This window comes from Fistularia commersonii, chromosome 36 (assembly GCF_037954325.1).
Source record: "Fistularia commersonii isolate RoL2024-O1a breed Wild chromosome 36, RoL_Fcom_v1.0, whole genome shotgun sequence".
In the NCBI taxonomy this organism is placed as follows: domain Eukaryota; kingdom Metazoa; phylum Chordata; class Actinopteri; order Syngnathiformes; family Fistulariidae; genus Fistularia; species Fistularia commersonii.
The window spans coordinates 6890830-6958605 of record NC_141319.1 but is presented as its reverse complement, the minus strand read 5'-3'; the positions used below and the strand labels follow the sequence as shown (position 1 = coordinate 6958605).

General features: G+C 50.1%; 6 protein-coding genes across 11 annotated transcripts in view; 5 read left to right on the top strand and 1 right to left on the bottom strand.

Moving 5' to 3' along the window:
* pcare2 (photoreceptor cilium actin regulator 2) overlaps positions 1-1739 on the top strand; it is a 15784-nt gene extending 14045 nt beyond the window's left edge. The window contains exon 4 of the mRNA XM_086143449.1: positions 1102-1739. Within this exon, the coding sequence (XP_085999575.1) occupies positions 1102-1162 (61 nt within the window). The 3' untranslated portion in view covers positions 1163-1739. The remainder of the gene's footprint in view (positions 1-1101) is intronic.
* Positions 1740-7864: 6125 nt separating this feature from the next.
* htr1e (5-hydroxytryptamine receptor 1E) lies at positions 7865-20188 on the top strand. 3 transcript variants are annotated; one of them, XM_086143448.1, is made up of 3 exons: positions 7865-8099; positions 15799-15933; positions 19021-20188. In XM_086143448.1, exon 3 carries the CDS (start codon positions 19064-19066, stop codon positions 20186-20188), a length of 1125 nt encoding a protein of 374 aa, XP_085999574.1. In that variant the 5' UTR covers positions 7865-8099; positions 15799-15933; positions 19021-19063. The 3 variants fall into 3 exon arrangements, with proteins under 3 accessions (XP_085999574.1, XP_085999572.1, XP_085999573.1); XM_086143446.1 differs by lacking the exon at positions 7865-8099 and adding an exon at positions 14845-14873; XM_086143447.1 differs by lacking the exon at positions 7865-8099 and having other exon boundaries at positions 15549-15933.
* Positions 20189-20638: 450 nt separating this feature from the next.
* On the top strand, positions 20639-39256 carry znf292b (zinc finger protein 292b). Its single transcript, XM_086143445.1, has 8 exons — positions 20639-20803; positions 22770-22924; positions 24134-24212; positions 24652-24787; positions 27318-27520; positions 27624-27760; positions 29401-29542; positions 31790-39256. Exons 1-8 carry the CDS (start codon positions 20639-20641, stop codon positions 38579-38581), a joined length of 7809 nt encoding a protein of 2602 aa, XP_085999571.1. The 3' UTR covers positions 38582-39256.
* A 2492-nt stretch (positions 39257-41748) lies between these two features.
* Positions 41749-47709, top strand: smim8 (small integral membrane protein 8). 3 transcript variants are annotated; one of them, XM_086143162.1, is made up of 3 exons: positions 41749-42009; positions 44098-44323; positions 44525-47709. In XM_086143162.1, exons 1-2 carry the CDS (start codon positions 41881-41883, stop codon positions 44284-44286), a joined length of 318 nt encoding a protein of 105 aa, XP_085999288.1. In that variant the 5' UTR covers positions 41749-41880; the 3' UTR covers positions 44287-44323; positions 44525-47709. The 3 variants fall into 3 exon arrangements, with proteins under 3 accessions (XP_085999288.1, XP_085999289.1, XP_085999287.1); XM_086143163.1 differs by having other exon boundaries at positions 44128-47709; XM_086143161.1 differs by having other exon boundaries at positions 44098-47709.
* Positions 44325-49113, bottom strand: ddx51 (DEAD (Asp-Glu-Ala-Asp) box polypeptide 51). Of its 2 annotated transcripts, XM_086143160.1 has the most exons (16): positions 48834-49113; positions 48262-48578; positions 48075-48178; positions 47848-47998; positions 46566-46711; positions 46399-46470; positions 46190-46296; positions 46009-46117; positions 45690-45832; positions 45458-45629; positions 45275-45390; positions 45084-45200; positions 44911-45012; positions 44784-44847; positions 44551-44685; positions 44325-44429 (listed from the first exon to the last, which is right to left on the bottom strand). In XM_086143160.1, the coding sequence occupies exons 1-16, from the start codon at positions 48854-48856 to the stop codon at positions 44412-44414; spliced, it is 1896 nt and encodes a 631-aa protein (XP_085999286.1). In that variant the 5' UTR covers positions 48857-49113; the 3' UTR covers positions 44325-44411. The 2 variants fall into 2 exon arrangements, with proteins under 2 accessions (XP_085999286.1, XP_085999285.1); XM_086143159.1 differs by having other exon boundaries at positions 44325-44685.
* Positions 49114-49570: 457 nt separating this feature from the next.
* On the top strand, positions 49571-66597 carry cenpe (centromere protein E). The gene is made up of 50 exons (XM_086143030.1): positions 49571-49719; positions 50419-50531; positions 50609-50698; positions 50807-50925; positions 51023-51142; positions 52201-52282; positions 52357-52424; positions 52519-52590; positions 53405-53456; positions 53532-53619; positions 53693-53822; positions 53898-54017; positions 54101-54253; positions 54329-54479; positions 54562-54661; positions 54739-54961; positions 55123-55179; positions 55275-55442; positions 55524-55598; positions 55921-56181; positions 57261-57438; positions 57512-57636; positions 57706-58053; positions 58203-58286; positions 58387-58536; positions 58625-58816; positions 58893-58976; positions 59051-59278; positions 59353-59436; positions 59511-59696; positions 59771-59854; positions 59992-60066; positions 60137-60358; positions 60443-60526; positions 60601-60828; positions 60917-61000; positions 61075-61296; positions 61368-61589; positions 61663-61923; positions 61996-62184; positions 62274-62483; positions 62552-62752; positions 62818-63036; positions 64296-64472; positions 64556-64656; positions 64749-64846; positions 64940-65054; positions 65271-65665; positions 65766-65804; positions 66111-66597. The coding sequence occupies exons 1-50, from the start codon at positions 49664-49666 to the stop codon at positions 66188-66190; spliced, it is 7263 nt and encodes a 2420-aa protein (XP_085999156.1). The 5' UTR covers positions 49571-49663; the 3' UTR covers positions 66191-66597.
* Positions 66598-67776: the final 1179 nt, after the last annotated feature.

The following is a 67776-nucleotide window of genomic DNA, read 5'->3' as shown; positions in this document are numbered from 1 at the left end:
GGTTTGATTCCTGGGCAAAGCGTCCTCGGGCGAGACGCTGAAGCCCCAAGGTGCTTCAAGACAAGATGGTACCCATCCAGTATAAAGCGCCTTACGAGTGGTGCCATTTTGTAGTACTGCGTAGTAACGTTAGGTAGTAGTACATAAGAGTACCATCGGCACTCACTGCTGCACTCGGGAACCCCGACGAGTACTACGAGTACTGCGTTTACGGCAGGGAAAGCGGTTTTGGTGTCTTTTAAACTCGTCGTAGGGCAAACGAATCTGATATAACCAGCTCTATTTTCTGGAAAATGAGCTCGGCTCTGGTCTCTGTGCGAACGCCGCCCACTCAGCCTTTGTTATTTTTGTCGCTTGAGCTTCCCCAGATGGCGCCGGCCTCCGTGAGCCGCTTATGTCCGACCTGCTTTAACTTCCAAACGCCACATGACTGGTTCACCCTTCCCGTGATCTTTGACGACTAACCCAACCGGCCTGTTAGCGGCATCGCAGCAACAACAGAGCGAGAAAAGAAATGTCGAAAAAACTCAAGGGCTTGTTGGTTCGGGGAAGCTGAAGGAACACGTAGTTTCGTTTTCTTGAATGCAAATCAGGAGATTGACAGCCGAGGCGAAGCGACCCATTGGTTTGTTTCGGCGTGGACTCCCTTGTGATTGGAGCAGGAGGCGGAGCTTAACCCCAGATCTGTCAGCTGGGATTGGCTGCGCCCCAAAGAGCGAACAGATACCGGCTTCCTTGCAGACAGACTCCCTAAAGGACCTGTTCCTTTTGGTCCTTTTTTCAGAACAAAATGTTTTCCATGATTGCTTCCAGGCAGATGAAGTGTGGAATCCACCATGTGGCCTCTGGAGGTGACCTTCAGACCCCGAGTGGGGGGTCCGGGTGTCCGACCAGAACCGGATCGGGTGGATCCTGGTCGGACCAGGAGGCCAAAACGTCACCTCCTGCCCGTCCCCCATAGAACCCGATCTAATCCAGATTGAATCAGCCCTCCTACCCCACTTCCTGGAACCGCGTCCAGATTAGCTCCGCCCCCAACCGCCGTTTAATCCCCTCATTCGCTAAATAACTTCTTCTGCACCTCCTCTCTGGTTCTGATAGGCTGAGCGATGTCGCCACCCTGGAGGGCCGTGCCCAACCCGAGTCCAGCGCCGCCACCTGAAGACCGCCTTGATGGACCGTGTGTGTGTGTGTGTGTGTGTGTGTGTGTGGAGAAGGAGGATTAAGGATTATCTCAAAGATTCAGAGGCACTTTCTCCTCCCTCTCCTTGCGTAAGAGTTCTGATCTTTAAAAAAAATACCTGTTTTCACCATGGAGGCGGAGTCACTGCCCTCCTGACTCCGCCCCCTTTCTGGGAAAAAAAAAAGAAAGAAGTGATATTCCGGGGCGCGTAAACCCCAACAAACGTGGTCTTTTTGTATGTTTTCCGTCGGTGTCGTGTTAGCCACCCTGCTCCTCATGTTTTCTACCACGTGAGTGTGTGTGTGTGTGTGTGTGTGTGTGTGTCGTAAAAGAGAAAATAAAAAAAAAATGTAAAAAAGGATCAACCGGAGTGTGTTTGACGGACGAACGAAGGGGGAAAATAGCTGCTTGGAATACTTCATCTCTCACAACTGCATTACTTGATTAGAACCAAGATAATTAACTCGATGAGCCTCTTAACTTAATTATTTTTCATTCAGCGTGTGTGTGTGTGTGTGTGTGTGTGTGTGTGTGTGTGTGTGTGTGTGTGTGTGTGTGTGTGTGTGTGAAGGGGGAAACCACACTGTTAAGCTGTAATTGCCGAGAGATGAGCTTTTTGAATTTTAATAAAGACCATCATCCTTCTCGCCCCCTTTCCATCCACACACACACACACACACACACACACACACACACACACACACACCTGCAGCGGTCTAACGTTGGGGGCGGGGTTTAACCCGCAGGGGTCAGCTGTCAATCATGAGTCATGTGATCGTTCCTCCTCTCATTCACACCTGAGGACAGTTTTGGAGTCGGTGGACCTGCTGGATGGAGAACGTGGAGAGAACCTTCTCGCAGTGGCTGACACACTCGCGCCACGTTGACGGACAGATGCTTTTTACATTTATTTTCCAAAGAGCAGAAGTGTGTGTGTGTGTGTGTGTGTGATCCTGAACACACACACTTCCAGAGGTACAGCATGTCGTCCCTGGAGTTTGGAGAAGGTGCGGAGGAGGTCCTGCTGGCGCTCACAGGTGTTTCCAACTGAGCTTCAGTTGAGGGGGTGGAGCCTATCTCGGCTGTGATTGGACGAGAGGCGGGGTTTGGTCACGTGATGTTGATGGACTGGTGGACGAGGACTACAAACATGGCGGACAGTCGGACAAAACAGAGACGAGCTGCAGCTACGGCGCTCTCTGCTGTCAACGGCGGGAACTACAGGACGATGGACGTCCATCGAGTGGAGAAGCAGATGGACGGACGTCTCAACGAGCAAGGTGAAGTTCTACACACACACACACACACACACACACACACACACACACACACTATCAATGTCCTCTAAACATGCAACACTCCCTGTTTGCAGAAACAAAACAGCTCTTTTATACCTTAGAGTCACTTCAATGAGTAGAGGGTGACCTTCCCTTCACACACACACACACACACACACACACACACACACACACACACACACACACACACACACCATTCTGGAGGATCCACGCGCCTCTTCGTTGCATGTTGCCGGTCGTTCTCAATATCTGATGAGGCTCTGAGATGAAAAGGGAAGAAGCGTCGGGATAAATGGAATCTGACCTGAGATGCTGTGTGTGTGTGTGTGTGTGTGTGTGTGTGTGTGTGTGTGTGTGCGTGTGTGTGTGTGTGTGTGTGTGTGTTCCCTGAGGCAATCCAGTAAGTGATGCAAAAGCAGCAGAAACGGAGCAACGGCACGTAACGCAGGCGGGTGGAAGTCCCGGAGATGTGGACGTTCCTCAGTCAGGAGGTTCAGTGAGGACGCTAGAACATGACGACCCTCCCAGGAGGAACCCTTGGACCTTCTCGCCGCCCTCCGAGGAGGAGAGCGAGGGAGGTTAATCCCGCCGTGACGGAAAACAATCCGACCAATCAGCAAATGCGGCTGCCGTCCGACCTCTGACCTCTGACCCCCGCAGGGGTGGCGAGGAAGCGTCAGCGGCAGGATGTTCTTCATTATCTCCACGCTGGTGTTCATCTCATGCAGACATACAGTACATTCACATCCATGTCGGCCTTGCACACGCACACACACACACACACACACACACACACACACACACACACACACACACACACACATCACCCAAGCATTTCCTCCTCAACAAATAAATACCATTCAGTGCGTGTCTGAGCATTCGTGCGTGTGTGTGTGTGTGTGTGTGTGTGTGTGTGTGTGTGTGTGTGTGTGTGTGTGTGTATTCCTGGACAGTGACGGTGCAGGTCGCACACAAAGCAGCAGACTTTTTAGCGGGATGGATAAAGGGAAGAGCATGGATGGATGGAAGAATAATACACCGTGTGTGTGTGTGTGTGTGTGTGTGGGTGTGTGTGGGTGTGTGTGTGTGCGTGTGTGTGCGTTTGTGTGTGTGTGTTGGATGTAGTGAGGAGGAGAGCTGCTCCTTGATGGATGTTGCTGATGATGACGTTGAGGATGATGTCATCAAAGACAGGGTGTGTATATATATATATATATGTGTGTGTGTGTGTGTGTGTGTGTGTGTGTGTGTGTGTGTATATATACATATAAAATTTTTGAATGAAAGGGTGAATGTATATCTATTTATAACTCGTGACTGTATGATCCTGGGCGGGGGGGCATTCTTAATGTGTATCTTTGCTACGTGCGCTAATTAACATTAGCAGCTAATTAGCGCCGGCGGCTATTAGCCTTTAGCCTCTGCTAGCCTCTTTAAACGTTTATATCGTTGCGTCGTCCGCACGCCCACAGATCTGCTGCAGGAGGCGGAGCTTCACGTCCTCTGATCCCAGGAGCCAATCCGAGCAGGCGCTGGGGAAGGGGGCGGGGCTTCACCCGGGCTGGTCACCTGATGAGGAGGACGGAGAAGCTGGAGTTCTTCTCCGGGTTCTCCATCTCCTCCAGAGGTGGTCCTCCTGGGTTCTCCATGTTCTCCTCCTCCTGTTCTCCTGCCCAGGTGTTCCTCCTTCACCCACAGTCAGAAGGTTCATTGATGGCTGGACGTCAGGAGAAACCCGGTGGTCGTTCTTTCCCTCTGAAGGTGCGGCTCATCTCCTCCTCTGAGGAACAGGAAGCTGAGGAGACCAGGATCTTCTGCCTCTTCGGTTCTGGCAGAGCGTCTCGCCCACGCTTCGCTTCCCACCGTCAAGCTGCTCCGACTGCACGGGAGCTCCAACCACCATCTCCTCCACCATCTCCTCCGATGGAAGCTCATCCTGGGCCGATGGATCTTCTGATGGATCTTCTGATGGATCTTCTCATGAATGACAGGAGGAGGTGGAAGAGAAGGTGAAGATGGAAGATGGAGGATGGAGGAGGATGAAGAAAGAAGGTCCGTGGTTCTCATTCAGTGCCTCCATGGGTTCTCCAGGTTCTTCCCACGGCGGGACGTCTATTTGATTGACAGGTAAGCGGTCGGATTAAGCCCCGCCCCTCAGTCCAGCCCATTGGCTGGAGATCCCAACATCTCAGATGATCACTTCTTCATGAAGAGGAGCTGCTTCTCCTCGACTCGTTTTTATTTTCGCACGGGGGGGGGGGGCTATCACATGACTGACAGATGCTCTCCAGGGTGGGTGTGTGTGTGTGTGTGTGTGTGTGTGTGTGTGTGAGGAACATCTCCCCGGGCAAAGACAGAAGGTCGTGACCCCTCCGCCCCCCATGGGGGAAAGTCACATTGCATTTCAGCTTGATTAGCAAAGTCACCTTTCTCATGTACACACACACACATATACACACACAGTTGATGGTGTGTGTGTGTTTGTGTGTGTGTGTGCCCTGCTGCAGCACACACACTGCCCTCTCAATTCCCCCCTTGAAGTACTATTTCTTCAACTATTATGTCTCTGAATGGAGGTCAAAGGTCAAATCTGTGTATTTTAATGAAAATTTGAAAAAAAAAGAAATTTCTAGAAGCCGGAATAGGAAATGTTCTCGTCGCTTCTCTGCTTTTAAAGGCCATGTGGTGCTAATTGGAAACAGCCGTGGCTTCGGTGCAAACGCCGCTCGTTCCTCGCCAGCGGCTAACATGAATGCTACGTAAACATTAGCCATCAATGCTAACTGACCTTTTTCTGATATGAGAGCGACATAACATCTTTGCTGGAATCCACCTTTTTTTCCCCCCAATGATTCATCATTGGACATGCACACACACACACACACACACACACACACACACACACACACACACACGGCGCACCCTCCAAGGTTAGTTCAGTAACTAGCCACCAGTGTCGGACGGATTCCGACGACGGCCTCTATCCATTGTGTTCCTTACTTGTCACAACACACACACACACATACTCTGGTAATTGATCTTGAGGTAATTGATCAGCAGGAACGATCTTCACCCTTGACCTTTAAGCGGCCGCGGCTGGATGGATGCGTTGGTGAGGGCGAGTAATGTTTCCGTGAACCTCATGCTTTTGGGGAACGCTTCCCCGAGGTCGGGTCCCTCCGATGTTTTCCGAGGGGAGATCGATGGGAATCATCGATCGCCGCCGCCCCTCGTTTATCACACGATTAAGAAAGATTAACGTCATGATCACCGGGAGCGGGAGGGCGGCGTTCCCACGGCGACCGCTGCGTTCCAGACGTCCGTCTGGTCCGGCCCCCCTCGCGGCTCACGGATTTATTTTACTTATTTATTCCATTATTGACGCGGCCTTCATGTCGTTTTCAGCGTGTGGACGAGTTTGTTGCCATGGCAACCACTCATCCGGATAGGCAAAACACACTCACTCATTCATTCATTCATTCATTCATTCATTTATATGTCATATTAAAACATTCAATTATTGAACCGTTTATGTATGTCATATAAAAACATTTGATTATTCATTCATTCATTTGTCATAAAACATTTATTCATTCATTCATTTATATGTCATACAAAAATTTTCGATCATTTGTCATATAGAGCATTCAATTATTCAACCAATCATTTATTTATTCATTCATTTGTCATAAAAACATTTGATTATTCATTCATTCATTCATTCAATTATAAGTCACATAGAAGCATTCAATTATTCAACCAATCAAAACATTTATTCATATGTCATCTCAAAACTTTCAATCATTCATTTATTCATCTATTCCATTAAAATATTAAGTTATTAAACCATTCATCATTCATCCCTCCATTTATATGTGATATAAAAACATTTGATTATTCATTCATTCATTTGTCATAAAAACATTCATTCATTTAAATGTCATATAAACCATTCAAGTATTCAACCATTCATTCATTCATTCATTCATTCATTTATTATTGAAACTTTTGATTAATTATTCATTCATTCACACATCATATGGAGACATTCAAGCATTCATTCATTCATTCATTTATGCATTCATTCATTTTGTAAAACAATGATTCGATTGAAATACTCAACCATTCATTCATTCACTGATATAACATAGAAACATTCAAGTATTCAACCATTCAACATCTCATTCGTGTCATAGAAAGACATTCATTCATTTATTCACTCATTATCTAGAGACACATCCTTCCCTCTCATTCGGGTTTTGTGTCAAAACAATTTATTCATTTATATTTCATTCAGACGTCCAAACATTCATTCATTCATCCGTCATATGGAAGCATTCGCCCTCTCATCCACGTTTCACAGAAACATTCATTCATTCACATCCTTCGACATTCAACCAGTCATTCGCTTATTCATATTCATCATCCATTCATTCTTTCATTCATCTAAAAACATCCATCATTTCATTCATTCTTTCATTCTTTCATTCTTTCATTCATTCCTCATCCTTTCATTCACTTGTTCATTTCATTTATTCATTTATTCATTCATCTAAAACATCCATCCTTTCGTTCATTCATCATCCTTTCATTCATTAAAAAACATCCACCTTTCTTTCATTCATTCATCCATTCATCTTTTCATTTATTCATTCATTCATTCATCTAAAAACATCCACCTTTCATTCATTCATTCATCTGGAAAATTCACCTTTCATTCATTCATCTTTTCATTCATTCATTCATCTGAAAAAGCCACCTTTCTTTCATTCATTCATCCTTTCATCTTTTCATTCATTTATTCATATTTTCATTTATTCATTCATTCATCTGAAAAATCCACCTTTCTTTCATTCATCCAATCATCTTTTCATTCATTCATTCATTCTTTCATTCATTCCTCATCCTTTCATTCACTTGTTCATTTCATTTATTCATTTATTCATTCATCTAAAACCATCCATCCTTTTGTTCATTCATCCATTCATTCATTAAAAACATCCGACCTTTCATTCATGCATTAATTCATCCATACATTCATCATCTAAAAACATCCACATTTCTTTCATTCATTCATTCATTCATTCATTCATCTGAAAAATCCACCTTTCTTTCATCCATTCATCTTTTCATTCATTCATTCATTCATTCATTCATTCATCCTTTCAACTATTCATCTAAAAACATCCAACCTTTCATTCATCCTGTTCTTCATGTTCCTCAATGCATTCAAGCGTGAAGCATCTCCCGTTTTATTTCACACACACACACACACATACACACACACAACATACACTCTCTCTCTCTCTCTCTCTCTCTCTCACACACACACACACACACACACACACACACACACACACACACACACGCCTCTGGCTCCGCCCCCGCTGGGTGCCGCTGTAGTGGAGTTGCGTGTCCGTCGCGTCCGCGATGCCCGCATCTCCGACAGCACCTGAACGCACCTGAACGCACCGCCGGCGCGTGACGGCGCCACGGCGGGCGCGGGGGAGGACGTGGGGGTTCACGCGTGTCCCCCGTCCGTGGAAGGTGGGAAGCGGACGTCAGGGACGACAAACTGCGTGGACCGGAGAAGATCGCGCTCCGTGGATGGAGACACGGTGAGTGGATCAATGCACGGCTACAGGTGTCTGCAACATGGAGGACCCCCTGACTACTACTAACCAGCCTCCTCACTACTAACCAACCTCCTCACTACTAACCATTCACTTTACTCCCCCGTTCTGGATGTGCATGTTCGGCTCTGTGTGTTCTTCATCTTCCTCCCAATCAGCTGGTGCTCACAGCTGAGGCTGAGATTGACAGCTGATGCTGTGATTGACAGCTGATGCTATGATTGACAGCTGATGTTGTGATTGACAGCTTAGGCTATGATTGACAGCTGATGCTGTGATTGACAGCTGAGGCTGAGATTGACAGCTGATGCTATGATTGACAGCTGATGTTGTGATTGACAGCTGATGTTGTGATTGACAGCTGAAGCTGAGATTGACAGCTGATGCTGTGATTGACAGCTGAGGCTGAGATTGACAGCTGATGCTATGATTGACAGCTGATGTTGTGATTGACAGCTGAAGCTGTGATTGACAGCTGATGCTGTGATTGACAGCTTAGCGGCCCCTTTTTTGTTATGTACACGTATGTTACATATATATGTGCTGTAATGGCAACAGCAATGAGCGAATGGTGGATGTAGCTTGTCATGCTGCATTGGCTTGGTATAGATGCTAGCGACGGAAATGCTAATGTTAGCATTATAAATCATCAGCTTTGACGTGACAATTTGGAATTCCCCCGAATTCACAACGTCATCCTGATTGGTCAGCTATCGCTTTGCTAATGGTCAGCTAATGGTCAGCTAATGGTCAGCTAATCATCTAAATGACCTCAAGATGGAGGACGAGAACGTGGCGTCGGTTCCTGAAAGCGATCTACATTTAAACCAGACTGGTTCGTCTTCAGTCCCAATGTTGGTCGGGACTCTTAAACTCCGGCGACGTCACGTTTTGCTCCAGACGTTTGGTAGATGTCGGGTCACGGGTCGGTGAAGAAACCAAACCAGAACCATCGTGAGCTGCACCTTCTACGTCCAGTTGGCACGGGGTTTCCTTAACATTGGATCCTTCTCTGGATCCATCCAGTGGGTTTCATATCTAGCGTTAGCATAGGCGCTAACATTGGCCGCAACTCAGCTAATTGGAGACCGATGGAAGGACCAATCGGTGCGCCTCTCTTAAAGTAAACAAACCATCTGGGCTCTTCATCTGCTAGCCAGATGGCACTTGAATATATTTGGACTGGCAGATGATTAAACTGGATGGGCGGAGAGTCTCAGGGCGAGGGTTGTAAGATGTCGTAACGAAGTACATTTTTTTGCATTTTTGTATTTTAAAACCGTGTCGCCATAAAGAGACGCCTTAACGTAAAAAATATGATGTTTGCTAGTTGCTCTGTTACAAAGCTAGCTTGCACTTGCAGTGTTTTTAGATGCTGCTTTGGTGAACACATTCTGCTCCCATCTTTTTTTAGCTTTTAATTCTTGGGCAATTTAATGTTTTTCTGGAAGGCTAACATTAGCATACTTAGCTCCCTGTTTGGTGTCAAATTGTCCTCTTTGGCAGGCGACTCTGCCTGATAACACAAAAGACATACCGCGTTTTCTCCTTGTAGCGCAAACATGTATTGGTCATCGCACACGTTTGACTTATTCATTTTAAGACGTTCTTGCGGGCCACATAAAACGACACCTTTGGCCCGCGGGCCTTGAGTTTGACACGTATGCCTTCAACGGTTCCTCCTGAAAATGATCCCCAGCTTGATGGACAACCGTTGGAAATAACCCATGTCATGAGTGCAGGCCCCCGTTAATGGGGACGGATGAGAAAGACCTCAGGAAGAGCGGTGGCGAGACCATCCATCTCTGGGGGGACGGAGGGAGGAGGAGGAGGGCGCCTGCACAGAATGAAGCAATAAAGCAAAATTACTGTTCAGAGCGGGTGAAAGGGGGATACGTCACTTCAGCCTCCAAAGGCAGAGGATATGCAGAAGGTGGTCTAGAGGAGGCGGTGGACGGTTGCGGGGTTGTGGAGGAAAAAATACCTGCACAGCTCGGACAGCTGCTGCCCAGAGAGACAGTACAGTTCTTGATAAAGGGTACGCGCTCAGATGTATCTGTGAGCGTCATCGGCGGATCGGGCGGTCCAGCCTCCAACCGGGGTCACTCCCCATCTCGTCCATTGCTGTTTTGACCTTTTTATCCATTCTTTCGGATGTTGCTCATTTTCGGGTGATTTCCTGAAATATCTCGAGCTGTTTCACAGCATTTGAGGGACTCGCCTCAGTAACTTCCTTAGCTCATCGCTGCCGTGCAGATGATCCGTCTAATTACCAGGCTAATGACTGAAGGAGTCGTCAACGCCGTCCGGAGGTTGACGTCGGGGCTGTGACGTGACCTTCCCGTCTTTCTGGCACCGAAAGCAGAGTGGAGGTTGGCGGCGGCGCCACTGAGCTGTCGCCTGCTGACGGTTTGGTCTGAGCTGCAGGGCGAGGCATCACGGGGGCGGCGCTGGAACAATGGGTTGAACTCCCGCCTCCCAGCAAGGAGGTTCTCTGTTCAACTCTGGAAATCTACTGGGTTCTTCCTGTGTGGACTTTGTATGTTCTCAGCCTGTTTGGCTGGGTTCTCTGCATGTTCTCCCGCAGTGGACTTCTTCCCGACAGCAAGAAGGTTTCTGGTCCTGTAGACTCCGGCTACTTCTCTGATCTTCTTGAATTTATTCATGTTTGTCTCTTTGACCTTAATTCGATACATGTAGGCCTCAGACTTGATGAAGCCGTGACGTCTTTCTCATGCTCATGGTCTCTCGAACCAGCACTTTGGAAAGAATGTCCTTGTCCGTGAAGCCCAAAAGCTGTCTGACATCGAACTTGAAATTCTGCAGAAAGATACTTGTCTCGTGGCTAGCAGGCAGTTAGCTTGCGTTGTATTGTTAATTGTTGCTGTTCAACAGTGTATCGCTGATCAGTTAGCGGCTGTGGAAACGTTCAAGATGCTAATCTTGCTAATATCTACCTGCTAGCATCCAATGCAGCCTCGAGAGGGCACAGGCCAGTGCCTTCCCAAACCCGGATAAGTCCAGAGAGTCGCGCCAGGAAGGCATCTGGACTAAAACTTGTACCAAATATATGAATGGAACCGACGACTTCTGTAGCAGATGGGTGGAAACTCAGGTTAACGACAACCGCCATCAGCGGCGATAACCTGCAGGGTACCGGAGGACGTTAGGCCACTGTGGTTGGATGATGGAGAGGAGGAAGGCAAGTTTGGAGGCAGAGAAAACGAGGGAGCCCGGGACTGAGGGGAGGGATTGGGACGACGACAGGAAAAGCTAGAGAGTTTGTTGACATGACGCAGAGAAGGAAGCTGGAGAAACTGTGTGTCCAGGAGACCAAAAGTAGCAAGGCAAGAAGCTTACAAGCAGGTTTGAAGTTGTACTATCACGATATGGATGGAGTGAAAGAGGACACGACTATGGTTCGAGGATAGAAGTTGATGCCGCTCCCTGAAGGAAGTTTCCAAAAGGAAAAGAAAGTCACATGTTAGCCTCTTAGCCATGAGGGACATAACAGGAAAACGAGACTGATGCGGCGCAGCATCGTTAGCGGATGACGTTAGCTTCTGAGGGACCAAAGAGGCTGCAGAAGATTCAATGTCGGACCCGGATCGTCCTCCGACTGTAGCTACACCAAAATGTTGCGTCACCTCCAAGGAAACACCGAGCCACCAAAATCGCTTCGCTGCCAACGGACAGAGAAGAAGTTGTTACCCCGCTGCCGTCGTGCTACCTGACCTGGTCTCAAGTCTTTCCAATCAAGGACAACCAATCAATACGACTCCTTTCGCGGGCGTTGAATAGATTACCGAGGCGACGTCCTCCTCCCCCCGAGCAGAAAGTCAGCAGACGGCCGATCAATGAGGGACGATTTGAAATGGCGAGGGCGGGCGCTCGGCTCACCGCGGTAAATCAGAGGAACAACGGCGGGAAGTGACAGCCGGAGTTCATTAGCATCCGCGATTCCAGGAATGGAAGTTCAAGTTGCGGTTTCATCTGTGCCGCGGTTTGACGGATAGTTTATTTCGGACGACATTGTCATCAAGATTGGGTTTTTGTAAATGGAGTCGTCACTTCTGGGCAGCAGCACTGCAGATGATGCCTTTTTCTCCACGTCCGGGCGTTATTAAACCATTGCGGTGTTCAGTTTGGTTGCTAAAGACCCCGATCGTAGTTTTGGTTTAATTCCTCAGCCGAAGCTGACCTAATTAAGCCCCTCCAACGACAGATAATTATAGGAAATTAAAGAAACAACGGACTCGATGTCGTCGTCTCGGCCCTCCGTCGAAAGTACTGGTATCATAAGCGGCTCCAATCTGTGAAGCGCCTCGTCTTCATCGAGTGTTTGGGCCTTTTCTCACCGCCCTCCAGCCTCCAGCCTCCACCCCCACCGTAGGCTGATCACACCTCAGTGGGTCTTCTTCTTCTTCTTCTTCTTCTTCTTCTTGTTATTATTGTTATCTTCTTTTCATTGGTGAGGTTTAACAGCATTTGGCATCCATGGTGTTGCATCACCGCCACCTTCTAGTGCTAGATATATATCCGTGTGTGTGTGTGTGTGTGTGTGTGTGTGTGTGTGTGTGTGCGTCCGAGAGGCACCCACTCAGCCCACAGCCACTCATACTGTCCGATGTGATGTGATGCCAGACAGGCGCAAAAACGTGACATCACGGCGCCAGAACGGCCGCCAGACACCACTGTTGTGCCCTGACCCTTGTGCGCGCACACACACACACACACACACACACACACTTCCCCCCCACTCGGTAGTCATGGACAACCCCCCCAGTTTGTCTCCCATCTCATGCCAGCGGCGGTGCGGTTTCATGTTGCTTCTTGATCAACTTCTTACTGAAGGCCGCTAAAGCATACAAGTATTGAGTAAAAGCACTTCTTGCATAGAATGGAAGGGAATCAGTCGGAGCAGAGCGTCATGTGAGGACGGTTATCATCATCTATATGGCTTCCCGTGCACTTCTGGTCGTGGAGGTGCCTCAGTCTGTGATTGGACAACAGGCGGGGTTCAGGAGTTCCTGGGCTGGTCCATCACAGGGCCACATATAGAGACATACACCTATTCAGGCACTCATCCATTCAAACATCATATGGTGGCATTCCAACCTGCTTGCACTCGTTCCTCCACCTCTTCCCCACCCTTTCGGTACTTAAAGTCCTCCAGCTTATCATCTCCACCTCCTGTGGCCTCACCGTTGCGCTCTGGACTTTCTCATTCCCGCTTACGACGCAAAAAGAAGTAGGCTCAAATCAGAGGCTTCACTGAACTCTCCTGATGCTTCGCGGTAGCTCGTCTGCAGAGCGATAGGTGGAGGGTGGGGAGATTTACAAATCCCTGCAGGGACAAAAAAAAAAAAAAACAAGCGCGACGCGTTCGTCTGCAGCACTGTGTGAAAAAAAAAAAAACGCCGCCGCCGGGTGTTTCTGGCGTGTCAGGGCTGGACGGGAAAATGGCGACTGGATTGACAGAGGCGTGGGAAGCAGCGCCCCGACCCGCCGTCCACAATTCCACCCCGAAAGCATCTGTCAGTCACTGTCGGAGTGACAAAGTGAATCGATGGTGCGACACAAAACCTCCTCACCCCTAGAGGACAACACCAGGAACGCATCTGCATGTTCATGATCACCAGAGGGACGAGTAGATCCTGCTGGACACGGGGAAATGGACGCCTCTTGGACGTCCAACCTTCACGCAGCGAGGTGGAGTGTTCAGGGTTCCCTGTGGCTTCTCCTGATCTTCTGGATGGTGACTGGAGTCCAATTCCATCTCCACAGGGACGGGGAGACCCTATCTTCACAGGTGTGGACAATGTAGGGTCTCCACTGAACCTCCTGCATGTGTTTGGACTTTGGGAGGAACCTGGAAGAACCCTGTAGGAATCCAAGCAGAGGTCTTCTTGTGCTTGCCTCCTGGGTCCCTGTTCCTAACGCTAACCGTCAACACTCGCTAACGCTAACGCTAATGCTAACACTAATGCTAATGCTAACGCTAACTTCCCATGCTGCACGACAACATGGGCGGCTAATCAACCGTTGCCTCGGAAACGACTGAAGCGGTGCTCCCGGCCCATCTTTGATTGACAGGTCAGGAGGTCGCCATGGTGATGGTCAACCACCGCTGAACTTCAGGCCCTTCACGCCACCTGGGAGGCGCTCGTCACACTCGGTTCTCTCCACGTTCTTGGTTCTCTTCATGTTCTCCTGCTTTGGTTCTCCCCATCTTCTTTCACCTGGACTTTCTCCATGTTCTCCTACCACAGTTCTCTCCATGTTCTCCACCCTGGGATCTCTCCATGTTCGGGATCGTCTTCATGTTCTCCTGCTTTGGTTCTCTCCACGTTCTCCAGTGCAAATGGAGATAAAGGTCGTGGACGACGACCGAAGGTCTCATCCAAAAATATCTTCAGGTGGTCTCCTAGAAGGAGACCAGAAGAAGGAGTGAAGGATGTCCGACCCCAACGTCCTCTCTGGGAAGAAGAGAAGAGGAAGAAGGAGAGATGAATCATGGTATTGTGTGTGTGTGTGTGTGTGTGTGTGTGTGTGTGTGTGTGTGTGTGTGTGTGTGTATGTGTGTGCGCTGGAGTTACTGTTAAAGCTCTCTGACGTTCACGAGGAGCCGAGGAGAAGCTTCTTCATCAGCAGCACCTTCTGTCCAGCTGGTTTTTCCGAGGCCTCCATCGCAGCGTCTGATTGGACGGAGCGTGACCTTTGCCCCCGTGACCATCTGGCTGAGATCTTCTGGCTGAGGTGACCTTTGAATTTTGCTCCTCAGCCCACGGCGGCAGCACGGCGTGATGTGTGTCCGCTGAGGAGGCGGGGCCTGGCGTCTAATGACATCACTCATTGGCCCCGCCCCCAAATGGCATGCGTCCCGATATAATATATTTTTTCACCCACCAATCACAGCTGGCTCTGGCCCAGGAGGCGGGGTTTAACCTGCATTCACAGCGACGACAGTTTGGTCTTCACAGAACATGCAAGCTGCAAGAAGAAGATGGAGAACCTGGAGAGAACCAGAGCAGAAGAACATGGAGGGATGATAGTTATAATAATCATTATTATTATTATTATTATGACGGCCTGTATCTTCTGTCCAGGCTTGTTGCCATGGCCTCCTCGAATCACCTGAAGAAGAAGAAGAAGAAGAAGAAGGGGCTATTTTTAAAATCCACCAGCTTGGTCACCTTCTTGTTGCCGTGGGATACGGCGTCGCCGTCGGAAACAGAGGATGCCGGTTGTTTCTTTATTCAAAGCCGGATCGGCGCGTTCCGATTGGCTCCTCGGAGTCGGACTGAGCTGTCTGTTAGTCCGGCGCCCCCTAGTGGCGGGAGGTTGAACTGCACCTTGTTTGTTAGCGCTGTTGCTAATCGTCCATTCGTTCGGTCATTATCCGTTACGACCTCACCCGTCCACCGCCGTCGTGGCACAGGAGGCGGGGCTTAACCCGAACGGGTCAGCTGTCAATCACAAGGCCGCACATCCACATCGAGCGCCGCCGGGTGTCATGGCCGCCGCGTCCGGTCGCATTTATCTCTCCCGCTCGTTCGCGTCGCTTGGAAATCACGAGCTTTTCCTCCCGCGGCGCCGACGCCGGTCCGTCCGGCTGCCCGGACGCCGCGACCCCGACGGATTCATCCGCTCATTCATTGTGATTTTTATTTTTCGCCCGCAGGCCCGAGTTGGCCGCCGTCCCCGCCCGCACCTCGCCGGGAACCCAGAGATCCTCCACCTCTTGACGAGACCTTGTTTGGCGCCATGGCGGCTTCGGGCGCCTGTCAGTCCGTAGACGTCCGGCCGTCGGAGGGAGGTTAGTGTCACGTCCAACGACGGAAACCGCCGCCAAATATCCGCCGGATGTGTGACATCCAGAGCTCCAGCTGTCAGCAGGGATTAGCTGGCGTGGAGGTTGCCGGGGCGACAGGCAAGCTGTGCTTTCTCGATCGCCGCCGATCAATCAGGTGGAATCGATGGATTCGGGCGAGCTGTCGGGTCACGTGACCTCCGAAAAAAACGGTTGCGTTCCCCGAGCTAGGCGCTAGCAGAGGCCCGTGGTCTCTCCAGGTTCTCCTTCTTCCTCGGAGAAGGTCGGTCAACAAGTTCGGCGGAGATGTTGATTGCAGCTGGGATCACCTCCGTGGTTCTCAACGTCCGGCGTGAACCCGTCTTCTTGTCGGAGTCGCCGTGAGCAGATCCTGTGGGGGTCCGTCGCCTCCTCTGGGATGGAGGCTGACCTCTAGTGGTGCCTTCTCCGCATTGCAACCATCAAGGAGGAGCATCTTCATCCTCAGCTTCGCACCCTGGTCCGTGTCTGTCCTGTTGACAACCAGGTTAAAGGAATTAGTCTCTGAAGCTTCTCGCAAACAATGAAGGCCTGGATGAGACCCTCCAGGGGTTCCTGACCCCTGCTGCTTCATCAGAACCAGCTTTACCTCCAGACACTAGAAGAAGGAGGAGGAGGAGGACGTCTGGAGCTGCAACAATGGGCGCCTTCGGAGCCAGCGGGGGGGCGTCCGCCTCCTCACCGCTCTCCTGCTGGACGGTCCACCAGGAGACCGATCAGTGGTGACTCATTCCGGACAGAAGAGCTGTTGCTTCTTCTTGTTCTTCTTCTCGGTTTCTCAGCTCTGAAGCAGCAAAGCTATCGGTCGATGCGTCTGAGATCCGTCCGGCGTCCGGGTCCTCCCCGCCACTAGGGGGCAGTGGTGAGCACCGAGAGGATCGGCTCTGGAGGACGGTTTCCTCCACTGAAGTGGAGACGATTGGTGGATTCATGGCGATCGGATCCGGAGCATGCGTTGATTCGCCTGGGCGGGGCTGGAGCCAATCACAGCTCACACAGGTGCCAAGGGGCGGGGCTTAACCCAGAGGGATCACCTATCAATCAAACCTGTTTTTGGACTATGGGAGGAAGACGGAGAACCTGGAGAACCTCCTGTGGTATGAAGGATTTCCCTCAAAAATGATCAAGCGAGATGTTCGGGGAAGGTGACCTTTGACCCCGAGGTCTGGCCGTGAATGTGAAGGTCGACTTCGGAGCCGAATCCTGTTTGTTTTACTCGGAGAAGATCCACCTGATCGAGGACTTTTTGGGTTTCGGTGCAGGAGGGCCGCACTTGAAGACAACCCCGGAAGGGTCTGGCATCTCCGCTCTCCTCTGCCTCCACCCAGTGGTGGAATCACCTCATCTGCTCAGGTCGACCACCGCGGACCAGAGGAAGGTTCTGACCAGGGTTCTTTCTGTGTGGAGTCTCCTGTCTGGGTTTTCTCCAGGTCTCCTTCTGGACAAAGATCTCCATGCCAAGCCAGTAGTTGTGACTCTCTATCTTGGAGTGACCCTGTCCTTCAAGGAGAGTCACTTCCAGGGTAGTCATGTCAATCCAAGTACTCTTGAGTACTTCAGAGTCCGCCATTGTTGTTATGGTCTACCCAACCGAGCTCACCGATTGGCTGCAACCTTCGTGTTGCTGTTTTCCCGTCTCCATGGAGACGTATATGAAGCCCCTTTCCTCTTTCAGGCTCCACCGATGGCGTTTTGCGCTAAAAAGGACGAGCGAAACACAACTCAAATGGCACAAAAATGCCGATTGACAGGTCGAACCCGGCCTCTCGGCCCGGCCCGGAGCTACGGCTACACGAGATAATCCGTATTTTTGGGCAGATGGTGTTTTTAACAAACCTCGCCTCACATCCAACCGCTTGATTACTGCTATTGAAGTACTTGTATTGGTTTAAATCAGGGGTGTCAAACTCATTTTGGCCTAATTTGATGTCAAGAGGGCCAGATCAGTAAAATCGTAGCATAATTACCTAGAAGTAACACTAACGGCACACGTCGACGGCCCGAGACCCTCCTCCTCTTCGTGGCCATGAACGGTTTCATTAAGTTTTTTAGCTTTTGTGCGGATAACGTTGGTATCCGGCATATTATTCTTTTTCCATCCACCAAGCTAAAGCAATGGTCTTTTGCATCCTTGTTAAAACTTATCGCCGCTGTCATCCTTACGCTGTTTTCCTGCTTTTTTATGAAACAAACCGAAGATTCATTTATTTCCTACAGCCGCGTAGCTTCTAGCCTCACTCGGCGTGTCAAGAAGTTGAACTTTTTCTGCGATAGTTAGCATTTTGCGCTTCCTTTTGGGCGCGTGGTCAGGGGCTTTTGCCGGCGCAGAAGCTTTTATTGACATTGTTGGTTTTGTCATGGAGAAAATTTGCAAACGCTAATTTGGCTAGCTGGACAGAGACGAGATTGTTGACACTGGTCGACCGACCTTTAGCCAATTAGCATGCAAAACACAACATACTGTAGTGTAGCATACCGCGCTATAGCGAGGGTTTACTGTAAAGGAAAAGAGGTCAATGATAAAAGTCTTTCTATGTCGTGAACTGTTCCTTTAAAAAAATACTTGACAAACAACCTGAGATTCTTCAACCTGAGAAGTTTTTATGGTAAACCCTCCACTCCGTGTCCACTTTTCTCTTTTTTTTGACATCGACATCTTGCTGCTGAAGGTGTCGGGTCCAATGGAAAAGAAAGGTCAATTTCTAGAAAGAAGTTAAAATGTTATTTCCAGACCTGGAAGCCGCGTTGCTGCTAGTTCTGAGTCACATCGTGTTTGCTAACACTGACTAAAACAGTGCACCGCTAGCAGCTAATACAGGAACTGCTTTTTTATTTTAAAAAAAGCGATTTATGATTTTTATGCATTTTTTTCAAAACTGAGATTTCCTTCACGGGCCAGTAATAGCTCACCAGGTGGTCCAATCCGGTCCGTCTGACACCTCTCTGGTTTAAATGCAACAAAGTCAGGACTTGCGAAGTCGCATCAGCATGTAGCATGTAAGCCTGACCTTCTGCACTGACTGCAAAACAATGCTCGTCATCTCCCTGTTTCAGACTGACCTTTGACCCTCGAGAGAGCCATCGGGCGGCGGCGGGGATGGACGTGGACCGGCACCCCGCGGCGGGATCCAACGTCTCGAACTGCACGGGGGTGGGAAGCGGCGGCCGGCAGGCGGCTCAGCTCGCAGACAAGATGGCGGCGGCGGTGGTGGTGGTCCTGGGGCTGCTCACCGTCCTCACCGTGCTGGTCAACGGCGCCGTCATCATCGCCATCTTCACGAACAAGAAGCTCCACCTGCCCGCCAACTACCTCATCTGCTCCCTGGCCGTCACCGACTTCCTGGTGGCGGTCCTGGTGATGCCGGTTAGCATCCTCTACATCGCCACGGAAACGTGGTCTCTGGGTCCGGTGGTGTGCGAGTTGTGGCTGAGCTTGGACATGACCTGCTGCACCTGCTCCATCCTGCACCTGTGCGTCATCGCCCTGGACCGCTACTGGGCCATCACCAAGGCCATCGAGTACGCCCGCAAGAGGTCGGCCCGCCGGGCCGCCGTCATGGTGGGGATCGTCTGGAGCATCTCCGTCTTCATCTCCGTGCCGCCGTTGTTCTGGAGGCAGAGGCCCGGCAAACTCCAGCAGTGCGTGATCGAGCACAGCCACCTGGGCTACACCGTGTACTCCACCTTCGGCGCGTTTTACATCCCCATGCTGGTCATCCTGATCCTGTACTACCGGATCTACAGCGCGGCCAAAACCCTGTACCAGAAACGCGGCTCGTCCCGGCACCTCAGCGGACGTAGCATGGGAAGCCAGAACTCGGTGGACCGTTGCCGCGTCCCCCACGCGTTCTGCGTGTCGGATATGTCCGCCTCGGATCCGACGCTGGCCCCGGACAAACACCCGTCCGCCGTCCGCTTGCCGTCCTTCGAGGCGGACGTGGACAACCAGGACGAGAAGAGCCAGATATGCACGTCGCGCGAGAGGAAAGCGGCGCGCATCCTCGGCCTCATCCTCGGCGCCTTCATCATGTGCTGGATGCCCTTCTTTCTGAAGGAGCTCCTGGTGGGTCTGCGCCTCACGCAGCCCTCCCAGTCCGTCTCGGACTTCCTGACGTGGCTGGGTTACGTCAACTCCCTCATCAACCCGCTGCTGTACACCAGCTTCAACGACGACTTCAAGCTGGCGTTTAAAAAACTCCTCCGACGAAAGGAGCACACCTGATCCGAGCTCGCGACCCCAGGGGGGGAATGTCTTTTTTTAAAAAATTAGCTGCGATCCTGTGGTTTCCAAATTAAAAAGTTACAACTTAGTAACTCGCCGATTGGTTCTTTCTGTCACACGCTTTTAGATGATCGCAATGATTGACATTTTAGCCGTCCAGATTTAATTTTTCAAATCAAATAGTTTTTGGCCCTATAGAAAATCATGGGCACATGATGAGAGGTGGAAATTTTAAATGCCATCATTATTGATGAGTCTTTATTTAAACACCGATTTTTTTTTAAGTAACGTATAACCATGAGAACAAATCAGACATGTTTTGTTTTTATTTAAAGTTATGTACTTTGTTTTAGATAAATAAATAAAGTTAAAAAAAAAATCTGCCGACGTCGCTTACGTACTGATGACGTAGCCACGCAAGGGAGGTACGCGCTGGAGCTGGGTGTGAAGATGGCGGACGAGGAGGCCGAGCAGGACCGTAGTCCGGGGAATAGTATCGGCGTAACGATAGGAGAACTCAGACAGCGGCTGCAGGACCTGCAGGACATCGTGGTGAAGGACAATGGAGGTCCCGACGCCCTGTCCTCGTCCGAGTACTGCCAGGAATTCTGTCGGGTGAGTCATATCCCCCCCCCGAGTGTGTAGCCGACGAGCTAACCAACTAGCTACCTGGCTAGCCAGCTAGCTAGCGTTCAAGATAACGGTACGTCCGTGATAACACAGCCGCATCAGTGGTTTTTTCCCCCCTCCGGGCCGTGTCTCTCTCCCGGCGGGTGGCATCTATCCGTGGACAGCGCGGCCAACGCACCCGACGTAGGTTAAAGACGCGCGGTGGTTTTTATTTTGACCTGTGGGGGGGAAAAAAATGTTCTTTTTTTTACCGCAGCATCGGTTGGCTCATCTGGCAGCTAGCACAGGGCTAGCGCATAACTGGTGTTTCTGGAGATATCTCACCATAAATCCCCTGACACGGAACAAACTAGACGCGGCTTACGGTTGCCGTGTATCCCTCCGGTGCAGAGGCATCTCCCGTTGGCGGATTTTGAAAGACTACCAGATGCAAATCGCCCACCCTGGTGCATCTGCAGTTAGCTTAGCTTGCTAACGTTAGGCTACATGTGACCATAACAGTGTCAGTGATTGTCTCTTGTTTGATCAGCCCCGACCAGCACAATGAATCCCCACCGCTCTGCAAGCACTGCTGCGGGGAAACCGCAGATTCCGACGCCTTTAAAAACCTGTCAAAAAGCTACCCCACTCGGCGTTTATCTGCAAAAATCACTGTTTTGATTTGACGGGCGGAAAAATGGGTTTTGTTTCCTGCGATGGATTTTGTGGGCGTACGTGCTGAATGCAACGCACGCATCTGCAAAGGGAGGCACGCCGGGTGTTTCCCGCAACAGTTGATCACATCCCCGGTGCACAAACGGCAGCTGCAACCCCCCTCCCGAATCGTCTGCCCGCGAAAGTCTTGTTTGTGGATGGAGATGGAAATGACGGTGTCCAAGCGCCGTGTGTGTGCGTTTCGGGAGGGCGGATCAGGATCGACCTACTCACTCCCATTGTCTGTCTCTGTGTTATTGGCACGCCGTGCATGTGAGATCAAGTGTCCTTCAGTTTCGTGGCAGGAGAGCAGAGAGTGTGTGCTCGAAGCAGAGACACGAATGCATGAAAAATGTGCACATCTGCAGAGTAGGGACCAGGATGTGTGAGCAACACACTCTTTGATTCGACTCGAAGGGATTTCACCTGCAGCCACCGAAATCTATTTTTTATATCAGCAGGAGAATTATGATTTAAGATCTGTGTTATCTCTACCGAGAAATGCATTCAAATGTGCAGAACGGGGCCGTGTTCCTCACAAAGTGAGCTCTTGGACGTCAACTTAGAAATGTAATTTAATGTATTATTCGACTTAAAAGAGTATCCCACCGTCACAGTCTCTGTAGCTTTGGATTCCAACAGTGGGCGTTTTTGTGTGGACTCTCCCCCGTGTCTGCGTGGGGTTCCAGACTCCTGCTGGAGGTCCATCGCAGACCCTAAATGGCCCAGACGTAGAAAAGAAAGTGAAAGGTTGTACGGACTCCAGCGACCCAGGGTGCAGGATAGGCAGTGTGGATGATGGATAGGTGGTTTAATGGTCCTAATCCCCCTATAAAATCAATTTGTCTTCCTTCCGCAGGGTAATTTCCAGTGTCAGTTTAACACAAGTGGGGGTAAAAAAAAGGAAACAAAAGGAACACGAACGAGCCAAAAACCGCACACTGTGTTTTATTTGTCAAAGGTGAAGTTTCAGGTGTCATGCGGACGCAACCGCCGCGGGAGGCAGAAAGATAATAAACCGGCCAAGTGGATTTTGCTAGCATGGTTGGCTAGCAGCCGGTCGGCGGTTCTTACCAGCTGCATGATAAAGCTGCGCCTCCCAGGAATTGTGCCAGTCGAACGGTGTTCGCGGGCGTGACGGTAGCCCCGGGTTTTGTTTGCCGTGCAGAAATTGCAGGCTTATGTTTTACCAGCGCAAACATGGAAGATTGCTCCATCACGCCGGGAGGCCTCTGACTATTGTCTCTCCTCCCCGCAGACCCTGGTGGAGTACGCCGGCCGATGGAGGGTGGAAGAGGAGCCTCTGCCGCTGCTGGAAGTGTACATCGTGGCCCTCCTGAGTTACGCCCAGGCCTCCCCGTACCTCTCCCTCCAGTGTGAGAACGTCCCGCTCGTTGTCGAGAGGCTCTCGCTGTAAGTAACCTCAACAGCCTCTCCAGGCGCCGTTCCATTCCGATCGACCGGGCGTCAGCTGGAATACGTGTCGGAAGTCCGTCCCCGGCAGTGAAGGGTCGGACCGTTTGGAGAGTCGTAAATGGAAAAGGTCGCCGCCATCGGAGCGGTAACATCCGCCGCGTCCGAAGCGTCTTGTCTCTGCGGTTATGGAAAACCGAAACGATAATTGAAATTTGATGAAGCGCCCGGCACGGGACCGTTTGTGGCAAATGAGATTGGAATGGTTTCCTCCGCTCGCCGGGTAGCGGGGCGCTCAGAAGGAACCAATTATCTTTTGGGCAGGTCCCATTAAGCGTTCCCCGCCGATTTTTCGATTCTTCTCGCTTCGCCTGTCCCGAAAGAAACGCGTCGATCACATGGCTTCATTTATCACGGGAAGTGTCGTGGCTGTTTGGCGCCCGGAAGCCCCGCCGGGCTCCGAATGGGCGAACGCGAGGAGCCGTTAAAGCAATCGTTCGACGCCGCTGTCGAGACCGAACCTGCGTCGACAGCTTTCCAAGATCCAAGCCGTCGCTCAGGGGATCTTTTGCTTTGTGATTTGAGCCCAGATTTGTGTCAGCAGCGAGCGGGATGACCGTTTGACACCGACGAGTTTAAAGACAGTGGGATGTCCCGCCGTCGCTAGCTAGTCCGGAGAAAATCATGGCACAACACGAGCGAGGTGTGCGGGTCGCGGACTCGTCCGTGAAGAGATGAAGTGTGAGATGCGCCGATGGAGGGCGTCGTCCGGGAGAAGGCAGGAGACGTTTGATGGTTTTAGACAAAGAAGCGGCTTCACTCTGTCCATAAAGGGAGTTTAAACATAAAGCGGAGCGGCAACGCATTGTAGCGTCAAGTGTGGAGACAGTAAGTTCAGGATAGAGCATCAAATAGGGAACTTTAATGCGATACACAAGCTAATTGAGTTACGAGCTTTTACGGGATGAATTAAACCCCAAAGTCAAGGTATCAGCTGTATTTTTTTTCTGTGCGTTTATGTGTTTAAAGTGAAATAAAGATGCATCAGCCAAGCTATCGTTTCCATCCGGCTCCCCCGCAGCCAGGCCCCTGTTTACCTCTCCGTCCAAACCACGTGCCGCACTTTGTTGCTTTTGTTGCCGCCCGTGAACCCCGAAACAAAGATCTGCGCGCCGGCGGCGTTTTGCTGACCACCTGTTTGTCGCGCAGGAGTTTCGTGGAGCTCCTGCTCTCCCTGAAGGACGACGTTCCGGAGGGCTTGTGGAAGCAGTTTCAGTTTTGTGTCCAGGTAAAACAAACAACCCTGCATGGAAAGCGTCACCTTGTCGCTCAAGTTAATGATTATCATATTTAACAGCTGATTAGAAGCCCTGAAAGAATATGACTTCAGGGCGTAACTTTAAATAGGCCGCAGCTGTCAATTTTTAAAAGAAATAGTACAGAAATCAGCCGCAGTCGAAACACGAGATATTAACGCAGCAAGATGCTACAGGAAGTCGCATCCAATGCTCGTCTTTTTCATGAGGGGTGTGTGTGTGTGTGTGTGTGTGTGTGTGGGCAAAATAGCTGATCTGAAGAGTTATCGTAAACACATTTGTCCACCGCGACGGCGGACGGAAGCTACCGTAATTTCCCGATTAGAAACCCATAAATTAGCCGCGGGGGGGGAAAAGACTTTACAGAAACAGTGTAAAGTTGACACGTTGTGTTTGGTCTGTCGTGTTCAGTTCGCCCACGATAAGCTAAAAGAGAACGGGATCACCCAGCTGTCCTCGCTGTCCGTCCTGGGTCGCTATGACGGCGTCTGGGCCCACCCGGTCCTGCAAGGCCTCATGAACTTCGAAAAGCCGGACGCCGAACAAGGTAGGTTTCGTGTCGCGATGCCGAATATGAAAATGCACCAAGAAAAAAAAAAGAAACAAATCAATGGCCGGTTTTTGTATTCGCGGCAGCAACGTTCTCTTCACCGTGGGCGGGCTTTTATTTGTTTTCTCGCCCACGGAAGTTATCGGTTCAGTGCAGAGGGAGAGCGCTCCGAAAAACGGAAATATGAAACTCACCTCAGATTACTTGTGTGAAATCAAAGTGTCGACTCAGGAAGAAACACTGGTTCATTTTGACTCGTTTTAAGGACATTATATGTGTTTTTCTGGTTTTGTTCGGAGTGTGACTCCAAATCCAGACCTCCACGGGCTCATAAATTACATTTCCATTGATCATTTTGGTGTCAGCACATTCAACCATGTAAAGAACAAAGTATTTCATCAGAATATTTCATTCATTCACATCTAGGTTGTGTTATTTTAGTGTTTCCCTTTTATTTTGTTGCAGCATTTTCCAATGAGACTCTGCAAACGTCACAGGAAAATGAAAAGGCTCACATTTAGGCGGATGTTGTGTGCAGATTTGAAGGCTGAAAGATAGAAAGGACATGTTGAAATGTTTAAAAATACGGATAGTTCTTGTTGTATTTATTAGAAATTAGTTTTTTGTGACGTAGCGTGACCGACATCTCTCTGAAATTAGTTTTTGCTTGTCGGGATGTCCGTCGGTGTTTCTCTTGACTTTAAAGAAAAGTGCATTTTGTGCCCGACAAAGCTTGCGAACCAAGGAATCCGATAAAATAACCGCCGGTCGGAAACCTTCCCGAGCTCCGGGCGGGTTGTTGAAAGTGGCGCTGGAGTGGAACTCCTCCTCCGGGTCACAAGTGCACCGAAGACGTGCGGAAAGTGTGACGTCTCACTCCGAGCCGCTTTGAGACACGGTATAGCTCGGCTGTGCGTGCAGCTGAATCGGCAGCTCGACACCCACAGCGACCCTGCAGCCGTCCAACGAGTCGTCGGCTAATCTTTACGTCGGCTCGCCGTCACGACCCCGCGGGAAACTGGCCTTTTTTTGTTTAGCCATTTAGCTTCAAGCAGAAGGGGGAACCGCTAACGCTGCTTTCCTGATGTAAGTGTGTCAGTTTGGGGTTCCCTCAGATTTAGACAGTTTGTTTGGCATAAGCCTTGCTCCCGCCGCCGCCGCCGCCGCCGCCGCCGCGCCCCCTTTCCTGCTCCCGGGTCACCAGTGGGTCAAAGATCTCAGAAAACACAGATGTCTCCCTCTGAGCTACGTTAACTGGCTACAGTGAAACATCGTCTCAGAAGAATCAAATCTTTGTGTTTTTTCTCACATGCATCTGGAGGTTTTATACAGTGGGTTTAAAAAAAAAAAACAGGCAAGAAAAAGATGAAAAAGTAACTCTGCAAAGTATTTTTCACTTTGAAATTTGTAAACAAAATGACCTTTTTGATGAAAATACGTAATAACCTTTTTTTTATATAAAAAAAAAAAACACACAAAAAAAAACTGGCAAAATTAAAAAGATTGATTTAATAACCAGAATAACTGTGTAAACATTAAACCTCCTCTTTTACAAGCAACCAATCAATGTTCTAATAAATTCTAATGGCAAATTTTCCCTTCGTGACCAGATTTTCTCTTTTAACTCAATATTTTTAGGGTGTAATTCTGCTTTATGATATTCATTTTTAATATTAATTCATGTATTTTTTGAGAGGTTCATTACATTTAAAGATTTTTGACCTTGTATACGTTATTTAATAGAAGTATTTAATAGAAGTGTATTTTATTTGTGTTAGTTCCTTTTTTTTTTTTTTAATTTTAGTTTTAAATTGGAAGATTATCGTGATCGCGACACATAAAAATGAAATTATATTTATTATTTTTTGACGCTCAAAATAAACGTCACATTGTACGTCATTACATTTTTTATTATTTTTATAATTTACTTGTTTATCTCCTTTACAGTAAAAACTAAAAATTTGCTCCGTCCCGCCTGTTATTAGGCCGTTTAGAGGAGTTGTGATTCGGAGTTCCTTCTTCTCCACCTTCCAATTCAGATTCATTTTGGGATGATGATGATGATGATGATGATGATGATGATGATGATGATGATGATGATGATAATAAGAAGAAGAAGGAAAGAGAGTTTCTGTATGAAGAAGCTCATTATTTTAAAATGGATGACGGCGCTGCAGCCGCGGCGGATCGTTACTCTCCATAAACATCAGGAGCTTAAATGCCAACGTGAAGATGGTAGTTTTCCTTTTTTTTTTTCCCCCCCTTGTTTTGCGGATTCATTAAAAGAAGAATGGGTTTCACTTTCTTTTTTTTTTTTTTTTGTTCTCATAAATCAATCCGCAGAACATGAATCTTTTAGTCTGTCTTTTTAAAAGCGTAGTGAGCCGAGGGGGGTCTTGCAGCGCTCGGCGTGTCGTCCGTTTAATTGACTCGGTATCGCCGTCTGTTTTATTTTATTTATTTTGTTGGTCTCTGGTTTCTGGGCCGGGGTTTCGTTATTAAATATTCTCTTTGTTCTGGTTGTCAGTGGGCGAGTTCCTGGCGCAGGAGGGCCGGGTCCTCCTGGAGATGAGGGTGAAGCAGCTGATGAAGGACAGGAAGCCGGAGAAGGCCGTGCCGCTGGCCAGGACGTGCTCGGAGTGTCCCGCCTTCCAGGAGAAGGCGTCCTTCAAGCAGATGTATCTGGTGTGCCTCTGCGCTACCTCAGACCGGGAGCAAATCATGGACGCGGTGAGCGGCGCGTCGACCCACAACTGTTTTTCTTGGTTTACCGTAAAGCGGGGTTATAATGAAGGCCTCCCGTGTGTGTGTGTGTGTGTGTGTGTGTGTGTAGCTGTCCAAGGAGGACTGCCGCGACGCTTTGGAGATGATTTGCAACCTGGAGTCGGACGGCGACGAGAGCGCGGCGTTCGGCCTGTGCTCGGCCTTCCTGACGCGGCAGCTCCTCCAAGGGGATTCCTACTGCGCTTGGTAAGGGGCCGACAAAACCCGGCCCGACCGTTTAGGATACAGAAGAACCTTGCATCACCTTGCCAGCCTTAACCTTAACCAACCTTAACCCCAACCAATGTTCCCTCTAAGCTGCACTGCTAGCACAAGAAAACCGATCCTGCGCGGTTAGCGCTCTGCAAATGAATTCGATATATAACTTTTCTGTATCATTTTGCCGCGTAACCCTGTGAGTGACAGGTGTCCAGCCAATCATACGATAGGATGCAATTACGCTTCGCAGCCAATCGCGGTATTGACGGTACTCGCGCACGTGCTCTGCCCATGCCCGCTAAATAACAAGAATTGTGTGGCGGTTACATGCTAACATGCTAATGCTAACATGCTAACCCCTTATCACGGCAAAACAAGCGGGCGGTGAATGTGATACGTCCGCTCCCCAAATATAACGTTTTTTTTTTTTTTGTTTGTTTTTTGCATGTTCATTGATTTTTTTTTTTAAATCAAATAAAATCAATAAACAACTGCGAAGAAAACAAAATGACATTTCTGTATGCAACCAAACATTTTGAACTCCCAAGAAAAAAACGTTTGGTTACTTTTGAGCAAAATGCACAATGTCTATTTGAATCCTTCTTTTATTTGTTGGAAAAAAAAAGGTAAATTATCCGCTTGCAGTTGTTTATCTGCGACAAAAATATTTGAACATGTTTTATTCAGATGCTACAAGACGGCCATAATCTTCAAACTTTAAATAAGATTTTAAAAATGTGCGAACTAAAATATTATACATCAACAACTCCAGCATCCTTGTCTATGCTTGATTATTTTTCATACATTAATTGTTATAGAGCCCATTTGTAACAAAACCAGATTCATAGCATTTCAATTCATTTTGATGGTGAAATTTAATTTGATAAGGTTTATTTCATTGATCCCCACAGGGGAAATTCTTTTGTCACAGCAGCGTAACAGTTATAGTATCAATAAATATAAATATCCCACTCCAAGGAATAAAGGGGACACTTCAACAACACAATGTAACTCGGGAGACCACACACACACACACACACACACACACACTTACACACACTCTAATTCAGGGCAATGTTCACCAAATCAATAGGAAACACATTTTATCTTCCAAGCAGATTTATATTAAAACAAGAAGAAAAAAACATGGTCACATGGGGGGGTTACAGTGATTCTGCTACACACACACACACACACACACACACACACACACACACACACACACACACACACACACACTATCTTTTTGGTTACAGTGATGCAACCTTAGCTGAGTGGCTGCAAGTTGATGAAGAGCAAAACCGATTTATCACAATCTACCAAAAATGGCGTCAAGCTGTCGTGAAACTAATTGTGTGTGTGTGTGTGTAGGTGTGTGTGTGTGTGTGTGTGTAGGTGTGTAGGTGTGTAGGTCTGTGTGTGTTACCTACCTGTTGCCAATCTGAATGTAGGCTGTGCAAAAAGTCTTGCAGTTTGAAATGTCAAGGCTTTATGCTGTGCTAAAGTTGCAAGTGCAAGTGAATGCATGGCCACATGGGAAAATAGGAGAATTTTGGAGGCGTTAAATGGATTTGACACGATTTGACGGCGAGCGTTTTATTTTTTTTAATTTTTCCCCCTGGAACCAGGGAGCTGACTCTGTTTTGGAGCAAGCTGCTGAAGCGGATGGAGCCGTCGGAGCAGGCCTTTCTGGACAAGTGTCGGCAGATGTACGGGCTGTCCAAGACGGTGTACCACATCCTGTTCCTCATCAAGGTCATCCAGTCTGAGGTGGGTAAATCCTTTTTTTTTTTTTTTTTTTTAAATAAATGAAGAAAAAAAAGGGATTCAGAAAAGGCCGTTAAATGATTTCATTTTATTTATTTTTTTATTATTATTTTTATTATTAACTCGCAGATTACAGCGTTGTTGTAACATAAAAATAAAAGATGTTTCATTTGTTGTCGCTCAAAATATGCACCACAGCCCTGATGGTGAGGTCAGATAAGATAAACTTTATTGATCCCCATAGGGGAAATTCTTTTGTCACAGCAGTTATAGAGTCAATAAATATGAATAGAAATATAAATAGAGAGACAATTAGAAGACAGTTAAAAGATAGCAAAAGACATATACCAATCAATAGGCAGCAGAGTGAACAACAACATAATAGACAACAGAATGGGGGAAATAAAGGTTGAGAATAGACAACCAAAGTTCAGGAGCAAAAATTACATTCATACTTTGTTTTGGCAATTTTATTCTCAAATCTCTATTTTGTACTGTTCATTGAAATGTTCCTTTTTTTTTTGATTTGCGGTGACAGCTGACTGCACGGCCGCCCTGCATCAAACTCAACCTTTTATTCCCTAAATACAAGGAGGACTCAGACCTAGAGTATTTTATTTGAAATCAACCCTTCAACTCGGCGTTTTAATTTTTTTTTTCTCCCTGACTTCAAAAATGTTTTTACTGCATGCAGAAATCCCAAGTTTAGTGATTTGATCAATGCAAGGCAAGACAGGTTTAGAGTAAAAAGATGCATGCAGTGTGATCTTCATTTTAGATGTCAGAAGGGTTTTGCAGCTCTCTGAGTTTTCTTTTCTAATAAAAAGTACGGAGAAGGCCAGAGGGAGCTGCACTGCGTTTTTGAAGACCTAGAAAAAGCATATGACAGGGTGCCAAGAGGGGAACTCTAGTCCTTTATGAGGCAGTGGCTGAGAAGTATGTTAGACTGGTGCAGGACATGTATGCTTGCTGTGAGACAGTGATGAGGTGTGCTGTAGGGGTAACAGAGAAGTTCAAGGTGGGGTGGGGGGGCTTCATCAGGGATCAGAGAAGGTTGATTCGCTGTGGTGACCCCTGAAGGAAAAAGCCCACAGGAAAGGAAGACTTTGTCACAGGGGTGCAGGACTTGTATGACCGAGACAAGATGATGACTCGGAGTGGATATGAGCTCTGTACATGTCCGAACCGTGGTGAAGATCTGGGTAGAAGGTTGCTGAAGGTGGAGCTGCCAGGCAGGAGGTCTAGAGGAGGACCAAAGAGAAGATTAATGGACGTAGTGAGAGAGGACATGAAGGTATTTGGTGAGAGAGGAGGATCCAGAGAATGGGGTTAGATGGAGAAGATTGATTCGCTGAAGGGAAAAGCCCAAAGGAGAAGAAAACTAAGACACCTTTGCACAACTTTGTATGCTATTAAAAGAAAAGAAACAAAGAAAGAAATATAGATCAACTTGCAACAAAATTTGTTGGCAAATTTGGCACGTTTTCCGCTGAAATCAATGTTTTTGATTTATTTGGCTTCTTGCTGTCCACTGACAACATTTTTAGACACAGTAAACCCAGCGGTCCTTCCTCGTCCCCCACAGTGAAGTCTTTAACAGAAAAGATTTAAAGTGCATCAATTTGCCTAAAATTAAAAAAAAAAATAAATAAATAAATAAATTAAATCCTTATTTAAATTATACGTTTTTTTGGTTGACCGAACCATTTGACACGAAAAAATGAAATGAAATAAAATCAATACAAAATAAATTCAAATTGATCAGCAACATTAACTCAGGAACACAATATATGAAAAAAAAATTACTTGGCAAAACAAAAATGAATAAAAACAATTTGTGCAGGTTTTTTTTTTTTTTTTTTTAATCAAAATGAGTTATGATTAATGGCTGCAATGAGCTGAAATTTTGCTGATCAATTTGAATGTATTGTTTTTTTTATTATTATTTAATTTTTTTTAATATCGAACGCTTCGTTTGATCAAAAAAATGTTTCAGGTTTAAATGAAGATTGAATTTGATGCACTTTTAATCTTTTCTGTTAGAGACTCAAAAACAATGTCAATAAAGTTCAGTTCATTGTTGCAAGTTGATCTATATTTCTTTTTTTTTTTACGTTGTATGAGAATACAATGTCATGCAGAGGTGTGCGTAGAATAATTTTGTAGACAGAAAATAAGCACTGGTTGTTACCACTTCTGTTTCCTCTCTGATGTGTTTTTTTTATTCCTTTATATTTTTTATCTTCTCAGATCGACAGCTCCGGGTTGCCGCTGTGCATCGAGATGTGCATCAGGGCCTTGCAGATGGAGTCCAGCGACGGCAGCACCAAGGCCACGGTGTGCAAAACCATCTCCTGCCTGCTCCCGAACGACCTGGAGGTCAAGCGCGCCTGCCAGCTCACCGAGTTCCTGCTGGACCCCACGGTGGATTCCTACTACGCGGTGGAGACGCTCTACAACGAGCCGGATCAGAAGCTGGAGGAGGAGAACGCGCCGGTGCCCAACTCCCTGCGCTGCGAGCTCCTGCTGGTTTTCAAGACGCAGTGGCCTTTCGACCCGGAGTTCTGGGACTGGAAGACCCTGAAGCGGAATTGCCTGGCGCTGATGGGGGAGGAGGCCTCCATCGTGTCGTCCATCGACCTGCTGAACGACACGGAGGACCCCGAGGACGAGGAGGAGGACGACGACTTCTTCAGCCACGCCGGCCTGAGCAACATCCCGGAGCATTTGATCAGCGGCACGTACGAGCTGAAGGACGTCACCGACCGGAAGCAGAAGAACCGGGAAATGAAGAAGATGCGGGAGAAGGGCTTCATCTCCAACCGCTTCAGGAACTGGCAGGCCTACATGCAGTACTGCGTGCTGTGCGACAAGGAGTTCCTGGGTCACAGGATCGTCCGACACGCCCAGACCCACCTGAGCGGCGGCGAGTACAGCTGCCCCATCTGCGCCAAGACCTTCCCGTCGAAAGAAACCCTGCTCCCGCACGTCACCGTCCACGTCAAGGAGTCCTGCAAGGAGCGGCTCAACGCCATGAAGACGCACCGGCAGCTGTCCAACCCCAAGACGGCGGCGCCGGTCATCGCCGCGTTGAAGTCCAAGACGGAGAACAAGCTCAGCGAGAACGGCGGCTCGTCCGACCACACGGAGGGCCTCCCGCACGGCGGCTCGGCCCAGGTGAGTAGCTACAAGCCACAGGGCGGCGAGGACAACGTTTGCCCCGTGGAGAAATGCCGGCGCAGCTTCAAGTACTTCAAAAACCTCATCGCGCACGCCAAATCCCACGGGGACGACGAGGAGGCCAAGACCTTCCTGGAGATGCAGAGGAAGAAGGTGGTCTGCCAGTACTGCCGGCGCCACTTTGTCAGCGTCAATCACCTCAACGATCACCTGCAGGTCCACTGCGGGGTGAAGCCTTACATCTGCATACAGCTGAACTGCAGAGCCAGCTTCCTGTCCAACACTGAACTCCTTTTGCACAGGAAGACCCACTCCGTTTTCAAGGCGCGCTGCATGTTTCCCAACTGCGGCAAAGTATTCTGCGAAGCCTTTAAACTGTACGAGCACGAAGCGCAACATTACAAGACCTTCACTTGCAAGGTCGCCGACTGCGGGAAGGCGTTCCGCTCGCAGCAGCAGCTGGACCTTCACCAGGAGCAGTGCGACGCCCAGGAAGACGACCTGTCGCCCGAAGAGGCCGACCGGGCCGCGCGGCCCGGCACGTCGCTCATCGAGCAGATGCTCACCGGTCACCTCAAACAGGAAGGTTACCAAGAAAACGCCGACCCCGACATCGAGCCGGACCACGGGACGACGCGCCGGTCCGTCGAGGGTTTCCTGAAATCTCCCCCGGCCGGCGGGGAGGTCTTTCCGCAGCGCGGCATCAAACACGAACCGCAGGGCGCCGGCAGTCCCAAGCAGGGCTCGTCCCATTCCGTCATCCAGCGCGCCGACTCCCATCCGCCCAAGCCCGACGGCTGCGGGGAGGGCTCGGGGCGCCGGTCCTACGATTACATGAGACCCCCCCAGTTAGCGCCTGCGTTCCAAGCCGATTACGTCGACATGTCCCACGGCTGTCACCTCAACGCCCTGCAAGACCAGCCCCAGATGTACCCCGGCAACGTCAATCCGGGATCCGCGGGTTATAACAAGCCCGAGTGTAGCCTAGCGATGCAGGGCCAGCTCGGCCCGGCGTGCAATAGCAACATGTTACCCGTAGCGCCTCCGCCCAACTCCCTCGAACCGGCGATGTCCCAACCCCTCCCTCCGACGGCGCCCCCGCAGTCCGTGCACGGCATCAAGATGGAGAGCTGCGCGTCGCCCTCGGCGGGCGCCAACGCGACGCCGCCCGCCGTGATGCGGGAGCGCTTCCACTGCGCTTTCGAAACGTGCATCAAGACCTACAGCTCCTACAAGAACGTCACCAAGCACATGAAAGCCGTTCACACGGATTTCTACGAACAGTGGAAGGGCGCGCGCAACAAGATCAAGGTGACCTACGCCCCGGCACCTAGGACGCCCACTCTGATGAATCCCAATTCCTTTATCCCGCCCCAGAACCTCCAAGGCGCCAGGCTGCCGGTTCACGGCGTGCAGAGGCAGAACGTGATCCAGTCGCCTCCTTACAGCAACGTGGCTTCGAGCCCGAACTACCCGGCGCCGCCGTCCCATTCCTCGTTGTCCCACGGCCACAACCCGTCGGCGCTGATGGACAACGTGAACCCGATCGTCCTCACTCAGCTGGGAAGGGATCCGAATTTGATCAGCTCGCAGCCCCACGTCGTCGCCGCCGGCGGTCAGAACTGGCACGCCGTCCCCGGCGGCGACGAGATGGACAACTGCGGCTCCTCCCAGCAGGTCTATCCGTCTAGCATGCAAGGGTTGCCCCACGTCGACCCCGGCGGCGTGGCGCTCCCGCCGTGCGTCCCGTCGTGCTCCATGCTCGGCCCGCGGCCCGTCGGCAGAGCGCCGCAACCCCTGCATTCGCCGCTGGTGGAGCAGAGGCACCCGTCGGGTTTGACCCCCTACATGGACAACCCAAAGGAGGCGCTGGACCAGGCGGACGGCCTCCTCTCGCTGGCGGGTCCCGGAACGCCGGAGAACGCCATGCAAATGCCCATGCACTCCAGTTTTCCCTCGCCGGAGCACGAATGTCAAAAGGCCATGACCCAAAACGGCCATATCCTCTGCGACGAGCCGGCCGAAGACCTCAAGAGAGCCAGAAGGAACAAGAGGGTGAAGTGCCCGGCCATTCTGAAGGACGGCAAGTTCCTGTGTCGCAGGTGCTACAGACAGTTCGATAGTCCCAAATCCCTCGGCGGCCATTTGTCCAAGCGCTCGATTTGCAAGCCCTTCGAGGAAGCGGAGTTGAACTCGGAGCTGCCCACGTCGTTCCTCGACCTCCTCAATTCGGAGCAGACGATCATCCCCGGCGACCTATCCCTGTCGTACAATCTGGAGCCGAAATATCACGAGAAGCCTCATCCGTCGGTCATCAGCGGTTCACCCCCTGCCAAAATTTACCCCGCCGCGAATTACGCCCACGACGGTATGCCCATGTACGAAAAAGGCGATTCCAACGACAACATTCTCAAACAAATCATGGCCGAATCCAACATGTCCGATCTTTTCGCGCACTCCCCGGCGCCCCAGCCGTTGTTCCAAAACCCGGGCGTCCCCTACGCCGCCTCCGAGCGCCTCCCGGGCAACTCGGTCATACGGCACACGGAGAACGTCCAGACCAAGCGGGCGGACAGCGCGTACGGCACGCCTCATTATCCGCCGCCGAGCATGGACGCCTTTGGCCAGAGCGAGTTCCACGAGCCGCTGCTCTCCCAGATCCTCACGGAAACCCCTCCGGGCTGCACCGGAGGCGGCGGCCACTCGAACCGCGTGCCTTCGAGGGAAATCCTCAGCGAAGGGTATCACTCGGAGTCGAGTAGCCACACGCCGGGCACGGACTCCGCCCTGCTGGAGCAGCCGCTGTTGCCGGGTAACCCGCTCAGTCCCGCGGCGGCGGCGAAGCAGGCGGAGATGGAACGGAAAAGCGGCGAGCACGACGTCAAAAAGAGACTGCGCGAGCAGATCCTGGCGGGCGACTTTCAGCGCAGGAACAGTTTTTGTCTCTCGAACAGCTCCGACTCCAGTGCCAATTCCAAGAGCCCCATGTCCTTCGTTCCCATGTGCAGTCCCTCGGAAAACCCGGGCGCCGATCGGACGCCGCAGGACGCCAAGGCCTCCTCGGCTCGCCATGGCCAGGAGAACCCCGCCGTGATCCCGGGACCCGATGACTTTGAGCGCCGGCCGTGCACGCGGAGCTTCTCGGGTTACAGAGAGGCCTCCGGCCCGCCGAAGGAGGCGGCGAGCCCGGCGGGCGTCTCGCCGAACGACGCCGACCCCGAGCCGTCGCCCTTGTCGGTCAGGCAGCTGCAGTGGATGACGGAGATCCAGGGCGCGTTCGAAAGGCTGGACTTGGTCCGGGAGATGGCCGAGCAGATGTCGTCGTGCGAAAGCGACCAAAACGGCGCCCAGGCGAACGGCCAAGATCCGGCGGAGAGGAATAGTTTGAACAGCCAGGCCATGTCGTTCTTCGTCAAGCCCTTCGCGTGCGAGAACTGCACCTTCAGCTCCATGTCGAGCGACTCGCTGTGGAGGCACCTCTCCAAAGCTCACAACTACACGCTGGACATGGTGAACGTGGTCAAGAAGCGATACGGCCAGTACGCCCCTTACAAATGTCAGAAATGCAGTAAGCGATACACCCGCAACTCGAACCTCCGGACCCACTACGTGTCCTTCCACCGACTGTCGGACGAGGAAATCATCGATCTGGACACCAAACGCAGGCTCGCCAAAGCCGCCGCGACCGCCGCCCTTCAGAACCAGCCCGGCGGCGATAACCAAGCTCTGAAGGCCGGCTCGACTCGCGCTCCCATGGACGCCGCGGCGCACGCGTATCCCCTCCGGGACGAGTTCAAACAGGAATACCCGCCCCAGGTGTTCGAGCCGCGGACCAACGCCGCCGCGGCCGACCACAAATTCCAGGATAGCCGCTGCGGCGCAGTTCCTCCGATGCGAACGAACCCCGGCGCCACGTTCGCCGAACACGGACAGGCCCAGACTTCCGTGGCGGCCCTCCAGGCCGACCGAGGGCGAGCGGCGAGCGAGCAGTGGCCACACGGGCAGAGGGAAGCCACCCCCAAAATGCCCACCCAGTACCCAAGCGGTCCGCAGGCGGGAACCCACTTGGCTAAAATGTCGGCGTCTCTGGCCGAGGTGCTATCCGGCCACCCGCTGATGAACGGTCCCTTCTCTCCGGACAGACCGTTCGGCGCCAACCGGCAGGCGGTAGCCAAGCCCCACTTCGACGTGGCCAAGAAGCCCAAGGACAAGAAGCCCAAATTGGACGATGCCACGAGTCCGTACAAGCCCTACCGCTGTGTTCACCAAGGGTGCGTGGCGGCTTTCACCATCCAGCACAATCTCATCCTCCACTACCGGGCCGTTCACCAGTCGGCCCTGTCGGCCCTGGAGGTGAACAAAGACCAGGAGCACGGCGAGGAGCCCGAGGACGCGAGCGACCGGGAGGAGTTCGGCCCCGAGGCGGAGCTGCCCCAGATCACCGAGTTCCGATGCCAGGTCAAGGACTGCTCGCGGGTTTTCCAAGACGTCCCCAACCTCCTGCAGCACTACCTTCAGCTCCACGAGTTCAGCCTCGAGAAAGTCGGCGGCCTCCTGTCCGGCATGATGCTGGGCAAGTTCTCCTGCGGGCACCAGGGGTGCGCCGTGGCCTTTACCGATTTCTGGAAGTACGTAGGGCACGTGAAAGAATGGCATAAAGACGTAAAGCTGGACAATCCCGAGCCCATCAACGGCTTGTTCAAATGTGAAATCGAAGGCTGCGACCGCTGGTACACCACAAAGTCCAACATGATCCGGCACGCCATGAAAAAGCACCAGGAGTTATACCAGCCCAAAGTGTCCAAGAACCAGGTGATGAAAGACGACGGCACCAAACAGAACTCGAAGACTCCGCATTACCAGATCAGCAAGACGAGCAACGGGAAAGAAAACATCGAGACCAACAAGAAGGTGCCGCCGAGGAAAACGGACAACAAGAAGGCGGGCAAGACGACCCACCACTGGACTAAGTACGGGAAGCCCTCCTTGAAATCCAAAGGGGAGGCGGCGGCGATGTGCACGAGGAGTTTCCCCCTCCAGTACCCCTGCATGATCAAGGGCTGCGAGTCGGTCATGAAGTCGGAGAGGAGCATACTGAAGCACTACATGGGCCACGGACTCTCGGAGAAGTACCTGGAGCAGCAGAGGAGCTGCTTCATATTCTGCAAGAAGGTCTCCAGGCAAAGGTGCCGCTCCGTGCGAAGCGACGACTCCAAGTCCGACAACGCCTCGGACCTGTCGGACGCGGAGTTCCCCGAGGACGCCGGTCTGGACGGCGTCGACGACAACGGTTACTCCAAGCCGGTCCTCCGCAAGAGGACCCTTCCCGCGAGCCCCGCCGCCTTTTTCGAAACCAAGCTGTCCAACGAAGAGAGCTCGGACGGCTCCGTGGTGGTGAAGCGCAAGCGGGGTCGCCCTCGCAAGGCGGCGGACAACATGAACAAGCCCAAGAAGGTCCAGCGCGGCTCCAAGACCGGCATGGTTTACATCCGGGAGGACGAATCGGACTCGTCCTGCCCGGCGATGCTGCAGGAGGACGCGTCCGAGACGCTGGCGCCGAGTTCCCCGCTGGCCACCTTCAAACCCATGGGCTTCGAAATGTCCTTCCTCAAGTTCCTGGAGCAGTCCTCCAAAGCCCACGTTCCCTTGTCCAGGAGGGGCGTGGAGGGCGCCAACGCTCACCGGAGGCCGTCCTGCCCGTCCGCCAAAGACACCTGCGTCCGATTCAGCAACCGGCAGAAGCTCAAGTCGCTGGGTAGAGTGAAAGTGGTGATCGACAGGGCCTTCTCAGGGGTCACCGACGTGATGCTGAAGCAGCTCCAGGACATGCGGCCCAAAGTGGTATTGGATAAAAATATTTAATTTCTTTTGTAATTCATCTTTTTTTTTTTTTTTTTTTTTTTTCGTGAGCAGGATCTCAGGCGTAGAATCTGGAGTCGAATCTGCTGCAGACCGGTTATTTTTTATTTTTATTTTATTTTATTTTTTACAAATGCAGTGATTGGAGGAAGAAAATATTTAGAAACATGTGAATACGTCTGTAAAATTTGTGGTTTTTACATATACATACATAAATATATATATATACATATATATATAAAAAGTGTATAGCATGTTTTTATTTATGCAATACACACAGCTGAAAATTTAACTGAGCAATGAAAACCCCGAAAAGATCTCAGCTTCTTGCGACTCAATCATCCCTGTGGGACTCGCAGACGAACGGACTTTTGAAATGAATCGTGTCGTGCGTAGTTTGTGATTTGAAGATGTTGATTATCGTGTGTCGCGTACATAGTTTGACCCCCCGCCGCCCCCCCGCCCAGCTGCCACCAGCAGTCTTATCATTATTAAGTGACCCGATTTTCTACAATCACTTTGACCTCTCTATTTATTTGACCGCCCACCGGTCGACGTTGAAAGTCGGCCCCGAGGTGGTGCGACGGGATTGGAGACAGGGACTTTTTTTTTTTTTTTTTTTTTTTTTTTTGTCTGAAATGCACATCCATGTTGTCATTAAAAGACTAATGTGTACGACCTGCTGACCCTCGACCCGTGTCTTAATCCAAACAAACCGTAGGTGTGCTAGCTTGTTAGCCTGCGGTGGCTAAAAACAAGGAAGAGAAGTAGTCGTGTGAGGACGGAGGGGCTCAGGGATGGATGTCGTTTTGACCAATTAAATGTTCCTACTGCAGAAACGTGCCCTCTTTTGGGGATCACCGATGGAAGCATCAGAAGAAGCTCGATATATACTGCTCAAAAAAATAAAGGGAACACTTGAACAACACAATGTAACTCCAAGTCAATCACACTTGTGTGAAATCATAGTGTCCACTCAGGAAGCAACACACATTCATTTGGACTTGTTTTAAGGACATTACATCAAAGTTGGATCAGCCTGGAGTTTGTTTTTACACTTTAATATTGAGCGTGATTCCTAATCCAGACCTCCGTGGGTTGATACAATTGATTTCCATGGATCATTTTTGTGTGATTTTGTTGTCAGCACATTCAACTGTGTAAAGAGCAAAGTATTTCATAAGAATATTTCATTCATTTAGATCTAGGATGTGTTTTTGAAGTGTTCCCTTTATTTTTTTGAGCAGTGTATATCCACTCCATCCCTGCTCTTGTTGCCTTTCCATGAGGTCTCCATGGGAGCAAGAGTTGTATGCTCTCTGGATTCCTCATCTTATTCTGACCCTCCCTATCTTGACCCCTGTGCTTCAGCCCTCTTCTGGTTGTCCTTCTCCTTAGGACTAAGCGCTCCCCTTCACCGAGCCATACGATTGCCGCTGCCCCTAGAGATGTTCTGGTGTCCGCATATTGCCTTAGACCGAACTCGTTGCTTGTTTTATCACTCATTGAATTTTCAGAGGCCCCGCAAAGTTCGCGATGGCCATAAAACTTCATTGCAGGACAAAATGTAGCCTAACACCATCCTTATGATCTGCGATGATCCACGGTGTTGGGTTCTGGTTCTCGGTATCTTCAGGCTTGTAGAAGGTCGCCTCAGTTGGCCCACAAACTTAAAACAGTGGGAAAAGAATGTAGCTGCCAATAATAACCCAAGGTGAGGCCAGGCTGGAGACCGTGGCCTCCTGGCGCCCCCTGCAGTCCAACTGACTCCTGCACACGTTTGCAGAATTGGGACCCTCTTGGTCTTCTGTAGATCTTTTCGCATCCATGTTTTCCTTCCAGGATTCTCTGTCTGCCTCCCTTGTTATTAAAATCAGCAGGTGAGACAGGAATGGATGGAGGTCTCTGTGATTGACCGGTGACCCTTTCGGCCTCTTGTCCATCTCTGGTTCTGGTGTCCAACACCGTTGTCTCCACCCCGGCATGTCATGTGACATCATCAGCTGGCTGTCCATCAATCAATCGATCAAACAGAAACCTCCAAAGCGTCTCCGCCAGGGCCGACGCCCCACCGATCAGGACCAGGCCGGTTTCGCCGTGGTCTTTCTCCTGAGGCTCCTGGCGGAAGGGAAGGACCTGAGTCCACCTGCAGGGGCGCCTCTGGGCTTCCCAGCTGATCTTCATCATCCGTGATGACGATCTAACATGGACAAGGACAGCTCAGACTCGGGACTCTTCTGCACCGATAGCGTCGGCCTCATCGTCAGGATGTCCTGTGAGGCTGGGCTTCTTCTGAGCTTCTTTTGAGCTTCTACTGAGCTTCTTTTGAGCTTCTACTGGGCTTTTTTTGAGCTTCTGCTGAGCTTCCTTTGCTGGGTTTCCTTCTGCAGCTGCTGTGGACCCCTGCAGCTAAAGCCCCTTCCTCTACTCCCTGCCCCGGGGGGGTAAAACAAGTGGAACCAGTCTGATACGCATGGTGGTTTAACCTTTAACCTGCTGAGAACGCTTCAGTAGCTGCACTGTAAACACCTCACTTGTACCATTGCTCAAAATGACAGACTGTTTAATACATAAGATGTTTAATTCGATGTCCGTGACCTTGATGTGACCCGCGTGTTGACAGAAGAGTGTATGAGAAACTCCCGAGGGAGTGGCGGAAACAAAAATGGGAATAAATTATTAACTCGGTTGTGCCTGGAGGAGGTAAGACGATCGGAAAAAAAGAAAAAAAAATCTCTCAAAATAATTATGGGCAAATATACTTGAAAGTTTTCGGCATCAGTGTGACGTGGTGAACATATTTTTTCATGCAAATTGTAAATCTATTTTTTTAAGCTGATTTGTGCTTTTCAACGTTGATAATGAAAATTTTAATATGTAGGAGGAGAAGCAAAAAACATGCAAACGTAATGTGGAAATAAACGGGAATAAACTCCCTGGTTATGCAGAAAATGCCCTAAACATAAATGGGGGGGGGGGGTATTTTAATAAAGTAGTTAAAGAGGTTAAAAGACATAATCCTCTTGCATGAGAAAATTATGTCATTAGAAAGGAAAAGTAATTTATTTTTGAAAGTAAACATGCTTTCCATGCAGAGGTTGTACTTCCCTTTGTCGCCACTAGGGGGCGCTGTGACGTATCCGTGACATTGTATTTCTCTTCTTCTACGGTTCCGCTTCAACCATGTAAACATGGCTTCCTTTTCGGGGACATCCGTGTCAACAAGGGTTGGTTAATTCGTCTTGTTCACCTTTTTTTAAGGGTTAGATATTTTCGCTTGGAGAGTCCCGACCTGACCGGACATGGCGGACAAGGAGGCCGACAAGGGCAAAGCGGTTCCCGGGGAGAAAGGCTACAGGACCCCCGGGCTGAGGGGCGCTCAGACCACCACACTGTTCCGGGCCGTCAACCCAGAACTCTTCATCAAACCTGTAAGTCCGTCCTCTAGAACGAAAAACAGACACAAAAGCTACATAATAAGCTAGAATAGACCAAACGGTTTGGAAATATGATGGAGATTTTCCTCGAAAGTTAGCTGAGCTGGAAGCTTTTTGGCTTCATTTAGCTAAACAATGACTTGACAAGAACATTGTAAACAAAATAAACGTTACAGTGACAATTTCGTTTAAAACTCAAAAACTAAAAAATAAAAACAAGAAAGTCTCACAAAAGTAGACGTGTTTCCCCCCAAATCTGCTCAAAATGGAAAAAAAAGAAAGAAATTGTGTGTCATCGCTAAATAAAGTTAAATTGAATCCTGTAACCGGAAGCGGAAGTGGCCTTGCTGTGTGTCTGTGGAGGGAATAAAAACAAAACAACTGTATCCTAATAATAAGTTTGCTTGTGTTTTGGTGGAGTGACTCAAAAAAAACATTTTTTTTACTCTTTATTGAATTTATAAAGTATAAACAAACAAAACAAATAAACATGACCAAAGTCAGTCGAACATCGATGACATAAACAGGCATGAGGAAACATAAGGACACTTATTTTGTTTACAATCAATGAACTGTAAGAGTAAACAAGATTAAAGGCCTGTGAGAAATGTATAATTTTTGAAATAAAAAAATAGAATCAAAAGTGGCAAGGGGAGTACAATATGTAGTTAGCTCAATGAATCTAAAGGAATATCAGTCATAAAAATGTATTTTTTTGGATTTTTCCATAGATTTCAAAGATGGATATTTGTCTTTAATCCATACTTTTTCGCATCAGAAAAATATGGAAAAATACGATTTAAATAATATTCTTTTAGTCTTCGTTCAGCTACAAGCTATTGTGTCTTCTCAGGGGTGCCGTTTTGGGGAAGGGGCGACATCTAGTGGACATTCGCGGTATTACAGGGCGCTCGTCCAAAAGAAAGGTCCCACTATATATATATATATATATATATACACACACACATATATATATATATTGCTTTTCTTACCTTCGCTCTTTGTATTAACAACTCTAATGTGTAGCTTATCTTGTGAAATTAAATTTTTTATTGTTCGACAGTTTTTCTCCACAAAATAAGTATTCTGGCAGGCCACTCTCCTCAGAGGTAAATGCAAGTTCATCTGCCCAGGCGTCATTAAATGTTCTATTTCCTTCAGATATTTTTCTTTTCTTATATTTCTTCATATTTTGCCTACCTGGGGTTGAAAGTCTGGCGGGTATACTGGCTTCCGCGATTGTGACGTTTATTTTGTGCGTTTATTTATTTATGATGTTATATAACTTCATTTTAATATTTCCACAATACAATAATCTTCCAATTTAGAACTACAATTAAAGAAGGGAGCTAACACAAATAAAATACACTTCTATTAAATACTAAAAACTTCAATTAAATACCGTATACAAGACAGGTCAAAAATCTCTATATTTAATGAACTGTTCCTCTAAAATAATACACGATGAATTTATATTAAAATGGATATTGAAAAAGAATTGATGAAATTACAACCCAAAAATAATGTGTTAAAAGAGATAATCTGGTCACTGGGAAGATTTGCCACTAGAATTTATTAGAACATTGATTGGTTGCATGTATAAGAGGTTTAATGTTTACACGGTTATTCTTTTTTTTAAAATCAATCTTTTAGTTTTGTCATCTTTTTTTTTGCTAGCATTTTCATTTATTTTTTTATATTTACTTGTATTTTTGCATATTTTCATATACTTATTTATTTTTAAATAAGAAAAGTGTTTTAACACTGTCACTAGAAGTTTTTTTCATGAAAAAGTCCTTTTTGGTTTCAAATTTTGAAGCAAAAAATAATTGCAAAGTTACTTTTTCCATTTTCTCCTTGCCTGATTTTTTTTTTTTTTTCTTTTTAAACCCACTGTTTAAAACCCCCGGATGCATAAATTCAGCTCTTCTTAAACATCAGTTTCTCACCGATATCCAATTAAAATCGGTTCGGCCCCCTTTTTTTTTTTTTTTTTCCTCCCGTCCTACACGAATCAATATCAAACTCGTCTTCTTATCAAAGAGTTATCAGTTTCAAAGAGTGGTTTAAAACGTCCCCGAGACTTTTCCCGTTGTGTTTCCGTCCCTCCAGAACAAGCCGATGATGGCGTTCGGCCTGGTGTCCATCTCGCTGTGCGTGGGCTACCTGGGCTTCCTGCACGCCACCAAGGAGAACCAGGCCGAGCTTTACGAGGCCGTGGACGCCGACGGATACAGACACACCCGGCGCCGCACGTCCAAGTGGGACTGAAATAAAACCCCGTCCATTTCTTACAAAGATGTTTCAGGTTTTTTTTTTTTTTTTTAATTTCAGTTTTATTAAGGAGTTTAAAAAAAAAAAAGGGACGGCGAGATATTTCTTCCGCCGTCGCGACGTCACTTGGCTTTTTCATTCTGCGGAAAAACAGAGAAGACGTTGGAAAAAACTTCCAGGGTGAGATACTTTTGTTTTTGACGACTAGAAAAAAAAACCCGCGGGTCTTCTGCAGGTCGGAACATCTCCAGCTCTGGTTACCTTGACGACGACGGCCAGCTCCTGCAGCGCCTGACCGTATCGCGCCTCCAGGCTCTTCAGGTTCCCGGGTTTGACGATGTGCTTCTGGATCCCTGGACTTCCAGCCTCGGACACCATCTGGAGGAACTTCTCCTCCTGCCAGTTACGCCCACACACACACACACACACACACACACACGCACTGAGCTCGTCCATCTTCACGCGGTGTAACCGTGCAGGTGTCGCAGCTGCACCTGTATCCCCAGCAGGAAGGTGAAAGCCAGGCCGCCTTTCCCCGCCCTCGCCGTCCTCCCGATCCTGCGTGCAGAAGGCGTGATGTTTACCTCGCCGTGACGGAGAGGCCACGAAGCTCCTCCTCACCTGTGGATGTAGGTCCTGATGTACTGCGGGGCGTCGTAGTTCACCACGCACTTGATGCAGGTGACGTCGATTCCCCTGGCGGTGGCGTCCGTGCTGATCAACCTGCGCCGCGTTTTCACACGCGTTAACGTGGAGGATCGGATAGTTTTCTTGACGGCGGCGGCGGCGCTCACATCTGGATCTTTCCCCGCTCGAACTCCTTCAGCGTCCTCTTCCTGTCGCCGACGGAGAGCCGCGAGGAGAACTCGGCCGCCCGGACGCCGCCGAAGATGTGCAGCAGCAGGTAGAGCCTGCGGGCGGGCGGCGGCGGAGAGGTGGTGAACGGAAAGCGGCGGCCGCGACCTCGTCCGACTCGTCCACCCACCTGTGCGCCGTCTCTCTGGAGTTGCAGAAGCACAGGACGGGGCTGAGCTTCAGCCGCAGCAGGAAGTCCAGGATGAGCAGCGGCTTCTTGCTCAGCGTGCACGGGACGTAGAACTCCTGGAAAACAAGCGTGTTACGGCGTTCCGGACCGAGGGTCGGCGGCGGCGGCTCGGCGGCGTCCTACCGCGAGCCCGCGGGGGAAGTCGAAGCGCCCGGCGCCCGGCGCCGCATGGGGGCCGCAGACGGAGCTGAAGAGCCTCGGCCGGTGGAGGCCGAGCTGCTGAAGCTTCTCCGGGTTCTGCGTGAGCGTGGCGGAGAACAGCAGCTTCTGCAGCGGCACCTGCGGCGGGGACAGGCTGCAGGGGCGTCACGTTTTTGTCTCCAAAACCGGGATTATCTGTCCAATCCTGGCTGACCTGGCCGCCGTGGCGTGGGTCGGCTCGCTCCTCCCGAAGACGGAGACGCTCTCCGCCGCCGCCCGCCCGAACACCGCCGCCTCCACCCGGCCCAGCCAGCCGCGGTGCACGCCGTCCATCATCCGGTCGGCCTCGTCGATGATCTGCGAGGACGCGAATCGATCCGTAAAGGCTCGGGGGAGGAGGGGGAGGAGCCTGCGGGGTCACGCGGGTGAGGGGCGGAGCTTCACCCGGTCACGTGACGGCTTAGATCTGACCTTCGAGATCCCGCTAATGTTCTTGTTCTCCGTCACGTTCCTGCGTTCCTCCTCGGACTCACCAGGAAGCGGAGCTGCCGCAGGTTCAGGGCCGAGCCGCCGTTGATGTGGTCCACCAGACGTCCCGGCGTGGCCACCACGATGTCGGCCAGGCTCCGCCTCTTCCCCGCCCTGGAACGGCGGCGGCGGAAAGCCGGGGTTAGAAGGGGGGGGGGGTTGCCATGGCGACACGGGGGCACTCACCTGAGTTCCGACAGCGCCGCCTCCTCTGAGGCCAGCGACCTTTGACCCACCAGCAGCGCCGCCCGCAGGCCCGTCCCCTCGGCGTACGAGCAGAAGACCTTGTAAACCTGCGGCGCATTTCGCCGTGAGTCACATGACCAAGGGGGCGGAGCCTAAAGCCCCCTCCTGATGTAAAACCAATCAATGTGCGTGAGAAGATCGGGCGCCACCTGCTGGGCCAGTTCTTTGGTTGGAAGCACAGCCAGCGCACGGACCTCACACACCACACGCTCCATCAGCACCTGCCGACACACACACACACACACACACACACACACACACCCTATTAGATTGTGCAAAGCTGTCATCACACGCTGTTCACACCTGCTCCTCTGACCTGGATCACCGGGATGACGAACGCCAGCGTCTTTCCGCTGCCCGTCGGCGCCGAAACGCAGAGGTCCCTGGGCTTGTAGCCGCCCCGTCCAATCAGAGTCCCCGGCTGGGCGCCTTCCAGCACGGCGGGGACGACCTCCGCCTGCACTGGAGCGGGATGGGAAGCCGGCAGGAGTAAGTAGAGTTTTAATAAAAATCCGCACGCCCAAAGTGCTAAAATATTAGATAAAAAAAAGTATTAAATATTAATATTTTCTATTAATATAAATATACAATTATTTAAAAAATATATCTATTTTATCATTTTTATTAATATATTTTATTTTTTATATCTTTATTATTTATTCATCATATATTTATTATTATATTTCATTTATGTATAATTATATATTTGCTATTATATTTTATTTATTTATTGTTATTATTATTATCAATCTATATATTTATTCATTTTTTTAACTGGACAGCGGATGCACGTGTTTTTTTTTACTTTTCTTACTTTTACATAGAACACAAATAATGCATTCTTGCATGTGTGACATATCAAGCAAAAACATAGGCTTTTCCTCGCCTACCGTTATTGTGCCGTTTATTTTTTTATTGCGCACCCTTTTTTGGGATATAGGATGCCTTTTGGCTTCTCGGGTCGGCTCTCGAGTAATGTTATAATGGTCATAATTTAATGATTAAAATGTAAAAATGACATCATATATACAACAAGAGGCGCACAAAAAAACAAAACAATCACATGATCTTTCTCTTTAAAAATGGCGCCACAATAGCGGTAAGTATCTGAGGAAGACCTTATGTTGTTTTGTGTTTTATGTAAAATAAGTAAGAAAAGAAAGACACACACACATATAAAAAATAAATCTAAAATTTGTTTTTCTACTTTATTTTTATTTCTAATTCTGCCTTTTTCTTTTTATTATTACTGTTATATTTTCTGTAACTCTGGCACAACAATTTCCTTTAGGATTAATAAAGTTGTTCTTATCTTATCTTTTGGAGCATTTTCAGGGTGTGCGAATTTTTACAAAACTCTACTTAAATGTAAAATAAATCCTTTATTTTTAGGGCATTTTTTTGGTGTAAGTATTTTTCACAAAACTCTATTGCTATGTAAAATAAATCTTTCATTTTTGGAGCATTTTTAGGGTGTGCGTTTGTTTTCAAAACTCGACTGTCGCCTTTGACCCGGCGCCCGTCCCTAATTGTGTCACGCAAGTGTTTGTGTTTGCTCTTTGTGGGCGGCCGTGAGTAACCATGACAACCGGCGTCACCTGGGAAGAGGTGTCGGATGCCGTTGTGGTTCAGTCTGCTGCGGAGACGCTCCGACAGGCCCGCCACCTCCTCCACCGCCACCAGGTTGCCGCGCACGTCGCCGTGGATGATGTCGGGCCGGGCCAGCCAATGAGGGAGGACCCGCTGCACCTGCCACGCAAACACAGGAACCCCGAGGTCAGCGATTTCCTCGTCGTCCTCCTCCTTTCGGGACGCCGGGAGGTACCTTCTGCGCCGGTTTGCTCTGGAAGCCTCCCAGGACTTGGTACCCCGGAGGTGCCGGAGACGGGGTCGCCTTCGCGGTCGGTTCTTCTGTCTCGCCGTCCTGAGCTGGAGGCACAAACGCGGTAAATCAGATCTCCATCCCCTTCGTTCCTGGGATGCACCTGAAGGAGAGATAACATCCCACCCACCTGACCGGTCCTCGGTCGGTTTCTCCGTCTCGCTTTTCTTCTTTTTCTTCTCCTTTTTCCCCCTCTTCTGCTCGTTTTCCTCTTCAGAGCCCGACGCCGCTTCTACTTTCCTCCTCTTGCTCTTCAGGGCAGGTCGGCCGTCGTCCTCCTCGGCCTGCCGGTTCTCCTCCGGGTCCTCCTCGACCTCCACGACCCCGGAGGTCTTCTCCGTCTCGCTCCGTCTCTGCTTCTCCTTTGCTTTCTGCTTGAGTTTAGCCAGCAACTCCAGGGAGCGAGACTCATTGTGGGCGCTGAGGTCCTCATCCTCACCGAGATACCTGCGTGGAGGGTTTACCATTACAACCGTATGAGCTGGACACTTATACTTTTTGTTATTGTTATTGTCTTAAGATGTGCTTAGAAATAACAACAGTAATTTCTTCGCTATTAAAAGCCTTTGAGTAAAGGCTTGGAAGCGGTGTGGCCTTGCTGTAAACACTCATTCAACCCCTAATTTAACAGAAAGACAGAGTTAGCATTGCTTTTTCAGTATTATAATTATTATTTAGCATGAAAAGATAAGTCAAACCTACCTGTCCACAAAAAACAGGGACATTTTAGCATCGAGATATGAGGAGCCTTAGTGACGCTTATCCTCCATGAGAAGCAGTGTCCGTCAAAAAAAATGTAAAAAAAATTAAATAAAAAAGAAATCACCAGCGGACTTTTAAATAGATCCGTCGACTGTAAAAGAGTTGCTCGAAAACTACAAACCCCTCTCATGTGTTTCCATGCCGTTTGTGGCGCCGTTTGATGACGTCATTAAACACCGTCGCGATTGATTCGTCACGAATCCCGAATCAAAGAAAATCTCGCGATATGACCCGAGCGTATTTTAGAATTTGAATAAATGAATTCAGAAATTTGTGCTGAGTTAACTCCTATACCAGCCCTATACCATTACTAGAATAACATTAAAATTAAAATATGTTTCTTGTTTGAAAATACATCAAAACAGAGCTACGATACTTCCGGTTTTGACATGCGACGCAAGCGCATTGTAATATGAGTTCTATCGACGGGGCCGCAAAGACATATTTGGTTATATTTGACCAAAAAAGTTTGATTACACCTGAAGTGTTTTATACAACCGTATTATATTCGCTGGATTTATTTGAAAGCGCCTCAAAAGGTAAGATTGAAACTAAAAAAGAAATAAACGAGCTATTTCTCCCCCCCCTCCCCATCAGATGGAACAATCCGTCGTGACGTCGACCAATCAGCAGAAAGGATCCTTGTTTAAATTCAAACGTACCTCTGACAGTGCCGGTGTAGTTTATTTTAAGTATTCTTTTAGTGGTATTTTGAGAACGAATAGATTTTTTCATTTTCAGCGGATTTTTCCTTTTCATTAATAAAGAAAATGGCTGAAGAATCCGCTGTAAAAGTGTGTGTTCGGGTCCGTCCGCTCATTGAGAGGTGAGTAAACGACACCTGAAAGCTAACGCGAACGTTGGGATAATTGTCAAGCTAGGTCTTTGAAATAAGGTGCAAAACTATTACATTTATCAACAGTAATTGTATCTTTCAAAATCAAAGAACTTGACACTTATTCTTCTTTTCCGCGCTCATCTGCACTTGTAACTCCTGCCAATTCAAACCGCACTCACCCGTGCTCCTGCACTTTGTCAGTTGCACTCAAATGTCTTATTACACTGCAAACACTGTTCATATTGATAATAATGTTTACTATTATTATTTCCTATTAGTATATATACACAAATGCAGTAGGAATTTCCCTGTACAAGGAAAAATGTTTCTTCACTGTGCATGTGAGAAGAAACGCTTTGAATATTGATGTAATTTTTCCACTACCAACTTTACACTTGTCAGAACTGAGCCATAAGCCAAACTGACAAGAAGTAACAGTTTAGAATTTTAGTTTTTCTTCTTCTCCTTAAGGGGTCACCACAGCGAAACCAACTAACCGTCTTCTCTCACGCCAACTAACTTCCTATTCTCTGGTGTGCGTCTTGACCTCCTCCACCCTCACCATCCTTCTACCCTGATCTTCACCATCCCTTTCTGTCCATTTCAGTTTATCTAATGTCAGATAAGCGATGTTAAAAGTCTGTCGGCCTTCAACCCATCATCCTTCGTCTTCTGAACGTGTCCTAGGGAGGAAAGCGCTCAGTCGGAGAACCCAGAGCCGCCCCAGTTCTTCTGGAAGGCCGACAAGAAATCCATTCATCAGGTTGATGATGGATACTCCGGCAAGAGCTTCAGTTTCGGTACGTTTGTCGCAATATTTTTCCCCACGCGCGCTTGTGCAACGTTGAAGTCGCTCGAATATCCCGGCCCATTTCAGACCGAGTGTTCGTCGCCGAGGAGACGACCAAACAGCTGTACCAGGACATCGCTAAACCTCTGGTGGTTTCCAGCGTGGAAGGCTACAACGGTATTATCCACTTTTTACAAAACAATCATTTAGAAAAATGTCACTAAGAACCCAGTAATTGCCTAGTGTGTGTGTTTGTGTGTGTGTGTGTGTGTGTTCCATGGACAGGGACCATATTTGCCTATGGACAAACATCTTCGGGTAAGACCTTCACCATGATGGGGAGCGACCGCGATCCGGGGGTGATCCCTCTTGCTGTGGAGGACGTCTTCCAAACTATTCAAAACGTAAGACACACACACACACACACATGCCCTGGAAACATCTCTGGAGGTGTTTAGTGGGACAGCGAGGAGTCACCAAACCTCCCCCTCCTTCTCGCAGTGTCCTCAGAAGGAGTTCCTCCTCCGTGTTTCCTACATGGAGATATACAACGAGACCGTCTCCGACCTCCTGGTGGACAGCTGGAAGAGGAAGCCGCTGGAGGTCCGCGAGGCCCTCAACGTACGTCCATACGTCCATCACCACCACGTCTGCTGTGTTTCGTCTGAGGCTCTGAGATAGAACCTCAGACCAGTGTTTCCCAACCACATTAGTGTGCCGTGAGAGATCCTCAGGTGTGCCGTGGAAAAATGCCCACTTTCACCCGATTGGTCCGAAAATTATTTATCCAACGCAAATAATGTGTCTTCCTCTGTCTATGTGGGCAGCGTGTCCATTCCATGGCGACGGCTAGTGAATGAACCTGTGCATCTGTGTGTCTGAGTGATTAGTGACGCTTTGCGTGCTACATTTTAAAAATAAAAAGTACCGTAATTTACGGATTATTGAGCGCACCTCAATATAAGCCGCACCGGCTAGCCGGTCGCTATCTTTAGCTTCCTCCCGCGCACTAAAACCGTCAAAGTCGTCTTCTTCGCTGTCGGAGTTGAACGAGGATAAAGGTTTTAGCGGCGTGAAGCTTGTTAGCGTCCCCCCACCCAAAGTCCATATATTAGCCGCATCGTTTTTTACATGAAAAAAGTCGCGGCTTATCGTCCGGAAATTAGGGTAGTTGTATCTGCGTAAACAAACAGGCAGCGTTGCTGAAAACTACCAAGACGAGTGAGAAAGCAGTGAAAGCTGCGATAAAGTTGCTGAACTCGTCTCTAAATCCAAACAGCAAAACATTAATACGACCTGCCGGCAAAATCATTGGAGAAGAAATGCTCAGCTTTGGTGTTGATAAAGAAATAGCCCGTTCTCTCAAATAATATTAGATTATAATATTAGATTTCACACTAAGTTAATTGAGACTACGGTTTCATTCTAACTCGTTAAAAGATGTTTTTGACACATTTATTCGGCGGTGTGCAGTGTGATTTTTCTAATGAAAAATATGTGCCGTGGCTCAAAAAAGGTTGTGAAAGATCTTCTGTTTAGGAGCTTCAATGCCAACAAAAAGCTAATTCCTGCAAAGTTTGCGGGATGTTTTTTTTTTTTACAAAACAGAAGAGAAAAGCCATCTTTAATCCATGTGTCAGTTTAAAATGCTAAGCTTTGCGTCTCCTGACGGCGCGCAGAAAAACATCTACGTGGCCGACCTGACGGAGGAGCTGGTGACGTCGCCGGCTCAGGCCCTGGCCTGGATCCGCAAAGGAGAGAGTAAGTCTGGCGTGGAAGAGCTTCTCTGTCCGCCGGGAACTCGGGTTTAACCTCCGGCCTCCTCCTCGCCGCAGAGAACCGCCACTACGGGAAGACCAAGATGAACCAGCGCAGCAGCCGATCGCACGCCATCTTCAGAATGGTGGGTGGAGGCAGGCGGCGGGGAAATCCAGAGATTTATTTATCTAAAAAAAAAAAAATGTTTTTTTTTTTTTTGTTTTTAAACAACCTCCCAGATCCTGGAGAGCCGTGAGAGGAGCGACCCGTCGGGTGAGAACGCAGACGGAGCCATCATCGTTTCCCATCTGGTGAGCCCAACCTCCACCTCTGAGCGCGTCGGCTTCGGGGGTTCCTGAGATATAAACCGTTATTAAATCTAGCCATAAATTGTAGATAAACGAGCATTTAGCAACACATTTTAGTGCTCAGTGTTTTGCGAGTAAGTTCAGTGATGGAGCACCAAATGAAAAACTGCCCGTCTCCTCCGCCGCCATCTTCATCCCATTTTTTTTTTTTTTTTTAAATATTAATAATAGCACGTTTTTAAAACGGGGTTCTGGAACAGATGCATTTTAATGGGGGAATTTAGTTTGATATACAAGCAAATCGAACCAATTCCACTCCTCAGTCGAGGTAGGTGTGTGTGTGTGTGTGTGTGTGTGTGTGTGTGTGTGTGTGTGTGTGTGTGTGTGTGTGTGTGTGTGTGTGTGTGTGTGTGTGTGTGTGTGTGTGTGTGTGTGTGTGTGTGTGTGTGTGTGTGTGTGTGTGTGTGTGTGTGTGTGTGTGTGTGTGTGTGTGTGTGTGTGTGTGTGTGTGTATTACAGGGGTCGGTGTGTACGCATGAGGAACTTGTAACGTGTGTGTGTGTGTGTGTGTGTGAGAGAGAGCATATTACAGGGATAGGTGCATATGTGTGAGGAACTTGTAGTGCGCGTGTGTGTGTGTGTGTGTGTGTGTGTGTGTGTGTGTGTGTGTGTGTGTGTGTGTGTGTGTGTGTGTGTGTGTGTGTGTGTGTGTGTGTGTGTGTGTGTGTGTGTGTGTGTGTGTATTACAGGGGCCGGTGTGTATGCATGAGGAACTTGTAACGTGTGTGTGTTATATTCTCCTCTCCTTCCTCCCCAGAACTTAGTGGACCTGGCTGGATCGGAGCGAGCCAGCCAGACGGGTGCTGAAGGTGAGACGTTCTCCTCTCCGTCAGGTCGTCCGCCGTGGACGAGCTCCTCACCTTTGACCCGGTGTGTGTTTGCAGGCACGCGTTTCAAAGAAGGCTGCAACATCAACCGCAGCCTCTTCACGCTGGGCCAGGTGATCAAGAAGCTCACGGATGAAAACCAGAGGTGGGCGAGGAACGAACGAACGAACGAATTCCCCTCCTCCGCGGGTCTTCTCACGGCCTCCCTGCGTCCTCAGGGGTTTCACCAACTACCGGGACAGCAAGCTGACCCGCATCCTGCAGAACTCGCTGGGCGGGAACGCCAAGACGGTCATCATCTGCACCATCACGCCGGTCACGCTGGACGAGACCCTCAGCACGCTGCAGGTGGGTGCCGGCGCGCCCGGCGCCGCCGTCGGGGGGGTTTGAGCCGCGCGACTCGCGTTGACTTTCCACCTTCAGTTCGCCAGCACGGCCAAGAAGATGAAGAACGACCCCCACGTGACCGAGGTGTCGGACGACGGCGCCCTGCTGAAGAGGTACCGCAACGAGATCGTGGACCTGAAGAGGCGGCTCCACGAGGCAAGGCGGCGTGACGGCTCCTGGATTTTATCTATTTTTCCCAACCCGGTGCCGATGTCTCACGTGCGCGCCGTCCTCCGCAGGTGTCTTCTGTCACGCAGACCACAGCCACGGAGAAGGAGGTGCTCTCGCAGCTCCTCCAGGAGAAGGACCAGCTCCAGCGGGAGCAGGAGGACAGGATCAGGAACCTCACCCAGCTGCTGGTCACCAGCTCCAGCCAGGTCCTCCCGAAGAGGGTGAGCTAAGCGGCCGCGAGCGGAGCCTCGCCGCTCCTCCTCAGGGTCGCCCGTGACCTTCTCCGCATCTCCTAGATGCCCAAGCGTCGGGTGACGTGGGGGGGGAAGATGCTGCGTGCGGCCCGGGCCTCCACCTGCATGGACGCCGCCTCCAACCTCAGCTTCGCGGAGCCTGTCCATCAGAAGAGGAAGGTGGACCTCTCCTACCTGACGGAGCTGGGCGAAGGTGAGGAACCCCCCGGAGCTTGGCGGACGCTCCGCGGCGCGCCGAAGTTCACGCACGGCCGCTCTCCCCCCTCCTCCCTCAGACGACGAGGACTTTGACTCCAACTGGGAGATCCCCGACGAGCCGCTGGACGAGATGGACGGCAGCGTCAACACGGTGACGTCCCGCAGGGGGCAGATCAGGTGAGCCCCGGCTCTCCGCCGCGTCTGCCTTCTCCTCCGGATGTTTCACCTCCGACGTCCTCCTCCTCCCCGCGCAGCTCCGAGGGCCAGGCCTCAGAGCTGGACCTTCAGAAGCAGGAAGTGGCGGCGAGGCTGCAGGCCCTGCAGGAGAGGGCGGCGGAGCTGGACGCCCAGCTGCGAGCCGAGGCCCGGCAGAGGCGGGAGGAGGCGGAGAAGGTGAAGAACCTGGAGGACACGGTGTCCAGCCTGGAGAGACGCCTGGAGGAGCAGAACCAGACCCGCTGCCGGGCCGACGGCCAGGTGCGCTAGCCGTTAGCCGTTAGCTCGCCGACCGACAGGAAGCCCCGCGAACCGACGTCCGCTTCCGGCTTCCGGTTCCCTTCATATCCTGTCGAAGTAAAACCTCCGTCCTCATCGGGAAGTTGGAAGAAAAAAAAAATCGCTTTTCCCGTTTCCTGCAGGTGAGGAAGGAGTTTGCGGAGACGCTGCAGCTGTGCGAGACCCTGGCCTCCGAGAGGGTAACGTCCGACCGCCTCGGCTTCTCCTGAACGGAGACGAGCGTCCGCTGACGGTGTGTGTGTGTCTGTGTGTGTGTGTGTGTGTGTGTGTGCAGGACACGGTGGTTCGGGAGCGCGACTACCTGAGGCAGGAGCTGGGGATGTTCATTGAGCAGACCAAGAGCCTGGAGGTGGAGAAGACCAACCTGTCGCAGGAGCTGAAGGAGAAGAGAGGGATCGAGGAGTTCGAGTACCTGGAGGAGGAGCTCAGGAAGGAGCAGGAGGTGGACCTCCTTCCCCCCCCGTGAACATCTGCTCAACGTGTCCTTTTCTGCTTTTTACTAACCGCCGCGTTGACCTCCCAGGGTCGGCTGTGCGGCGAGATCTCCAGCCTGAAGGCGGAGGTGGAGGCCCGCGACCTGCGCTGCCTGGAGCTCCAGGTGAGGCTGAGGAGATCAACATGTGGAGGTTCCTCTGTGGGGGTCAGAGGGTGGGAAAAAAAATCCAGACGGAGATGTTTTGGATGCGGACGGAGGAGGTGCTGGTGGAAGGACGCTGCTGGGGTTCTGGAGGTCTGGAGAAGAAGAGGAGGGTTCTGGATGGAGGCAGATGATTGGCCACCGATGTGTTAGCTTAGCTTAGCTTAGCTTCTCTCTTTCGCTCAGCGGCGACGCCACAAAGTGTTGGACATGGAGGCCGATTTCATTGTTTCTTTGTTTTTTTTTTTTTCTCTTCTCTCCTTTCATTGGCCTCCCAACCCAGGAAGAACTGGAGCAGCAGAAACGTCAGCGGGCGTCGGTCCTGCACGCCGCGGTGAGCCCGCGCTCCGTCTGCGCCGTCACGCCGGAGCGCGGCGTTTCTCCTGACCGCCATTCGGACTCCTTTCAGGGCGGCGACGGCGAGCTGGCACGGGAGGTGGCGGAGCTCCGGCGGTCCCTGAGCGACGCCGAGGCCGTCAGCAGAGACGCCAAGAAGGAGTGGGCCGTCCTGCGCAGTCAGAACATCATGCTGGAGGAGCTGAAGGTACCGTCGCACCTCCATCCAGGACGGGGTTTAGCAGCCTGTACCAGTCAGAGCCGTTTCCCAGCTTTTCAACCCTTTTGAAATTTAAAATGAATTAACGTGGCACGTAGCTGTTTTTTTTTTTGTTTTGTTTTTTTTCACCACCTTTATGCTATGTATAAACAAAATGTTTTGCTGTTTTTTTTTTTTAATCAACTGCAGGGGAAACGAAATGACGAAAAAAAGGGTTGAAGGTTACTTTTAAGCAAAATAATCCGTGCCTATTTGAGTCCAAAATTAAATTAGCAAACCGACAATGCCGTCCTCTCTTATTGAGAGCGGCAAAAATATTTGACCACGTTTTATTTAGATGTTCCAAGATTGCCGTGATCCTCAACTTTAAAATTCCATTAAAAAAAAAAAAATGATGCAACTAAAATAAACACATTTTAATGAAGCACTGGTTATTTTCAAAAGCCGCAGGTGGCCGACCCGTGGACTGGGAGCTGGATTGAAAAGCTATAAACCGTTCCATCCCAGTTTGTGTTTGTTAAATAAGAAAAGTGTGCTTTAAAAATGGCAAATGTGTAAAAAAAATATATATACATATATATATATATATACATAAAGATTGGGTGGAATAGGTCAGGAGTTTTAATTTGAGACTAGATTAGATGAGAACAACTTTATTAATCCCGAAGGAAATGGTTGTGCCAGAGTTTCAAGTAAAACAACAAAACAGTAATAGATAATAGTAGGAAGGAGGAAGAATAAGAAATATAATGAAACATGAATCGTCTGAACTGTTAGCAGTAACTACAAAGATTGAAGATTCCCTGCGGCTGAGGGAAGAGGAATTAAAAAGTTTGGCGCTCTATTCTTAACTTACTGTTCACCACTAAAGGCTACAATGCTATGCTAAACGTGACTTTGCTCCCCTTTGTCTAAACTCCATTTGTGCAGTGAAGCCGCTCCTCTTTTTAAAACCGACCGTCTCGTTCCCACAAAACCCCGAAACGCAAAAACTCAAGATCCAACTCTTAAGCCGACGCGCTCGACTGTGACGCCGACGCGTGACCTTTTCCACAACCTTCTCCCAGGCCACGCTGAGCGCCGGCCACCAGAAGATGGAGGCGGAGGTGTCGGGCCTGCGCTCGCAGCTGGAGGCGGAGAAGCGGCGCTACAAGCAGATGCAGAGCGACCTCCAGCGGGAGCTGGGCGTGGTGTTCGAGGAGAACGCCAAGCTCACCGCCCTGCTGGACGGCAAAGTGCCCAAGCGTGGGTTCCGGCCCGTCCTCCGAAGACCGCCGGTCCGGGTTAGCTCGCTCGCTAACGGCGTCCTCCTCTGCAGATCTGGTGGAGCGCGTGGAGCTGGAGGGACGCCTGAAGGACCTGAACCAGGATCTGGCCGCCTCCCGCCGGTCGGAGGAGGACCTCCGGGCTCGGCTGGCGGGGCTTCCCGCCCCGGAGGAGCAGGTGAGGTCACGCCGCCGGCGCGGGAGGCGGAGCTTGCGGGCGGGAGACGGTGACGACCTTTGACCCCAGGCGACGCGGCTGACGGAGGAGCTGAGCGCCGTCCGCGCCGAGAGAGACGGCCTCGCCGACGACCTCCTGGAGACGCGGCGGCTTCTGGACGCCGCCGAGCAGAGGGAGGCGGCGGCGGCGCGGCGGGCCGAGGAGGAGAAGAAGGACCTCCTGGCCAGCGCTGCGGAGGAGGAGCTGAAGGTCGGGAGCTCCCTCACGCTGTTGAGATGCAGCTCAGCCGGAGGACGCAGGAACCTGAACCCGCCCGGTGTTTCCTCTCGGCAGGCGCAGCAGCTGCGGGAGAGCCTGCAGGCCGTCGCCGAGCAGAAGAACCTGCTGGACGCCGAGCTGGAGAAGAAGGCCGAGATGGTGAGATGATCGACCTGGCAACGTCCCGTTCCCAAAACAATAATAACCAACGAAGAAGCCGTATTTGAGAACTTAGAAGAGGAGGGTGGTGTCTTCCGTCCACCAGGGGGCGCTGTTGTCCTCCTGACCCTCCGGTTGGTTTCCCTCAGGTGCGGCAGCAGGAGGAACATCTGGAGAAGACCAGAGAGGAGGTGGACCTGCTGCGGGCCGACCTCCAGGAGAACGTGGACCTGGTGAGGGGCATCGCAGCAGAAGCCCGTCGATGACCGCTTGGTCCTCAAATTCAGAGATTGAGGAGTGTGTGTGTGTGTGTGTGTGTGTGTGTCCACCCAGATGATCGAGACCCAGGGCGAGCTGAGGATGGCCCAGCAGAAGGTGGGACACCTGCAGGAAAGGGTGGAGCTGCTGAGCGTCCAGAAGGAGGAGCTGGAGAGCCGAGCCGTCCAGGAGAACCCTGAGGAGATGCCAGAGCTCCGGCGCCAGGCAGGGGTTCCTCCTCACCAGGGGGTCAAGATGTTTTGAGGACTTGGATCTTCGTCCGTGTCAATCTCCGGTCTCCTCCACCGTGCAGGTGGAGCTTCTGGCCGCCGAGCGTGACGGCCTGCTGGCCGAGAGGTCTGCCGGCGTGGAGGAGCTTCAGAGGAACACCATGGTGCTCAGCGAGGAGAAGGAGCAGCTGCAGGAGGCTCTGGAGCTTCTCAGGCAGGAGAAGAAGCAGATCAGGGAGCAGCTGGACCAGTCTGTGGGAACCTACCAGATCCAGGTGTGTGTGTGTGTGTTGATGTTTGATGGACGTGTTCAGAAGTTGGAGGTCACCTTGTTCTCCTGTCCTCCTCCAGGTGTCTGAGCTGAGCTCCTCTCTGCAGGACCTCACTGACCAGAAGAGACAACTGGAAGATGATCTGCAGCAGAACATGGAGGAGGTGAAGCTCCTGATGGTCCTGCTGAAGTTCTCCTCAACAGGAGGCAATGGTTTAAACCTCCGTCCTCCTCACAGGTGAAGATCCTGGAGGAGAAGCTGCAGGGCGTTGAAGCTGAGCGAGACGTCCTGCTGTCTGAGAAGAAGCAGAGGTCCTCCAGGGAGGAGATGGAGGAGCTGCAGAGCAGAGCTGCATCTCTCAGCGAGGAGAAGGAGCAGCTGCAGGAGGCTCTGGAGCTTCTCAGGCAGGAGAAGATGCAGATCAGGGAGCAGCTGGACGAGTCTGTGGGAACCTACCAGATCCAGGTGTGTGTGTGTGTTGATGTTTGATGGACGTGTTCAGAAGTTGGAGGTCACCTTGTTCTTCTCTCCTCCACCAGGTCTCTGAGCTGAGCTCCTCTCTGGAGGACCTCACCGGCCAGAAGAGACAACTGGAAGAGGTTCTGCAGCAGAACATGGAGGAGGTGAAGCTCCTGCAGGTTCTTCTGAAGTCCTAGTATGAGAACGGCCCCAGACTTAACCATCATCCTCCTCACAGCTGAAGACCCTGGAGGAGAAGATGCAGAGCGTTGAAGCTGAGAGAGATGTCCTGCTGTCTGAGAAGAAGCAGAGGTCCTCCACGGAGGAGATGGAGGAGCTGCAGGAGATGCTGGGCGTTCTGAGGCAGGAGAAGATCCAGCTCAGGGAACATCTGGACGACTGCGTGGGGACACATCAGATCCAGGTGTGTGTGTGTGTTGATGTTTGATGGAGGTGTTCAGAGGTTGGAGGTCACCTCGTTCTTCTCTCCTCCTCCAGGTGTCTGAGCTGAGCTCCTCTCTGCAGGCTCTCACTGAGCAGAAGAGACAACTAGAAGATGATCTGCAGCAGAACATGGAGGAGGTGAGGCTCCTGATGGTCCTGCTGAAGTCCCAGATGGTCCACTGGTCGTGAGGAGCAGGTCACCTGGTCTGGTGTCTGCAGCTTCTCTGCGTTTCACATCTCCAGGCTTCTCTCACAAAACGTGTCCTTCTGTGAAGGTTTCGAACCTGCAGGAGCTCCTGAGGTCGATCCAGGAGGAGCTGCGTGACCAGCAGCAGACCACCTCTGAGCAGGTGAGATCGAGCTGCCATCCAGGACCTGACCTCCCTGAGGAACCTCATCTAACCCCTGTCCTCCTCACAGCTGAAGACCCTGGAGGAGAAGCTGCAGAGCGTGGAGGTCGAGAGAGACGTCCTGCTGTCTGAGAAGAAGCAGAGGTCCTCCAGCGAGGAGCTGCAGAGCAGAGCTGCATCCACTCTCAGCGAGGAGAAGGAGCAGCTGCAGGAGGCTCTGGAGCTTCTCAGGCAGGAGAAGAAGCAGATCAGGGAGCAGCTGGACCAGTCTGTGGGAACCTACCAGATCCAGGTGTGTGTGTGTGTGTGTGTGTGTGTTTGTTTGATGCAGGTGTTCAGAGGTTGGAGGTCACCTCGTTCTCCTGTCCTCCTCCAGGTGTCTGAGCTGAGCTCCTCTCTGCAGGACCTCACTGAGCAGAAGAGGCAACTGGAAGATGGTCTGCAGCAGAACATGGAGGAGGTGAAGCTCCTGATGGTCCTGCTGAAGTTCTCCTCAACAGGAGGCAATGGTTTAAACCTCTGTCCTCCTCACAGGTGAAGATCCTGGAGGAGAAGCTGCAGGGCGTTGAAGCTGAGCGAGACGTCCTGCTGTCTGAGAAGAAGCAGAGGTCCTCCAGGGAGGAGATGGAGGAGCTGCAGAGCAGAGCTGCATCTCTCAGCGAGGAGAAGGAGCAGCTGCAGGAGGCTCTGGAGCTTCTCAGGCAGGAGAAGATGCAGCTCAAGGAGCAGCTGGACCAGTCTGTGGAAACCTACCAGATCCAGGTGTGTGTGTGTGTGTGTGTGTGTGTGTTGATGTTCAGTGAAGGTGTTCAGAAGTTGGAGGTCACCTTGTTCTTCTCTCCTCCACCAGGTGTCTGAGCTGAGCTCCTCTCTGGAGGACCTCACCGGCCAGAAGAGACAACTGGAAGATGATCTGCAGCAGAACATGGAGGAGGTGAAGCTCCTGCAGGTTCTTCTGAAGTCCTAGTATGAGAACGGCTCCAGACTTAACCATCATCCTCCTCACAGCTGAAGACCCTGGAGGAGAAGATGCAGAGCGTTGAAGCTGAGAGAGACGTCCTGCTCTCTGAGAAGGAGAAGGGCCGACAGATGTTTGCAGAGGAGGTGGGAAAGCTGACCTGCAGGTCCAGGTTCCTCAGCGAGGAGAAGGAGCTGCTCCAGGAGACCCTGGAGGCTCTGAAGCAGGAGAAGATCCAACTGGAGGAGAAGATGGAGAACCTTCAGTCGGAGGTCTGTGCTGGACAGCAGAGGGAACTGGTGAGACCGAGAGCTTCATCTCACAGCCTCCGTCCTCCTCACAGGGGAGGAACCTGGAGGAGAAGCTGCAGAACCTGGAGGCCGAGAGAGACGTCCTGCTGTCTGAGAAGAAGGAGAGGTCCTCCAACGAGGAGCTGCAGAGCAGAGCTGTGTCGTCTCTCAGCGAGGAGAAGAAGCAGCTGCAGGAGGCTCTGGAGGACCTGAGGCAGGAGAAGAACCTGCTCAGGGAGGATCTGGAGGAGAAGATGGAGAGCCTTCAGTCGGAGGTGTGTGTGGAGGTTCCTCCAGGTGATTTCCAAGACCACGAGCTTCATCTCACAGCCTCCGTCCTCCTCACAGGCGAGGACGCTGGAAGCCGAGAGGGACGTCCTGCTGTCTGAGAAGAAGGAGACGTCCTCCAGGGAGGAGATGGAGGAGCTGCAACGCAGAGTCACGTCTCTCAGCCAGGAGAAGGAGAAGCTGCAGGAGACGCTGGAGGACCTGAGGCGGGAGAAGAAGCAGACGTGTGGCACGGCGCCACGCGAGGCCTCCTCGGATCTTCACCCCGTCGCCACGGAGACGGCGTCCTCACGGCTGCAGGCCTCCGTGGAGAAGCTCCAGGTACCTCCGCCGTCTTCGCTCGTGGAGCTCCGCCCGGAGATCCGCTCGCTCACCCTTCCGCCGCCGCCGCAGGAGACCTTCAGGAGGCTCCAGGAGTTCATCGACCTCTGCGGCAGGTTGAACATGGGCACCATGGAGAGCAGCCTGAGGCTGGAACGCTCCTACGGACGCCACGCCGCCCTGCCGCACGCCACCCTGACCACCTACAAGAACATGTGTCAGAAGGGCCTCCACAGCCTGCGGGTCCTCGCCAGCATCATGGTGAGCACACCTTCTCTGGTGCTCCAGGATGGACGTGATGATCCAGGAGCTCACTGTGTGTGTGTGTGTGTGTGTGTGTGTGTGTGTAGGAGCACCTGCGCTCGTCCGCCACGGCGTCCCTGCAGCTCCTGGAGAAGCTGGCCACCCAGGACGTGGCGCTGCTGGAGGAGCGGCGCCTGCAGGACGTTCTGCTGTGTCGGGCGCGAGCGCCGCGCTTCTCCTTCCTGGATGAAGACCCGTCCTCGCTGCGGGCGCCTTGGCTTTCAGAGCTGCTGGAGAAGAGACAGGCGTACCTGCAGGTAGGTGGCGGGACGCCGCCGCCGCCGCCGTCTGACCTCCGCGTGACCTCCATCTCGCCGCTCCGCAGAAGACGGAGGACCTCGTGGCGCGCCTGGGCGCCGCCATGCAGCTGTGCCAGGGCGAGCTGGCGGGGGAGCTGCGCGACCGCCAGCGCTTCATGGAGCAGATGGAGGCGGCCAGAGCGCACGGCGAGCGGCCGGATGAGGTCCTGGCCGCCGAGCTGGAGCTCAGGACCGCCGCCGCCGCGAGGAGGGAGGCCAGCCGGCAGGTGCGTGTGCACGTCCTCCTTCTTGGCGTCCACGCTCTCCATTCATCCGGTCTCCTCCCGCGCAGGCCATCATCTCGGAGCAGGAGGCGGCGAGCGAGGAGCTGGGCCGGCTGGAGGAGGACGCCGCCGCTCGGCTCCAGGAGGAGGCCGGCAGGCGCCGCGCGCTGCAGCGGGCGCTGGAGGAGGACGCCGACGCCGACGCGCCCGCCGACGCCCAGGTGGAGCTGCTGAGGGACGTCCAGCAGCTGACAGCTCGGCTGCAGGACGCCCAGAAGGAAGCCCAGGTACTGAGTGTTTTTGTTTTTGTCTGTCAGGTGTTTATCCAGAGAAGTCTTTATCTGTGGTCGTCATGGAAGCAAAACTATACTGCTCCAAAAAAATAAAGGGAACACTTGAACAACACAATGTAACTCCAAGTCAGTCACACTTGTGTGAAATCATAGTGTCCACTCAGGAAGCAACACACATTCATTTGGACTTGTTTTAAGGACATTACATCAAAGCTGGATCAGCCTGGAGTTTGTTTTTACACTTTAATTTGGAGTGTGATTCCTAATCCAGACCTCCATGGGTTGATACAATTGGTTTCCATGGATCATTTTGGTGTGATTTTGTTGTCAGCACATTCAACTGTGTGAAGAGCAAAGTATTTCATAAGAATATTTCATTCATTTAGATCTAGGATGTGTTTTTTAAGTGTTCCTCTTTATTTTTTTGAGCAGTGTTTGAATGAATGAATGATGAAGGTTCCTCGTGGTGCATATCGGAAAAAATATGGATTTATGGATCTGTTTGGGAGCCATTTAATTTTCGTGAAATTAAATTTATTTACTTTTCAAGTTTTTTGTTTTTTTTCCCCCCTTCATTTTCTTTTTTCTTTTTTTTTCCTATATTTTTACATTTTAATTTTTTTTTTTTTTTTTTTTTTTCCCCTAATAGTGACTTCCCAGGTCCATATATTAATAGCTATAGCTATAACACGTACTAGATAGGGATATTTTTTGGTATCAATTCTGGAGCCATTTAATGTCATTGATATGAAATGAATTTACTTTTCAAATTTTATTATTTCTTACATTTTTATATATATATATATATATATATATATATATATATATATATATATATATATATGATGATTTTTTTTAATGATTATATGTCAAATCTTGACTTCTCAGGCCTTTCTGAGAAACATTAACATTATTTAAAGAATGTCCAAGTTGAAAATATATGGATATTTTCTCATGTCTGTTTGGGAGCCGTGTCATTTCAGTGAAATTCAATTTATTTACTTTTAGAGTTTTGTTTTTTTATTTTTTTTTTCCCCTGTTCATTTTCACATTTTTTTCCCTATATTTTTACATTCTAAATGTTTTTTTTTTTTTCCTAATCTTGATTTCCCAGGTCCATATATTAATAGCTATAATAAATACTAGATAGGGATATTTTCTGGTATCAGTTCGGGAGCCATTTAATGTCAGTGATGTAAAATGCTCTTTTCAAATTTTATCTTTTCTTACATTTTTCTTTACATTTTTCCCAGGAGCTGCGGGAGCAGGCGGAGCGGCTGTGGGCGGCGCAGGGCGAGGCCAGCTCCTCGCTGGCCAGCCACAAGAGAGCCACCCAGCTGCTGCAGACGGAGCTGCAGGACAGCAGAGCTCAGCTGGACCAGAAGGAGAACACCATCCTGACCCTGCGGGGCAAGCTGAGGGAGTCTGAGGTGAGTGCAGGACCCCCACCTCCGTCCCTCACACACACACACACACACACACACACATCGCTCACGCTGTCGTCGTGTGGCAGAAACACATCCCGCCGGGTTCGTCGGAGCTGCAGAACCTCCAGAAGAAACTCCTGACGATGGAGGTGAAGCTGAGCGCGGCCGACGACAGCCACCAGCAAGAGTGAGACACCCCGACATTTGTCATTAAATCCCTGCAGGACCGAGGACGTCACCGGTGTGTGTGTGTGTGTGTGTGTGGGTGTGTGTGTCCAGGATCCAGAGGCTGACCATAGTTCTGAAGGAAAAGGAGGAGCTGGTGAGGAAGCTGAAGGAGACTCTGAGGAACTCCCAGCAGGAAGGGGAAGGCTCGTGTAAGTCGCTATTTTATTCCGTTTTTTTTTATATTTTATGAATCCGACCGCACCCGTCCCGTGTGTGAAAACACACTCGCCGTGTGTTTTCAGTCCTGCAAGGCAAAGAGCTTCACGCCAGGCTGACCAAGCCCCGGGGTCAGGTCAGCAGCAGCGCCCTGGAGGAGGAGGTGAAGAGCCTTCGGCTCAAAATAACCGAGCTGGAGAGGTGAGTCCTGGGCGGCTTCCTCTCTCATTTAAGCTGCATTTTTAAGGGACTTTTTTAGCAAAAAAAAAAACTCCAGTTGAATCAAAACCACCAGTAAATAATATTTATTTATATTGCATCAAAAAATGATGGCTAAAATACTACAACACTTGTGTTACTTCCTTGTGGTTTGTCCTCTATTTCCCCCAACACACACACACACACACACACACACAGCCGGGTCTCCAGTCAGCTTGCAGAGATCAGCAAGTGGAAGAACCGAGCCATCAAGCTGAGCAACAAGATGGAGGCCAGGAAGCCGTCGTCACCCTGCACGCCCACCAAGAGGGCCTTCGCCGTGACCTCCGACACCTTGATCAACGCCCCCAAGAAGCTCCTGGTGACCCCGAAGAAGGTGGACTCCCCCAGGAAGAAGGTGGACTCCCCCAGGAAGAAGGTGGACTCCCCCAGGAAGAAGGTGGACTCCCCCAGGAAGCTGCCGGAGATGGTGGCCGCCCCCCTGCTGGACTCGCCCAAGAGCAGGTTCTTTGACGCGGCCGGCAGCTCGGACATGCTGTCCATATCCTGCCCCAAGCAGTTCTTCGATAACTCCAGCCTGGGAACCCTTCCAGGTGAGTTGACCACACACACACACACACACACACACACACACACACACACACACACACACACACTGACATCCTAAACAACTGAGCTATGTGTTTCCACCAGAGGTTTCCCATGTTCCCGATAGAACAGACAAAGAGACAGGTAACGGGAAGCGTGTGTGTGTTTGTGTGTGTGTCCAAAGGGTGCAGGGTCTATTTTTTCCACATTCAAACAAGAAGGTTGCACATTTTGGTGTCGGTTTAAAAAAACAATACCTGCGTCGTGTGTGCACGTGCGCACGTTAAAGACTGAAGCAACACGTTGGGAGTACATTCACACACTTGGAAGACCCTTGACACATTTCAGCATCTCTACCCGCCTGAAGGAAACCGTCACTTCTAACCTGTCGTCGTCTCCAACTTCAGACACAGGTCATCTTATATATATGTGTGTGTGTGTGTGTTGCAGATGCGGAGGTTGCTGCCGGCACGAAGGGCGAGTGGTGGCCTCTGTCTCCGAAGCAGGAGGACTTGTGTAAAACCCAGTGAACATTCCTCCTTTTAACCTCCCCATCCCTCACTTTCTATCTCTTCTTATCAAGTTTTGTTTTCTACTTTGCCTCCATTTTAAATATGTTTAAAAATAAAACGTGTTCTTTATAATCAAGACTGCAACAAGGAGAAGAACTTCATTTCTTTTGTACAACTTGTTTTGCCTTTGGTAAAATTTCACATTCATAAAAGAAAATGGACAAACAGCAACCCAAACTTCAAGGTCTTTCTACAGGAAATGGATCAATACAGCACCATTATAAACAGACTTCAGTACCTAAAGGTAGTAAGAACAACCTTTATTTTGGAAACATTTGTTTAATATTTGTGTGTATATGTACAGTGTCTATCATAAGTATTCACCCCCTTGGATGTTCTACCCTTTAAGTGCTTTCATAAATCAATTATGGTCAATAAAATTTGTCTTTAACACAAAAATTTATTGGAAAAAACTCTTAAATGCCAAAGTGAAAACGGATTTCTACAAAAAAACAGACAATGAAATAAAAATATATAAAGAAATATAATTGTTTGGATAATTAATCACCCCCTTAGTGATTAATACATGTAGACAGAAGAGCACTCCTGCCGTCGTGACCATGCAAGTAGGAGATTAGTGAGAGAAGCAACCAAGACCCCTGCAACTACTCTGAAGGAGTTACAAGCTTCAGCTGCTTAGATGGAAGACTCCATGGTCTACAGGAAGAAGATTCCTTGGTCTGATGAGACCAAGCTCGAGCTTTTTGGCCATCAGACAAGACGTCATGGTTGGCTTAAACCAAATACTGCACATCACAAAAAACACACCATCCCCACTGTTAAGCATGGTGGTGGCAGCATCATGCTATGTGGATGTTTCTCAGCGGCCGGACCTGGAAGGCTTGGAAAGGTAGAGGGCAGAATGAATGCTGCTGCAATACACTGAAATCTTATTCAGTCTGCAAGAAAACTACGGATTGGGAGAAGATTTATTTTCCAGCAAGACAATGATCCGAAGCATACTGCAAAAGCTACACAGGAATGGTTAAAAAAGAACCAGGTAAATGCTCTGGAGTGGCTGAGTCAAACCCAGACCTCAATCCTAAAGAGAATTTGTGGCTGGACTTGAGTTTTTCCAATAAATTTTTGCGTTGAAGAAGCCAAATTTTATTGACCATGATTGATTTATGAAAACACTAAAGGGTAAAATATCCAAGGGGGCGAATACTTATGATAGACACTGTACATACCAAGCGAGTCTTTTAATTATACTCTTTATACAGCTCTTTGATTTTTGTTTATTTCGTGTTTCCCCTGGCTAAACAGATTTTTTGTATATCTGTATATATATTTGTTAACAAAAAAACAAAAAACCTTCAATATACATCGCTGGGCCTTCACTGCACGCATGGATGTCGATAATAGTACTGATAGTGTCGGAGACACCGATCTTTTTTAATCTTTCTCGAACTTGAAGAATAAACATATAGTTTAGTTTTTAGTGACCTTTAACCGGCATGAGGAAACATTAAGACTCTTATTTTGTATACAATCAATTAACTGTAAGAGTAAACAAGAGTGAAGGCCAAGGGGGAATCCAATAT

Coding starts and splice junctions, on each gene's coding strand:
- ddx51 (XM_086143159.1), bottom strand. CDS start 48,856: ATGTCCCTGTTTTTTGTGGACAG. Junction 46,297..46,398: donor CCAAAGAACTGGCCCAGCAG/GTGGCGCCCGAT, acceptor AATGCGCCGCAG/GTTTACAAGGTCTTCTGCTC. Junction 45,391..45,457: donor ACTTCCCCCGCGGGCTCGCG/GTAGGACGCCGC, acceptor CTTGTTTTCCAG/GAGTTCTACGTCCCGTGCAC.
- znf292b (XM_086143445.1), top strand. CDS start 20,639: ATGGCGGACGAGGAGGCCGAGCAGGACCGTAGTCCGGGGAATAGTATC. Junction 24,788..27,317: donor AAAGCCGGACGCCGAACAAG/GTAGGTTTCGTG, acceptor TCTGGTTGTCAG/TGGGCGAGTTCCTGGCGCAG. Junction 27,761..29,400: donor GGGGATTCCTACTGCGCTTG/GTAAGGGGCCGA, acceptor CCCTGGAACCAG/GGAGCTGACTCTGTTTTGGA.
- smim8 (XM_086143162.1), top strand. CDS start 41,881: ATGGCGGACAAGGAGGCCGACAAGGGCAAAGCGGTTCCCGGGGAGAAA. Junction 42,010..44,097: donor CAGAACTCTTCATCAAACCT/GTAAGTCCGTCC, acceptor AACGTCCCCGAG/ACTTTTCCCGTTGTGTTTCC.
- htr1e (XM_086143448.1), top strand. CDS start 19,064: ATGGACGTGGACCGGCACCCCGCGGCGGGATCCAACGTCTCGAACTGC.
- cenpe (XM_086143030.1), top strand. CDS start 49,664: ATGGCTGAAGAATCCGCTGTAAAAGTGTGTGTTCGGGTCCGTCCGCTC. Junction 55,443..55,523: donor AGCTCAGGAAGGAGCAGGAG/GTGGACCTCCTT, acceptor TTGACCTCCCAG/GGTCGGCTGTGCGGCGAGAT. Junction 59,437..59,510: donor TGCAGCAGAACATGGAGGAG/GTGAAGCTCCTG, acceptor TCCTCCTCACAG/CTGAAGACCCTGGAGGAGAA.